This window comes from Melanerpes formicivorus, unplaced genomic scaffold, assembly GCF_026170545.1.
Source record: "Melanerpes formicivorus ecotype bairdi unplaced genomic scaffold, bMelFor1.0.p_v2 SCAF_63, whole genome shotgun sequence".
Classification (NCBI taxonomy): Eukaryota; Metazoa; Chordata; class Aves; order Piciformes; family Picidae; genus Melanerpes; species Melanerpes formicivorus.
Genome location: NW_027142415.1, coordinates 1,852,102 through 1,924,190, shown reverse-complemented (window position 1 = coordinate 1,924,190; position 72,089 = coordinate 1,852,102). Strand labels below are relative to the sequence as shown.

The window sequence follows — 72,089 nt, the reverse complement described above, 5'->3', positions numbered from 1 at the left end:
TACATGTCTTCACCCACAAGTTTAACTAGCAGCCACAGGCACCATAACCCTTAACTGAGTGTTGGTCAGTTATAATCTTTTTAAGGACAATTTGTCCTGAAATCCCACTGTGCCCCAAGACATACAGATAAAGACAAAAAATGTTGCCATAATTACTATATTATTAGTATTACTAGAAAAGTAATAGAATATTTATTGATAACCCCACCTCTTTAATCAAAGATTTAGAAATGATCCTGCAGTCATGGACACTGTCCAATCAAATTGACATTTACACTGAACACTGTCCAATCAACTTGACATTTACACAGAAGTAATAAGATCCAAGGAGCATTTGATTTTTGAAGGAAAAAAATACAACACATGTGTAGTAATTATTTATCTGTGCAAAACAGTACAGACACTTTTTAATATCTGTTAAAAATGCATCAGTAGAATTGCACATTGAAGTGGCACTGGCACAGAGAGATCTTTGGGGAGTTTCAGGGAGAAAAGAAGCTGAAATAATTGTTAACAGGTTATTTTTTTCTTTGCAGTTTGAGTTATCTAGAAAATCTGTCTATGGAACTTCTGAAATATCTGTGAACCATTTCCTTAGTGGAGCACCAGGACTCATTGTAAGAGTAATTGAGGAACCCGTGGTAGCCAATATTAAATCTGCAACCCTTCACAGCAGTGAGTTTAACAGGAGAGTTTTCAATTCAGAACTTATGAGCTCCCCTGAGCATAGCTGTGAAGCATATATTTCTTAAACTACAGCTCTTTGGTCCAAGGAGCTTACAAGCCTAGTTCCTTGCCAAGTCATTCAACCTAAGCCTTGCAGGTCTTAAATACTACATCAGAGACTCCACTCTCTGCTCATAAAATGTGTATTCTCATTTTCAAGGAGAAAACAAACAAACAAAACCCACAACACAAAACAACCAACCCCCCAAAAACTTATAGTTTGATATTGCAGGTTCCAGGAAGGATTTGACTCGTTTGGAAATGTTACTGATCTGTCACATGCATGCAGAACTGTCACCAGACAGGCATTGTCCCTCAAGTAATAAGAGCTCAAACAGTACAATTTTAGGCTAGACAACAAGTTATTCCTAATTTATTTTACATTTAGTGGCAAGAGAGAACAAGAACCTTGATTTGAAGGTATTTTCTACACCTTCATGATGAGCTTAAAAATTCCTCATGCTATCTCGCATTATTCTTGTCAGGGCATATTTAAAGGAGAACTTGAAGCAATACCCACACTCTATCACAGTGTGCCCAAGAAGAATACTTTTCTCTGTCCTCTTTGGATCCTGACGTATTTTACTGAATATTTTGAGTCCAAAAACCACACTGGAAACAGGAATGGTTTGTATAAATAAATAGAAAGAGTCATGAATGTGGGAAAGAACGATAATGACAATTCATCCACTGAAGCCAAGGGGAATCAAGGAGTCCTGAGATTAAGAAAGGAGTTTTTGAGACTATCACAAGGAAAACTCTTCAAGGAGATGAGTATTTATTATTATCATTATCAACATCTCTGTTAGTAAAGATAATAATAGTAATTTAAAGAGTATAGAGAGGCCTCTAGCAATCAGATACTATTGTGTTAGGGCCTGATGAAAACTGGAGTCAATGCTAAGGTCAGACATGAGGATTATGTGCACACTGCTGAACAAAAGGGAAAATGGAACAAGGATGAACACCATACCTTTCATGGTATGTGGATGGATATATTTACTTTGCTTGAAGCACATAAGTTGGAGGCATGCTCCTACAGAATGAGGGAGAGACATTGATATTCAGATACTCTTGTAGTCCTCAAAACTACCTGGCCAAATAACCTAACAGTAGAGGAAGTGATAGAAAGCTGACCTTGTATCAAAGAGAGTTTTAGTGCCATTGAATCCCATTTAGTGACAAGACAAACCAGATGGAGGAAATTTCAAAGTGCACAGCATCTAGAGAGCAAGGGAAGGGCTGGGTGTCTGTGGTGAACTTGATGAAGTTCCTCACTGTACAAAGCAAGATAATTCTGAGAACCACTTTTAAGCTCATAAACATGATGGTGGGACAGGAAGTGGAAACAAGAAAACAAGAGAAAGAAGGCCTTCTTCAAAGGAAGGACAAGGGCACAAGAAACAATACCAGAAGTCAGATTGGACATAGATTTGATGGGGCAGGGTCCAGGTCCAATTACTACACTTTGGACACATGGCAACTCTGCTCTGGAAGCAGTTATCCTTATTCAATGTGGAGATGTGTCACATATGTCACTTACCCCAATGGCCAGAGATCATTCATTCTGTGGCACTCTTATCTTAGCAAGATAGACAGAGAAATGAAGTAAAAAGACAGATGAAAAAAAAGGAATATTAAGAATAAAAATGTATAAATCAAGCAACCTAGGATCCTTTTGCCCAGATGCAAAATACATAGCAAGTTCTTACTTCTCTAAGGGTTCTGATGACTGGTTCAACTGTTCATCATGGTGCTAAATCTCCATATACTTCCCAGTTTTCAGAGGAGCAGGCAGTGATAGAAGATTGATGCTCTGTGCTTTACACATCTGTTAAAAATAGCTTTTTCCAACCTCTGAAACACTAATCATGGCCAATAAAACTGAAAGCTACTAGGTCTCTTTGGGACGGGATCCACACTCTAGGCTGAACTTCCTGCTGTTGCAAGTCAGTTTCAATGACCCAATTTCAAAAGACTAAAAAAATGTAAGAAAAGACAATGGAGAAAAAATGCACAAACAAGGAATTATGTGTAGCTGAAACATGAACAAGCAGCTTGTGCTGAAATGTGAACACAGACATACCTGCTGAATGCTTGCAATACAGACATCCGCTGCGGATGCAGCTCCACCACACAACATTTCTTACTCACCAGGGTGGGCTGTAAACAAACAACAACAATAATAAAATATAGTAATAATAATAATGTATAAATCCTGTCAGTGTGCATGGACAACAAATTCAGTGAATGAGTTGATTTTTTTGACTGAAATACTAGAATATAAGTACAGGTTTAGCAGAAAAGCATCTAAAAGAGGACCACTGATTGCTGCCAAATGGCAACACTCAATGTTTCAAGGTTCATTTTGCATGTAGCTTAATTTTTCATCAATCATCTGATGCACTAGGCAGCCTTTGCATTTAATTTTCTTCCTTTTTTTTTTTTTTTTAAACTTTGTTGCACTTAAATCAGCTCTAATTTGTGCAAACATTCACTTAATACCTACTGTAAAATGTGAAACAAGGAGCGCTTGCAAGGCAGCAGTTCAAGCAGAGCTCCTGCTCTCTTGGGATGCCATTACTTCTGCAAACATGGATTCAGCTTCTCACAGTCTGTGGAAAACATGCCAAAGGAATACAGTTAAATGCTAGATTTACCCTCTGGTGAGTTTCTCCTGCATATTGTAGGAACAGTAGCCGCCCACAGAGGAAAGCAAGAGAGGCGCACAAATATTTAAGTCACTTACAGAGCAGGAATGAAATCTGGCAGCAGTACTGCTGCATTATTCTGTGAAACAAGAGACAACTAGAAGTGTTTCATGTTTTTTTCCACTGGATGCAGAAATTTGGCGGGTAGCAGCTGTGCAATACCACCATTGTCTCATGTTTGTCTGCCTTCCAGTACCACCTTTATTTCCTCAAACTATAACTTCCCTAAACTTCTTGGCATTTGATGTACATTTTTCAGGCCCCTCTTTCTCTGCGTTTAAGAATAGGCAAAGGCAAATCAGTCATTTGGGAAGGAGGAGAGACAACATGCAGTAAATACTGGGAAAATCCATGCAAAACCCCACCAAAACCGAAATGGTTATATAAAAACATCATCACAGGTTTTAAAATACCACTGAAATACTGTAAGTTAGAGCTGCCAGCACACTTGCAAGGCTTCATTGCTTGATTTGTTCCTACATTTCACATCTCCTCACCCCTTTTGTTTAATTGGTGGGCCTGGGGCTGTCTTTTTCTCTATGTGCATTTTCTTCTGTGGCCTAAGGGGATTGAAATTTTTTGTGTTCCTCTAGAACTGAAATAAGCAAACACAAGCATAAATGATTTAACCACATTCAAGCTGGGAAATACCAACAGCCAGAACACAATAAATTACTTCAGCTATGGACATTTGGAGTCTAATTACAGCATGTCTTGTTATGTCTTAAGCCCAGTGCCTCTGCCAGCTGCCACTAAAGCAGCTGAGTAGGTTCAGATGGCTGCAAAAAGGCTGAGTGAAATCACTAAGGAAAGGTTAACAACAGCAAAATCTCACATCTTTGTAACTGAGGATGTGGTTTGCCGTTGCCATCAGTAGTTACACAGCACCAAAGTAATTTCTGTGCCTCAGGCTCGGTGTCACAGACTAAATGTTTGGGGTTTGGATGTTATCGTGGAGAATGCTGGAAAGTGGTAGTTCATCTATTGTGGGGTTCTCATCAAAATTTCACTGTTCAAAGTTCTGTAACTTTGGGTTGTTTGTCTTTTTCATATTTCTATCTATGATCAATGGAGGGAGAAGATTTTTCTTGTGGGAAACCTGAACTAAAGCATGGGTGAAGACGTTCATTTAATCCAAAGGAAATATTTTGTCAGATTGGTTCTTACCAGCTTTACCAAACACTTGTGTAGGCCCAAGCTGAGCTTGGTGTTAGTGCAAAGATGATACTTCAAAGTCTGTGCTCTGTTTTGTGTAAGCCAGATGTATAGATGTTAAACATGCAAACTACATAGCTGGCTGTCCTGTGTTGTGCCAAACGCTGCTGGCCATCACTATCACTTGTGAAATAGCACTGAGGTTAAGCTAGCCAGAGCTGGTATTCACCAACCAGTTAAATCAGTCCCAAGATGGAATTTATCTCCCTGTCCTATGAGGACAGACTGAAGGAGTTGGGGCTGTTCAGTCTGCAGAAGAGAAGGCTCCCAGGTGACCTAATTGTGGCCTTCCAGTATCTGAAGGGGGCCTACAGGAAGGCTGGGGAAGGACTTCTCAGGATCTCAGGGAGTGATAGGACTAGGGGGAATGGAATGAAGCTGGAGGTGGGGAGATTCAGGCTGGATGTGAGGAGGAGGTTCTTCACCATGAGAGTGGTGAGACCCTGGAATGGGTTGTCCAGGGAGGTGTTTGAGGCCCTGTCCCTGGAGGTGTTTAAGCCCAGGCTGGATGAGGCTCTGTCCAGCCTGATCTAGTGTGGGGTGTCCCTGCCCATGGCAGGGGGGGGTTGGAACTAGATGATCCTTGTGGTCCCTTCCAACCCTGACTGATACTATGATACTTGAAGAAAGTTGCTACCAGGGGTTGGAAATGAAAAAGTAAGGTAGCAATAAACACCACAAACCCATTTTACACAGATGAGGCTTCAATAAAAACAAATGCAGTAGGAAATTTGTTCTTCCAAAACTAGTTTAAACAAACTGGTTTCCATAAATGGAAACAAGGTAATTACCTCACATTACACAACAATCCTGAGGACTATCAAAAAAATAAAGAAATGGAAAATGAAGAGTCCTGTGAGAGAGAAGGGGAAAATGGAATCAGAATATCCAAATAGGACAAGAAGCTGAAGGCTCTGAAGGAAGGGAAGATATTGCTCTGACTTAATAGCAAACCAATTCAGGCTATGCTGAACCAAACAAACCAAACAAAACAAGGAATAATTAAAATCAAAGCAAAACCCAACAGACAATCACCCATAAGATTTGATGCAATTTATACAAATAGAAAAATAATAACACTGTAGTTTTTATGAGGGGATAAAACCTCAGGTTCTAATCAGTGTAGGGGAAATTAGCTCTTTACTTCGTATGCTTGCAATATAAACCTCTGATTGTTTTTTAATTAGAAAGTTTACTCAGATAATAAAAATAACCCTACTGGCTTTGCATACAAATGAAGCCTAAAAGAGAAGAGAGATCAATCAAGTTGCTTTTGTTATGAGACAGATATTTAGCCTCGGTTTAACAATTTTTCTATTAGCATTCCTCTCACTAGCAAATATATATTCAAAAGATAGCAGACAAGCTGGAGCTGCTGTATAGTCTTCAGAGCAGGCAGACTGATTTACACCATCTTAGCATCTGGCTTATTGTTTCTATTACCACTTTCCTATTACTTGATTCTACTTCAATTTCCTCCAAAGCCAGAGAGAACGAAGCTGGAATATGCAGTTACTTATACTATTGGTAGGTCATAACATAAAAAAGAAATGGTTCTAATGGCTTGCTTGGCACTTTATAAGTATGCAGCAAAACAGAGACAAGGGTGTTACTCTAATGAGATTGCAATCTATGTTCCATGTAGACTAATGCCACCCCCTGTTTGAATTATTCACTGTCCATACTCTTAGGTCCTTGGTGATTTCTGCAAACTGTTTTGGCCAAAGTGTTAGGAGGGAATGGAGGTCCAGAGCTGAGATGGATCAGGCAAACAGGACTTTGCTGAGCAGGAAAGAAAAAAATGTTAGAAGAGACTGGAACTAGGAGTTAGCAGAAGATACAGAGCCATTACTTGGCTAGCTTGGACAAATGGTTGAAAAACGTGGAGAAGCTTGTTGCTAGAGCCTAATCAATTTGAAACAGATGAATAGGAAATGGAGAAATAACTGTGTGAGACATGCTGGGATGCAAAAGGATGGGAAATGGCCAGAGAGGGAGTCAGACTGCGTAAAGTGCCAAGGAGGGAGGATGAAGGTGGTGTGAAACTGGTGAAAACCTCAGAGAGACATTAGGACTGGAATCCAAGGGAAAGGAGGATGAGCACTGGTTGAGCTGAGCACTGAACGTGGATGGGTCAGTGGAACTGGTGCAATGTATCTGAAAAATTCAGGTTGAGACAATGGAGGGAAAGAAAATGAGAGCAGGATGAAGAACCTAGAGGAGAGAAAACAGTGTGACTGAGCAGGGTGAGGTGACAGAGATTCAAGCTTGGGGAGCCAGGAAGAAGGCTTACTTAAGAAACCCCTGCAGAGCCCCATGGTGAAACCACAGCTCCCAGCTCTGTGTTCTGCTCTGTGATTTATGAACTCACTTCACCCACTGACACAGGAAGCACCAACAAACAAGTATTGCCCCCAAGACTTCCCTCTCAAAAACCAGTCACTCTAGATCCTTCATACATCCAGCAATTTCACCTCTGTGAACACAAAGGAGAATGACATGTTTGTTTGTTTGTTTTTCACTTCTGAACACAATGCTGGGGAAGGGAACATTCCAGACATGTTTCCTTCTTTCTCCTTTCCTCTGAGGCTGATTGTTTCATTATGGTTAGCATGAAATTTGCCACAGCCTAAAACCATATGCTACGTAGCAAAGCAATATGCGAGATAAGAAAGACAATCCTGTTTTAGTGACGAAACTATGCACAGCACATCTGGCCAAACTCTGCTAATGTTGTTTTGAAGAGATGCCGCTGGGAAAGGCAAAAGTAAGACATGAATTATTTTGCAGACTATATTCTTCTTGCTTAGCTACTTGGTTTTGACTCTGTCCTTCCCGCATTTAAAACTCCTGCTCCAGCCACCAAATCAAATCCATGGCACATTCCGCTCTAAATCACAGCATTGAGTGAGTTCTCAGGTTAATTTGAGATTCATGACTTGCCCCTACAGCACACTCTCTCTTTAGAAGCCAAGAAAATGCATTGTGGATCAGAGTTTTCCCCCATGGCCCACCTAGCACCACCACTCTTGCAGCAGGTCTCCATCCCTGCAGGAAGAGCTGGGACCAGGAGGATCCCTGGTGTGCCATGACCCCAAAATTTGATGCTCAAGGGAGCAGGAGCCAAAGCTTACTCTAGGATGGACCAGCTCAGTCCAGATGCAGCCTATGGGAAGCTTTTACCAGTTTCACATCTGTAAATAGTATAGTAACCAGCAGTGTAAATGATGTCACTTTCTCCTTTCTTGATGTTGCCATCGTTGTTACTGCCTGATACAACTAACACTGTTTCTATCTTTTGGCAAAAGAAATTCTTTCATGTAAGTCAGCTCCCGTTTAAACCAGGAACATTTGCAGTTGTGGCCAAAACACCAGATGTGGAAAAGTCCAGAAAATGCACACTGGTTTGCTGCAGCCTTGTAGTTATCAGCGTTTGATGAGCAGTTTGGGAGTTGCTGATCTAGATGAAATGGGGACAGACTTTTAGTATGAAATAAGCAGTGAGCAAGAGAGAGAGGCAGTGAAATCATTGGAAATTCATGGGGGGAAAGTGTCTTGACAGCTTACCAGAAAAATCCATTAGAAAATCCAGTCCTTCAGATCAGTTGCTTATAATTCCCAGGGCTCTTCATCCCACAGAATTATTTGTCTTTAAAAACATTCCAACCATCAGCTGGAACTGATGCTTTTATCCTGTTGCTATGATTTCTTAACTTCTAAGAGAAGGTTACTTTCTAAAGAAGATTCTTCCTCTTGTCACGGTTTTTGGTGCGTCTGCTGGATGATTTTAAAAGAAATCATCAATCTGGAGAAGGCTGTGTTTTGCATACAACAGACCTGAACTTTTCTCCTTCTAAAAATATATTTGATGTGACTGAAATGTGGAAGATTGCTGTTTGCACCGAAGGAGAAACGGAGGCTGGTTTGTTACAGCAGCACTCCAACAGACCGACTTGAAATAGAAGGGCTGGGCTGCTTTTGCAGCACCGCTTCTTGAGTGACAGACAAACATGTCACAACACTTCCACAAAAAGCAGAGACAACTGCACATTCCCAAGTGGGTATTTGCACAGGAATCTTGTGCTGCAGCCCAGTTATACCCTTTCTGAAAGAATTAACCTTGTTGTCCAGATATCACAGTATCACCAAGGTTGGAAGAGACCTCAAAGATCATCGAGTCCAACCTGTCACCACAGACCTCATGACTAGACCATGGCACCAAGTGCCGCATCCAATCCCCTCTTGAACGCCTTCAGGGACCGTGACTCCACCACCTCCCTGGGCAGCACATTCACTAAAACCTCTCTGAATTATTGGTTTATTTTCATCTGAAGTTTAATGGTTTCCTCTTTTTTTTTTTTGCATTTGTCAAATTCCATTACCTTAATGACAAATCACATCTCTTGGAGCCATCTGACATTTGTTTAGTAGATCCATTATTATGTTGTTGTCTTTTTTACTTTGGAGTGATTCATCCTTCAGCACAATGCATTTCTTGTAAATCCCTGTGTAATATTTATAATGCATTATAGATAGTATGGATAGGTTTGTGATGTTTTTTTCCAAATGAGCTTGCCTGGAAAGATTTTATTTGTGAGAAGACTGACTTAAAAGGAGTAGATGATTAGGAGAAGTTATTACTCTCTACAACTACCTGAAGGGAGGTTGTAGACAGGCGGATGATGGTCTCTTCTCCCAGGCAGCCAGCACCAGAACAAGAGGACACAGTCTCAGGCTGCACCAGGGGAGGTTCAGGTTGGATGTTAGGAAGAAGTTCTATACAGAAAGAGTGATTGCCCATTGGAATGTGCTGCCCAGGGAGGTGGTGGAGTCACCATCCCTGGAGGTGTTCAGGAGGAGACTTGATGAGGTGCTTGGTGCCATGGGTTAGTTGTTTGGGTGGGTTGGATTGGTTGATGGGTTGGACGCGATGATCTTGAAGGTCTCTTCCAACCTGGTTTGGTTTATTCTAAAGGTTTATTCTAAAGTTACCATCTCCATAAACTGAAAGTTGGGATTTATGGAAGAGGTATAGCAGACCTTGTTTCCATCTGTATTTAGGCTTGTTCCCTTTTCTCCCCCATTTCAACCAACTGCCATGGCCTCCAAGCCTCCAATTTTTCTGACAACTTACCAAGTGCTCACCAAGAAACTAAGGTGGCTTTAAACTGGTGTCCTCTGGGAATCTGTTAAATGTTTTTGGTCTCTTGACTGCTGTGATGTTGAAAGAAAATTGCTCTTTTAAACAGCTTTTCTTTCATAATTCCAAGGCAGTCGAAACTGAAACAATAAACTAAAAAGGTCTAAGACAAACAACAGATCAGAAAGATCACCCGTATGGGTAAACAGTAGAAGAAAAATGTACTAAAACACTTGTCGTGGGTTTGAGAGGAAGGCTCAGCCTTCTTCCCCCCACAAAGAGAAATAAAAGAAACCACAGCTAGCCAGCCGGAGGAGCAAAGGAATGCTGTATTTACAAGCAGTATTAGGGACTGCAGGGTATATATACACAATTTACAGTATTTACAATATATACACAGAAATACACAGCAAAGTAATACAGGAACAAAATTCCCCTCCCCCTGCTGGAGGAGGGTTCCCCCCCTGTACCCCCTTCTCTCCCCTTTTTCCCCAAAGAGGGTTAGAAAGAGAGGAAAGGAGCAGTTGTTAATTAAAAGCAGTTATAAATTAGAGCAAAATGTTAGTAGGTTTGCAGGCCTCACGCCTGTGTGTATATACAGAGAGAGAGAGAGAGAGAGGTTTCATCCTCTGTGGGTTTGGTTGGGGTTTTTTGCTGTACAATGCAAGTCACACATTTCTGGGCAGACTCTGACCTTTCAACCATAAATGAATCCCTAGAAGTATATTTAAAAAAAAAAGATGAAAAAAAAAGCCCAGAACCAATGGCAGAAGGACCAGAGTTCAAGAAGAACAAAACAATATGTGCTGTGGTACTTCCTTTGACAGAGCACTGGCTTAGGCAACACCTAGAAAATAGGAAACATGGAATAGAATAGAAGGAGCCACGTTACTTCGCAGTTTCTGTGTGCTGCTCACACACAGGCAAGGAATTATGACAACCCTTTTAGTTCTTAAGAGTTTTCACAGAGCTATAGGCCAAGTTTCCACAGAGGTTGAGTTGACAGCCCACATGAAAGCAAGTGGAACAGCGCTTCTCCCAGGCTGGTGTTGGTGGATATGACACTGTGCTGCTACAGGATTTTTAGCAATTCTGAATTTCTAATGCTTTTCTCCTAAACAGCTTCTTCTGAAAGACAGAGGGACTATGCATGGCAAAGATGATTGTCTGTTAGGTGCAGTGACACCAAACATAACTGTAACAATCTACAGATTTAGTGAGCATTCACTTAAACGTTCTAGTGGTGTTTGTCTAGTCATTTCATGGAAAGTAAAATTCCTAGTGTCATTAGCCTCAGAAACCCTGATCTGACTGATTTATAGATTAAAGAGTAAAAGAGGTTACAGGGTAAGACCCCAATCATATATATAATTTTTCATAGTTTCATTCAGGGTTGGAAGGGACCACAAGGATCATCTAGTTCCAACCCCCCTGCCATGGGCAGGGACACCCCACACTAGATCAGGCTGGACAGAGCCTCAGCCAGCCTGGTCTTAAACACCCCCAGGGACAGGGCCTCAACCACCTCCTGGGACAACACATTCCAGGGTTTCACCACTCTCATGGTGAAGAACTTCCTCCTCACATCTAGCCTGAATCTCCCCACCTCCAGCTTCATTCCATTCCCCCTAGTCCTATCACTACCTGAGATCCTGAGAAGTCCTTCCCCAGCCTTCCTGTAGGCCCCTTTCAGATACTGGAAGGCGAGAATTAGGTCACCTCGGAGCCTTCTCTTCTGCAGACTGAACAGCCCCAACTCCTTCAGTCTGTCCTCATAGGAGAGGTGCTCCAGCCCTCTGATCATCCTTGTGGCCCTTCTCTGGACACCTTCCAGCACCTCCACATCCCTCTTGTAATAGGGGCTCCAGAACTGGACACAGTACTCCAGGTGGGGTCTCACCAGGGCTGAGTAGAGGGGGAGGATCACCTCCCTCGACCTGCTAGTCACACTTCTCCTGATGCAGCCCAGGATCTGATTGGCTTTGCGGGCTGCAAGTGCACACTGAGAGCTCATGTTGAGCTTTTTGTCCACCAGCACCCCCAAGTCTCTCTCCTCAGGGCTACTTTCCAGCCAGTCACTGCCCAAGGACAAGTCACTTCAAGGACAAGGTGCATGGTAGGTACAGTGAAATACAAGCTGCCACCTTCTAGCACTCATTTAACAACACAGGGAATAAGGAGGTCATTGACATCAGGAATTCAGGAAAGAACTCAGTGTATGCAGAAATGTAAGAAGTCAAACACAGCAACAAGAGTTGGCATGACATGGAGTGCTGGAAGAAGCAAAGGTTTTGGGTTAACGATGAAACGGGAATTTCTATCAAGTACTGTGGCTGCAGGCAGTAACGGTTGCCCAACAGCTTGCCTGCAGCTTTGTAAGGATCCTGTGTTCCCTGGGCACTTCCTGTGGAGGAAGGGACAGCTACACTTTCATCAGCAAGCAAGGGAAGAAAGAAAAGTCTGCTCAGATTTGTCTACTAGGGTTGCACACAGATAAAAGTGACATCTAGGCAAGCAGGGCCCATGACTTCATAATGTCAGAACAAATGAACTTAGAGCCAGTCTCAAAAGTCCAGTACTGTAATTCCAAGTATTGCAGTGCCTAGGATCTAATTTTATAGCAGGACCTGTGTTTTGAGGAGAAAAAAAACCACCTAAACTATCAAGAATAGCATGAACACAGATATCACAGGACAGCTAAGGATGGGAGAAAAGGAATTAAATCATACAAATGGGAGCTACAAGATCCTCTCTGAAACAAATCACATTACCTTCGTGTGCCTACTTTTACCTCAGGGATGAATGAGGTATAAAACCCTGAGATGGAGTCAGAGGAGAAAAACCTATACTTGATTTTTGCCATCTAATGAAAAAAATCACAACCCACAAAAAGAAAAACCAGGTAAAGACTGATAAATGTTCCTGCTTTGCTGTGTGCCCTTAAGGAAGTATTGCTGTTTGGACACATGTAACACAAAGGTTAACATACAGACGAGCCAAGGGCTCCTTTTAAAGTCCGTTACAATAATTTCCCTACAGTGCAAACAGAAATCTGTGGAAGGATTGCTCTCTTACCTAATTCACAGAGTGTTTAGAGGATTAATTAGTTAATGTTTACACAGTGCTTTGAAGATCAAAAGCGCAGTATAAGCACCAAGTACTATTGTAAGAGGCCACAAGAAGCAGGAAATGAAAAACCTCTGTCTCATTAAAGGAAAGAATTTGGTGCTTGTTATCAAGTGTTCCCCTCTTGTTAAGTCTTTCATTCAGGAAGACCGTATTTATGTTCTGCTTTATGTTCCTAAGGGTTACATTTCAATGGCTGTGAACTAGAGCTAGTAACAATAGCACTTCAGACCGTTAGATAGCTCAGAAGAATATCATAATATTACTGCTACTCATCAGTACCTTTTTCTTTGCAGTGGAGGAAAAAGTGGGAAAGCAGATTGACTAAGAACGCATCTTGGGTGCTATAAACCTACCACTGATGTAACTATCCAAAAGCCTAAAATAGTGGCAAAGAGTAAATACAGTATCACAGTATCATTTAGGTTGGAAAGGACCTCGAGGATCATCGAGTCCAACCTATCAACACAGACCCCATGACTAGACCATGGCACCAAGTGCCACGTCCAGTCTCCTCTTGAACGCCTCCAGGGTCGATGACTCAACCACCTCCCTGGGCAACCCGTTCCAATGACGAATGACTCGCTTGGTGAAGAACTTCCTCCTCACCTCGAGTCTAAACCTCCCCTGGCGCAGCTTGAGACTGTGTCCCCTACCACAGACCTTGAGCCTTTTGTTCTATCTTCTCTTCCCCATTCCACCACAGATGTTTAGGAGTGAGCCAGCAGCTGTGCAGTGCTTTGTTGCCAGCTGGGTGGGCTCAAACCTTTATGTAGAACTAAGGCCGGCCCTCATGGTGCTACACGAGTAGGAACTACTTCACTGGCAATCTCTACTAGCAGAAAGTGAGATCATGGATCAAAAGCTCTTTCAGCTTCCAGGCCTTTTAAAAAACACACCCCCCAGCCCCCAAACAGTTTCAAGCAACGTCCCTACTTTCTAATCTGCTCACAGCAAGGCTTTGCTGACTCAACAAAATATATGCTTTCAAATTTATATGGTAGGGGAAAAAAGGTAAAGCAAACTTCAAAAATCATTAACAGCCACCTATATTTTAGTATTCTGCCTCACACTATGCACATTCCCAGTTGCATTTACTACTGGTGAAATTGCAGTCTAGAGCTCTTACATCTTTTATGCTCAACCATGCAGCAAGCATACACTAAGGAAAAACAAAGCACAGGAGTTTAAAATACCTTCAGGGTAGTGTTCCATGCCTCCACTGAGTATCCCATTGCTCTGCTTGTCTCATCAGAGTGCCTCAAGTTGAAGTGTTTCCTCTATAAGGAACATAAAAATCATCAGCTTTATCTGAGGAAAGCAAAGAGCCCTGGGAAAGAGCAGAGCTTGTGAATTTTAACAACCTTCCAAGGGCCCTGGAATTGGCTGACTTGTGGCCTGCCTTGGACATCCTGTGTATTTGGTTTATGCATAAAGTTCTGACCTCAAAAAAAAAAAAATAATAATTCCTGAGAAGAGAGGTTTCTATTCAGCACAGAATAGAATTCTGTCAGAAACTTGTTATCCTGAAGCTTCATCACAGTCTTTCACTCTGCCATGGAGTCACCCACAAAACAGACAGCAACAGCTACCCAAAATACAGATTTATTATAAACAAAATTACTCAGCAGTCTTTCAAGAGAAAGACTCTGAAGTTCAGATGGCAGTAAAGAATTTACTACTACACAACTAATTCCTAAGCTTTAAAGAGCCTGCTTTCTAGGAAGATGAACCCAGAAGTGCACACACTCACTCCTAAAAGGAAAATTTCCCACACAAAGGCACCCAAAGAAAGATCACTGACCCAAAAAGAGGCAAGGACTCACTCAAGGACACATCCAGAAGCAAAGTGCCCTCACCAAAGAGAATGAGGCTTCAGTAACTCGGTGGAAGTATCCTTAGCCAGCATCCTAGTCTAAGAAGAGGGTTCAGCTACAAGGCCTACTACTCTGACTCAAATGGGCTCTTCAGCTGGGCACCATTTATACCCCAGCTGAGCCTGAGCTGTGTCATTCTCATAAGCTGGGGGAAACTCATGCAAAAGGCAGGCTAAGGGCCTGAGCCTTGAAGCCCCATTTAATGGCTGTGAGGCATTCAGCTGATCTTCATCAGGTCTCTGGCAAGTCCTGGCCTTTGTAAGTATAGTTTGTATGGTATGTAAGTAAGGGTTTACCTGCCATATATTCTTTACTTTCAGTTAGGCTGGATCCCTTGATCATTTTGATGTTAAATGACTGAGCCTTAAATTATCTGTTGGGTTAAGGGAAACCCTAAACTAACTTGACTGTGAGATGCACCATAATTTAGTTCAATTAACATAAGGGCATAGTGGGTTAAAGTGTTTTGCTTCAGACCCTACTGCTTGAGCTCAAGACTCATTGGGGACTGTCAGAAAGACCTGCTCCCATTTAAGCTGGCTTTAAAGAGATATCATCACCAGACAGGAAATTTAAATGCTGTCTTCATTACTCCTTTGAGCACAATTGGAAACAGACACAGATCTACTTAACCCAAATGAATTTGTTAGGATGGCTTGGCCTCAAGTAGTCTGCAGGTACCAATAATCCTGGGGACCAATAAACAGAGGATTTGCTTAGAAGTCTCTAACTGCAGACTACTCAGTAGCTATTTATCTTATGCTAACTGTAAGTTACTGGAAGAGATGGAGTGTTTGCCACACTGCATTTATATGTATTCAAAATTTTGGTGAGTGCAGAGGCACACTCTGGAAGCAAGGAATCTTTTCCAGTGCTAGAGGTAACAAATTTAAGGCCTTCTTTTCCTCTCAATAAAGTTCAGGCTGTTCCACCAGTTCCTAAAAGCCGAATGTTTGCACCGAGCACAAAACAGTATGCTGAAAGGCAGCCCTGTCCATCTCCTTCCACCCTGGGAAGAGAAAGCTCCTAAAAGGATTAACGCTTCCAAATGGCTGTGGGGAAAGCTGTAATCTGCATTTAAATAGAAGAATTCCCAAGTGCCCAGGTATTCATTTTTCTTTTTCTAACAGGAGAGAGAGCATTTTGTATGTGTACCTTTTAATGCTAAAAGGACACTGCGATGAGGGTCTGTGGTTTATCTCACTAGTGCATAGCCAGCTGGGTATAACTTTATCTGCCAGAGTAATGCTGAACATTTGTCCTGAGCAACATCCTAAGAAAAAAGTACAGCCAGAAGGCAGAATGGTATGAGGCTGGTACTGTGATGGTATGAGGCTGGTACTGTGCAGCTAATGTAGAAAACAAACACACATCCCAAGGATCAGGTTCATGAAAGCTCCTGTGCAGGGGCAGCACCAAGCAAAGTATGAACTGGGAATGAAGGTCTGGGCAGAGTCACCTGATTCATAAAATCCTGTCCCTTGCTGTTCATAGTATCATAGTATCAGTCAGGGTTGGAAGGGACCACAAGGATCATCTAGTTCCAAACCCCCTGCCATGGGCAGGGACACCCCACACTAGATCAGGCTGCCCAGAGCCTCAGCCAGCCTGGGCTTAAACACCTCCAGGGACAGTGCCCCAACCACCTCCCTGGACAACCCATTCCAGGGTTTCACCACTCTCATGGGGAAGAACTTCCTCCTCACATCCAGCCTGAATCTCCCCACCTCCAGCTTCATTCCATTCTCCCTAGTCCTATCACTACCTGAGATCCTGAGAAGTCCTTCTCCAGCCTTCCTGTAGCCCCCTTCAGATACTGGAAGGTCACAATTAGGTCACCTGGGAGCCTTCTCTTCTCCAGACTGAACAGCCCCAACTCGTTCACTCCTCATAGGAGAAGTGCTCCAGCCCTCTGATCATCCTCATGGCCCTTCTCTGGACATGCTCCAGACATCCATATCCCTCTTGCAGATAAATCATCCCTCCCTTACGTATGAAACGGCAAGCAATCAAATAAAGAAATAAAGCTAATAACTCGTAAATAAAGAAAATCCACTGAGATCTTGTGCTGATGTACACCTGAATAATGAAGCAGAACAAAGTCTACACAATCCCCACTCACAAGCCTGGAGAGGCCACATTAAACAGATAGGCACAAAACTTCAGGGATTTGAAGGAATCTGAGCAGATTTTCCCGAGTATGTAAAACTCCCTCGCTGCACTACTGATGAGATAATATTCAGATAACTGTCAGGTGAAATTTCTTAATTAGAGTTCCAATTATTTTCCAACCATTCAGAAAATGATTTTTAAAAAAAAAATAAATAATTAAAAAAAGGCATCAAGAAGAATCTCATATTTTAATTAAGAATTCATATTTGATAAGCAGGTGATTCTATCAGTCACTGACAGCTAGACTGAGGATGGCATATTAATGTGTTTATATTTTTGCCTGGCTGTGTACTCACACCCACAATCAGGCTGGATGTGTGACATCTTTACAGCTCAGTTCTGACAGATGCTTACTGGCATGAGTAATCCCACGAGTTTACAGGAGGCAGTGGTGGTGGTGTACAGACTCATTTAGGCTTCATTGCTATTATGTGAATTTTCACTGTGTGATGCCCTCAGATGGCTCAGGCCCCATGTGTTACATGTTTCATGTCTAGGCAAATAATCAGGGCTCTGTATAGAATAGGAGGTGGTAGTTCCTCTCTCTGATGCAATGAATCTAAGGCAGCTCATGGAAAGTAGAATAGAATAGTAAACCAGGTTGGAAGAGACCTTCAAGATCATCGTGTCCAACCCATCAACCAATCCAACCCACCCAGACAACTAAACCATGGCATCAAGCACCCCATCAAATCTCCTCTTGAACACCTCCAGTGATGGTGACACCACCTCCTTGGGCAGCATATTCCTAATGGGCAATCACTCTCTCTGTATAGAACTTCTTCCTAACATCCAACCTGAACCTCCCCTGGTGCAGCCTGAGACTGTGTCCTCTTGCTGCCTGGGAGAAGAGACCAACATCCACCTGTCTACAACTTCCCTTCAGGTAGTTGTAGAAAGCAATAAGGTCACCCCTGAGTCTCCTCCTCTCCAGGCTGAGCAACCCCAGCTCCCTCAGTCTTTCCTCATAGGGCTTGTGTTCCAAACCCCTCACCAACTTTGTTGCCCTTCTCTGGACTCGTTCCAGCAAGTCAACCTCCTTCCTAAACTGAGTGGCCCAGAACTGGATGCAGGACTTGAGGTGTGGCCTAACCAGTGCAGTGTACAGGGGCAGAATGACCTCCCTGCTCCTGCTGGCCACACTGTTCTTGATGCAGGCCAGGATGCCATTGGCCCTCTTGGCTACCTGGGCACACTGCAGGCTCATATTCAGCCTACCATCAACCAGTACCCCCAGGTCCCTCTCTACCTGGCTGCTCTCAGCCACTCTGACCCCAGCCTGTAGCTCTGCATGGGGTTGTTGTGGCAAATGTGCAGAACCCGGCCCTTGGATGTGTAAAACAGCTTTACCAAGTACTCAGTGCAGAATATCTGTAACCCTGCTACCTGCTGCCTGCTCCTGATAGGCCTGAGACGTGGAGAGAAACAGTCCGTCTCTTTTCCTTTTCACCCAACCTCATTTTGGATTGCTTTGGGAGAGAAAGGCAGAAGAATGCTTTGCTTGGTGTCTTCTGAGCAAGAGGAACAACTGTGTAAGAATATAAAAGGTTGATTTAAACAAATATTTTAATCTACATAATGCCAGCAGCCATTTAAACAAACATTAAAACAACAAAAAACCACCCCACCAACCTGAGGTGTCTTCAGTATTTACATATCTCTCAGGTGTATTCACAGTTACTTAAATGGTCCTTCAGTCAAACACACCTATTTTGGATCCAGCTTTGTCCCTTTGTTTCTGCTGGGCAGAAGGCTTTGAGAGAATGCACTGCAACAGTGCTGCAAATTCTGACTGTCCTCTAGAGCCTGCACCCTGTGAGAAGTCAGCTGGTTTGACTTGCTGCAAAAGTATCCACAGAAAATTAGGCCAAAACAGACTGGTAGGAATTGGTCAAAGCTGCTGTATTGTGAAACCACCTCTGCATCTTAATTCACGTGAAAGTCTAGGCTTATATTATGTTCTCCTTTGTTCCTTTAAAGTAATTAATGAAATTATGATTAATGAGTTGTTCCACCCTTTCTCATTGCTGCTTTGAACCTGCTTTTGGTAATAGTTAACATATTTAAAAGCCATTCAAGTAGTTAACTACTTATTAACAAACATCTGTTATTTCTGGGCTTCTAAGAAAAATGGTATGGAATGAGATGACTTTTGGATACATGTTCATACCAAACCCCAGGCCACTACACAGCCCCTTGTGTATGCCATCTTCCTACGATATTGCCAGCTTTTCCCCCTCCCTGTAAAGGTGTCTTTCTTTCACCTGGGCAAAGCAGCTTCATCGACACTGCTGAAGTATCGCCTAATCTCTGGCTTTGTGTCAGCACGCCCTGGGGTCTCTCTTGGCCATGTGAACAAATGAGTTCCAGGAATCACAGTATCACACAGTATCACTTAGGTTGGAAAGGACCTCGAGGATCATCGAGTCCAACCTATCAACACAGACCCCATGACTAGACCATGGCACCAAGTGCCATGTCCAATCTCCCCTTGAACGCCTCCAGGGTCGATGACTCCACCAACTCCCTGGGCAGCCCGTTCCAATGACGAACGACTCACTCAGTGAAGAACTTCCTCCTCACCTCGAGTCTAAACCTCCCCTGGTGCAGCTTGAGACTGTGTCCCCTTGTTCTGGTGCTGGTTGCCTGGGAGAAGAGGCCAACCCCTTCCTGGCTACAACCACCCTTCTGGTAGTTGTAGAGGGCAATGAGGTCACCCCTGAGCCTCCTCTTCTCCAGGCTAAACAATCCCAGCTCCCTCAGCCTCTCCTCATAGGGCTTGTGTTCAAAGCTTCTCCCCAGCCTTGTTGCCCTTCTCTGGACACGTTCAAGTGTCTCAATGTCCTTCCTAAACTGAGGGGCCCAGAACTGGACACAGTAAATCCTCTGACAGAGAATAAGCCTACTGCAACTGTTGTAGTGGAGCACTGATAGGAGTAAAATCCTTCATCAGTCGTAGCACCTAGAACATTAAAAGCTTTATAAATGGCACCCAAAAACGTAGCAAATTCAACGTGCTGAGGGGGGATATTCTCATATTTCATCATGACATACCCATAGCTGATTTTTCCCCCAATGTGGATGACAGCTTGTTCCTTGAGTACTGTTACACACTGAATGGCCTGTGTTGTGCACCCCTGAGTTTAGTAAACCCTAATGAAGTCTAACAGACTGACAGTAGCCCTTTAACATCACAACTCATTCTACGGTTTCTTTAAAGCATTGATTGGTATCAGATTGCTAGTCTCTGAGTGGATATAAGGCACTGCCTTGCATTTTAAACTTAGCTATCTTGACTCAGGATGATCCCTTGGAAAAGGGAGGTTCATGTAAGTTACAAACATATGCATGTTTTATAACTTCTTATGGAGACATCATACATTTTTTGTTCTATAGAGGACACTGCCAGTTCAGGAGGGACACACAATGCTCAGTGAGTCAACTCCTGCTACGCACTCAAAATGTTTTGCAAAGCACTTCGGTGTGTTTGCCTAAGAAGCAGAAATTGCTGTGAAAATGGAAGTTGCAGTAATGGTGTTATTGCAAGGCATCTGTGCCAGCCACAATGAGTGATTTCTGAACGTTACAGTGTGATTAAGCTGTGAGGCACAACAGGTTATATTACAGTGGGAAGCCCTAGGTGTGCTGAAATTACCTTCCAACAGCTCACCTGGGAGTATCTTTGGGAGATTATAACATGACAACTTTACTGGTTTTGTGGGGTTTATTTAAAATGAATAATTGAAATGATAAAAAAGGCATTTTTTTTTCCCCCCAGATAAGTGAAGTGCCTTCCATCACCCAGTGTGCAGTCATTAGGTCTAATGTGCTTCTCTGTAGAAATATTTCAAAGCGATCCGGGCTTCTCTTCCATGCTACCGCGGCAAAGGAAAGATTTGTTACAGGAACCTTGGGTCTCTCTGAACAAAGAGTGCACAATTACCCAGCACCTGCAATTTCCAGATTTGGACAAAACTGCACTACCAGAAGACCTGCTTATGTTTTCCAAAACATATTTTGCTACAGATCTCTTGCTGTTTCAGTTCATATGTTTTTCTTCCCTGTTTCTTTCTTGCAAGAACAAGTAGTACCAAAGATCTCTCCAACTGATTGTTCTATAACAGCTCTGATCCCTCAGGAGTTGTTTTCAGTGGAGATTGTTTTGCAAATCTATTCCATGAGAGCCACCACTGTCTATCACCATTATGTTTTTAATTAAACCATGTGATACACAAACAGAAGGCAAAACCTATATTTTTATGCACTCCTGTGTTGATTTGAATGCAAAGACACCTTACTGCAATGATCCCAGCCCAGCAAACTGCAAGAACTTTGCAGACCATAGGGAACTGCTCAAGGGTACAGCTAGAAAATGTGACTTAAAAGCATGTTATTTCGGTCCATATAGCCCAGCCAGTGAGGCTCTTTACTGATTAAGACACACAGATACAAGCTCAACTCTTCAGCACAGCCAAATTGGTTCAAATCTTAACAATAAACCTCAAGAACAACAGATCTTTGCTGCTCTTCCCTCTGCTTCATCACTGGAGCATTGCTGACCCGAGCTCTTGTGGACTAGTGAGCAGCCCAGGTAGTGGTCAAGCCTCTTGCATCACTTTTGAGTCTCCATGGGGCAATACTTGCCTATCAGCAGCCCTATAAAACCACTACACCGTCTATGGCAGAACATGTGCCCTCTCTTGCTTCTTGTGCCCTGGAGAGCCACCAGGAGATTTGTCTCATGGGAAAAGCTAAACCCAAGCAATTTCAGGTGAAAGGAATGATAGTTTAAGATAAGGGCAAGCTTAGGGGCAGCATGTAAGGAAGGATGTGAAGAGCTAAAACACAGAAGCAGTAGGTTTGGAGTCTGACATTAAGAGTACATCAGACCTATTTAATCTTGCACACATGAGGTAAGCCACAGTTCTGTTATAGTTTCCCCATCATTTCTTTTTGATCATGCCCCACCTTTCCTTATACTTCCACATCACCTCTTAAGTAGGTTAGGAGCTCTTAAAAAACAGATTAGAGGAATGTGTGTCTGTAGTTGTCCTACACCAAGAAGGTCTTTGTGGGCTGCTATCACATACAAAAAATACTCATCACAGAAGCAGGAGTGCAGCACCCCCTGTGGGCTCCAGGAAAAAAGTCCTACCTGTACTCAAAGAATGAGGAGTCTTCATCCTGCGTGCAGGGCTAGAGAGGCTTGAGATTAATCCTCTACACAAGTTACACCTTCCAAATGCAGCTGTACACAGCTAAAGTAGGAAAAATGAAAGAAAGGACAGAATCAGTGCTTGCAAAGGTTCTGTCTTTAAGTGTTTTTGTAAACACTTTTTCATGTGTAAACCTGCACAAAAATATTCATGGTGTATCACAAAATACTACACAGAGACAACAGAGGACAATAAATTACCTGCTTGAAGCCAATGAAGAAACAATCTTACAGGCTTCTCAGTAAAAAGCTTGGCTCAATATACAATGCTTGACACAAAAAAAACCCTGAAGTGGTAGAATGAACACAGAAATGGCTAAAAGACAAGATGAAAATTATAGGGTGCTGTTCAAAACCAGTCATGCCTCCTCATTTAAAATCCAGGTCTAGGTCACAGGATCTTGCTGAAGGAAGCTGAAGAATTAAGGACAGAGGAGAGATTATATGTTCAAGACAGTAAAAGACTGGAAAAAGGCAAATAAGGAAAGAACAATTCTGCAAGAAGATAGATAAAACAAGGCACAGGAAAGGAGTGGAACATGGTGTGTGATAGAAGGGTTTTCATCCAGAGAGTACCAAGGTTAAGAAGGGGATCATAAAGGGTAATCAAATGGTCCACTGCACTCAAAAATACACTACAATTTAAACTGAATGAAAACTGTTTTTCACATTTAGACACAATTCTTGCCCTTCAAGATCAAGATCTCAAAACAAGCACCAAAAGACAAGATACAAGGCTTTGTCATTATCTTGGGGGGGTGTTTTATTCTGTTGGTAAAAACCAATGGATCAAGTGAAAACTAGCCTGACTTCAGGTGTATCAACTCACAAAAGTGGCTTAGGCTCATCTGTCCCTCTTCTTCCATTCCTCCCTACATTTTTGTTTATGTATTTTTTCTTAAAGCCTTTAATAAATGCTAGAAAAGCCAGCTCAAATGGTTGATTCTAATTCACCAGAGGTAAAATGCTTTCACCTGATTCTCCCAGGATAACAAGAGAAAAGATTTGTCCTCCTGCTTTTCCCTAATTAACCAGCAGATCATGCACAGCAGCCAGGACAAGGGTCAGTAGAGTTGCCACCTGCCTGGGCAAAGCTGTCCTAGTGACCTGCCTGATAGCACTTCAGGGCAGAGTGCTGGTGGCTTCTCAAACCCTCTGTAGCTTTTCAACCTCCCGTAAAATTATTAAATATTCAGGGCACTCAAATATTCCACCTCCCTGGCAGTATTCTACCTGCCAGCATGAAGCACCATTCCAGGGACTCTCTGACCTTATTAATATTTGAAATATTTTATTCAGAATCAAATAGCTCCAATAAGTGACATCAAGGAAGGCTTACCCACATGAGCCTGGGAATACATTACTGTGGACACATCCCAGGGGCCTGGGGCTCACAATCAGCCATGAGAAAATCTGAGCTGCTGTCTCTTTCACAGATGTCCTAGCTACCAGTGTATGGAGTCACTGATATTAATTTCAGCCAGTTTTGCATGAGAATGTCAGCACTTGATGCACAGGGAATAAGATCAAGGGGAGACTGAGGGCACTTCAATCAGACCATCCCTCCCCTGAGGTAACAAAAGCAAACTAGAGGACATATAAAGGAGTCTGGGCTGATACAACCAGCAGGACTGAGCTTACTCTCAAGATAAAACAGACACTGGATTTCTCAAACTAACAGATAATTTCTGCCTTAGCTTTCACCTGTACACTCATCTCTAGGAGTAAATGTTCAGGCTCCTACACCAGTTCTTGGTGACACCACTGGTCCCCAAGAGTCCTGCTCTGCTGCATACATTAGCTCCAGTGTCTGCACCTTAATCTGATGGCAACTCAACTGAGACCTAAGCAACATTTAGTGCATCCCCAGCCAGCTGCTATCACCCCAGAGAAAATTGTGTGTGTTGCAAAGCCTACTGAATTCAGTGCAAAGAGAGCTGTCATGTGGATCCAAATAAGAAAATGTCCAGGAAAAATCATGGTTTATGTTCAAGTTTTATGTGCCAAAGCTAAATCATTAAAAATGCAAATTTTAAATATTTCAGGGTGAAAAATACTGGGTTTGACACATGATACTGAACCATCCCAGGCAGAAACCATTTTCAACTGACAAGTTGCTCTTGAAATCTTGTGCTCAGAGTTCTTTGCATATTAAAGGTGCAGAAACAATTCAGTCACTAACGTCCTTACACCAAACCATATATGTGGAGCCTTAAATACTCCTCTAAAATGCCCTCATGTTAGTGGTGCTTGTAGTACAGTTACATTAGAATAAACCTTTATTTAGAATAAACCAAACCAGGTTGGAAGAGGCCTTCAAGATCATCATGTCCAACCCATCAACCAATCCAACCCATCAACCAATCCAACCCACCCAAACAGCTAACCCATGGCGCCAAGCACCCCATCAAGTCTCCTTCTGAACACCTCCAATGATGGTAACTCCACCACCTCCCCGGGCAGCCCATTCCAATGGGCAATCACTCTTTCTGTATAGAACTTCTTCCTAACATCCAACCTGAACCTCCCCTGGTGCAGCCTGAGACTGCGTCCTCTTGTTCTGGTGCTGGCTGCCTGGGAAAAGAGATCATCATCTGCCTGTCTACAACCTCCCTTCAGGTAGTTGTAGAGAGTGATAAGGTCTCCCCTGAGTCTCCTCTTCTCCAGGCTGAGCAATCCCAGCTCCCTCAGTCTCTCCTCATAGGGCTTGTGTTCCAAACCCCTCACCAACTTCCTTTGAATCTAGTGAGAGGAAGCCACAGAGAAGTGGAAATAAAACCCTGTCTATTCCTGCAGTTTTACATCCAGATGAGAACCACTGATATTTTTGTTCTCATGTGCCTAAAGCTCTGGAGGTGTTGTCAGTGCCAAAATGTTGCTTTTTGTCATGATGGATAAACTCCTGCAGCAATGACACTGACAGCTTCCAGCTAAGAAATAGAATATTCTCTTCTCCTACCTTTGCCCGTCCCCACACAACTTTCACCATTAAATTGCCTTCTCTGTAACTCAAAACTCTAGGAGCTTAACATTGTGCTGAAAACCAAACCAATGACTAGTTTATTACCCTATTCTAATTTTCATTATTTTCTGAATTTATGTCAGCCTTAATGATTTCAGTCAGCAGAGCATGATTGAAGTACAGCAGATTTTTTAATCTATGATATACAGCAGACAGAAGGTTAAGATGTATTGTCAACAGCTCCTGCTTAGATTGTACCTTGGCAGAAATTACTGTTCCTATCCACTTTAAACTGTCTAAGGCTCTAAGAAATGGTTGCTGAATTCAGATCAGCCCCAGCCTGGGCTGTGAGGAGGAGAGGATTGGATGCATCCTATTACTCCTTGATGTCTCTGAGCATCATCTGTCTAAATACTTTCTGTTTAATTGGTATAATATTTCAGAGATGTAGAGCCAAAACATGCGTCCTGAGATTGCTGAAGTCATTTCGTAGCACAAAGATAAGCACTGAACAGTGTGAACCATATAGGCCACTGGTTTCTTTTGGCTCACACAGACCGAAGTGCAATGCACTGCGAAAACAAAAGTGTAGCCTGGATAATATTCAACCAAACTGTTGTCTGTCACAGATTCAGGCAAAATATGTTTCAACAAAGAGCACTAATTAACATCTGCTACTCTGGGTTACTTAAACTTTAGTCATCCTGTCTCCTGTGTCACTGACACTAAAATGACTTGCTAATGTCAGTCCTAAAACAGTGATGCTGTATTCAAAACTGCTCTAAGTGAAAAAACCTTCTCCTTCAGTTTCTAGACAAGCTTTGGGCAAGTATGCCTCACAGCAAAATCACTGTCTGGATTTCACTGTCAGAGCTTTTTTTGCTCCCAAACTCATATTTATTAGCCCCCATATAAAAGCATGCATGAAAAGGAGCTGACAGAGCACAGTGAGGCATGAATTTCAAGTATATTCCAGCATCAAAGGTCAGAAGCAAATTTCCCGTTTGAGTAGCAATTACAAATAACCATGAGAGGTAAAACAGGAGTGAAATACTGGGTTATGTTGTGCTTCCTGTTGATTTTGAAAGGTTAACATTTTGAAGGAAAGAATAAAATCCTCTATTCCATCTCAGAATAATTAAATGCTTTCCAAAAAGGGTAGAAATTGGATACAAGAGCACTTTTTTTTTCCCTCCCCCAAGAGAATTATTCACAGACTCAGAGATTAAGGCCAGAAGGACAGACCAAAGACATCTTCCTGTTCTGTTTTCTTCTTCCACATCAGATCTCTCAATACATACTTCACACTTCAAAGTGCTATGCTGTCTAGACTCAGCAGCAGATGGCTGCTGATACGTATCCCGGGGCCATCTACACATCATTGCGTCAAGGCCATGCAAAATTTCTGTGTTCTGAAAGCCTCCTCTCAGAGTAGTCAAAATCAAGGGGTTGTGCAGAAGGACCTTCAGGACCATAGATGTCCAACAATTTCTATTGCTCTTCTAGCACGTGATCTTATGTAATTCCCAAAATTCAACTGGTTAGTCAACTTTTTTTCCCCTCCATCTGTAGCTCCCACTTGATTTGCTGACTCTCATAACTACCTTCACTTGGATACCACTCTTCCCTTTCTGTTCTTCAGTTTCAATAGATCATCCACAATTTCCTCATTGTCACCTCTGACCTTCTGTTCCACGTTCCTCCCTTTGCTCAAAATACACCCAGTTCTCCACTATAACACCTGAACTCAGTAATTATTGCTGGAGGAAGGCTAACAATAAAAAAACTGCTTTCCTATTCCTAGTACATTTTTGGTAGCATTTTACCACCTTTCAGCAAGAATGCTTAGGACTATGTACAGCAGAGAAGGGATAAAAAGAGTCAGCACAAGGGCTCCTATCTACTGTGAAAATCCTTCTGATTGTGAAAAGTTTCATTAAACAGCTGCTGCAACTATTCCATATTTTCACATTTAGGGGAAATAACCCAGAGAGAAGCCTTCTGCTTAAGCTGACTCTGCACAGACCAGCTAGGGAGCACATTATTGTGAATTAAATGACTTGGACAAGCAGAAACCCTCAGAGCTACTTTACCCTGATGCTCTCAGTGAGGCTCTCTGGGTAGGAGGTTTATCTAAGTGACATCATCGAGAAGCCAAAGAAGGAAATTAAACATATCCTAGGTGATTTCCTCTGAGCAGGCTTTATGTGAAAGATGATAAATAGAGCTCTGTGTTTTGAAGAGGAGGTTGCAGCAGGGGCAGCACTGACAGACTCTAGGCTTTGTGCCAAGGCATTTATTTACTTGTTGTGTCATGACAAATATTAAGCCACAATCTGAAGTCTCATCGAGCAACAAACCTCAGAGGGCCTGGCACCCAGGATCCTGCTGTGTCTGTGTGTCCCCTCTCTGTGGGGAATGAGGAGTCCACATGTTTTATCAACGTCCTGACCACTGAGGATGAAAACCATTTCATTTTTGCCAGTGAATAATCCAAGTGCTTTTCCTGAGAATGTCAAACTTGCACAATGCTCCAGATTTCCCAGCAAGTCCAAAACAAGAGACTTCTGATTTAACAACAGGAAAAAATATGTTTTAAATATTGCATGGCTGTGTTTGGGAGGAGTATTGGCTTAGCTCTCGGTGTGCCAGGAAATGGCTTCTATCAGACATTAGCTAAATAGAAAACAAACAAACCCATCACAGACTATTGGTAAAATCACATGAATTACTACTTAATTAAATGGTTATAGGCTGGTGAGTGAAGATATGTCACCTTTCACTGAGAAGAGCTTTGTAATTTACAAGAGCAATAGTAAAGAGTGAGAACTGTGAAATAACTACTTAATGAAACAAATGGTTATAACCATTTAGGGTAATTTACCACTTTGCTTGGTGGAGTCCTGGAAAATGGTTTCACTTGGATGCTGTAAAAGCACACATTGATACGTAGGGGATCAGCCAGTGCAAATAATGCATTGTTCCCCCTGCATTCAGCATTCAGGCAATATTCAGAGCTGCTTTATGAAGACACCAACATCAGGCAAGTGAGATTCTGCACAAAATCACTGCAGAAATGTGCACTGAATGAGGCTGTAAGGTGAAGATGGATATTTAAAGCCACTACCGAAGAAACACAAAAGCAGCGAGATCCACCTCATTTGTGCACATTTTATGTACTCAGAGATTGGGTCATGAAGCAATAATTGAAAACTTAAGCATGGCTTTATTGTCCATATTTGATCAAATTTTCTCTCTTAGTCACTTTGGTAATAACTTGGTCATACACTGTGCTTCCCTCTTTACAAAAGAGGCAGATCACTCTTTTCTCCCCCTAGTTCTTTATTTCTCAGGTCTGGGACAACAGAAAGCACCACGAAAAGTCATTTCCTGAGCCAGATTCACAGTAATACTCTGCACTGCTTTTGCAAAGCAGGAGGGAGGAAGAGTCAAACCTCTTGTCTTCAAAAAAACATTTTTATTCCTAGTCCCTGGGGGAAAGCATGAAAACCATTGTATAGCTTTTGAAGGAACTTCCTCTGTGTTTTAAGGGAACACAAATCATGGAATATAAACTAATGCTTGGAAGAAAGTGAGATCTGGACAACAAAATCTGTTTTGTGATGCATGAGACCGAGGAGGGCTCAGAGGAAGAAATCAAAAAGCAGCACTGCTAAGTCTTCAGAGTCTGTGAAGAGGCTTTGCGCCATGCAATACAACGTGAAAAGGCACCCATTTACATCCATAATTTCATGTGCAGAATAGTATCACATCTGGGAGCTGGCCTGGATGTTAATCTGCAGGAACCATGAGCTCACATCTGGAGTGAGTACAGGAAAGCACCAGGGTGAAGGAGGCTGCCACTTCCAGCAAGAGGCTGTGGGACAGCTGTGCTGCACTCCTCACTAAATTGCTGTCTCTGCCTGGCAATGGTGGAAAGGAAATGAAGGCTACAAAATAGCAGGGAAGTGGGAAAAACAACGAGCTCCCGAGTCCTTGCTGTCAAATGTCGGTTGACATTGTTCACAGGAAATTCACAGGAAAGACAATGGCAGAAGAAACGTTTAGCTTTCCACTGACACCTCCAGCTGCTTTCAGTGTATGCACCACTCTCTTGCTTCCTGAATTGCAGTATACACTGTCCTGCTGGTCTTCTCCAGCCCCCACAGAAACACTTGGTCAGTCAGTGACCTCCAACTGTCTGTGATAAAAATGTGACCTGTGTTTTTGATTGTCTTTCACTTGTCAGATTAAAGCTGAATTCATTAAGTTTTCTCTCTTCATCTGTTTCTTCTCACTTTATGGGAAGAAATCTTTAAAAATAAACTATAATGAAGAACTTGCTGCTAGAGATAGGCCAAGTCTGAAGTACTGAAGCTAGAAAGGTACCTCTGTTAATGGCTGCCAGGAATCAGTTGATGTTGCAGTATTTGTGTTTGCATGTTTCATGGTGATTTTGCTATTGAAACAATTTGTGAGGATTCAGCAGGAAGATTGCCCCAACTGTGTGCAGAGGAAATGTAAAAGTGCAGAAACAGAAAGATGTAATTCAACGAACACAAGGGATGAGTGAAAAGAGATGAGAGAAATTAGACAGCATTACTGTCTGAACACAGAGGGCAAGGCTCTCTGGCATCTATTTTGTGTTTGTGACTTTGCCTTTACATTGCAAAATTGAATTCTTAACCCTTCTGCTCTTTTACCACTTCACTGTAACAACCAAAGTGAGATGGGACTTAGAGGTGACACACAACAAGCCAGTGCAGTTGCAGAGCTGCTCCTGATGTGGCTCTGACTGTCCTGCCAAACTGTGGGCTGCAATTTCTATCTCATACCTCTTCATGTAAAGAGAATAACATGTGCCAGGCACCACAGATGGGTCAACAGCTGGCACACGTGAGTTCTGTGTATCACCAATGGCTGGGAAATACCCAGCCAAGCAGTTAGTTTTGGGAACATTCAGGGAAGGCATTAGAAAGCTGTCCAGTGCCATTGATAGCAATGCTCCACAGAAGACTTGCTGCCAGAGCAAAATGTTGGCACGAAAATCTGCAGCTACATTTTAAAGGCATAGCCTAAAACTGTCACACATGTGATAATCACAGAATGGTAGGGATTGGAAGGGACCTCAAAAGATCATCCAGTCCAACCCCCCAGTCAGAGCAGGCTCACCTATACCAGGTGATCACATAGGAGCACATTCAGGTAGGTTTTGAGTATCTCTGGAGAGGGAGACTCCACAACCCCCTTGGGCAGCATGCCTCAGTGTTCCATCACCTTCAGCCATGCAGAAAAATCTTTCAACTTTTTCACAGCTAGGTCACCAGGCAAATGTCACCCACTTCCAAGAAGTCCTGCAGTCCTTTTGTAAAAATAGAAACAGATGTTCACTGACACAAATAAACTTCCTCTGCAATAGGTTCAGAACTTGAAGCAAAGCCAATTCTAACACTCAGCCCCCAAACCTGACCCCATGTCACTATCAGATTTGACAACATTCTCCAGCTGAAAGCAGGAGAACAAAAAACAAACAACAGTAGTGATGATCTCCATGGTTTTACTGTTTCTCTTGTCACCATGAGAGCTCTTGAATTTTTCTGTCACCAGCCCAGTAGGCAGAGGTAAAGGAAGGGAGCAGTGCACTTCTAGGACTATTCAGTGCTATCAAGAGCTTTTCTTCAGATATGTTAGGCAACATTCAAAAGGAAAAAATATAGATACAAAAAAAACCCCTAACAGTGTCTTCTCCCTTCAGGATATATCTAAGTCCCATGTTGAGTGATTCTGTGGAGGACTACCACCTCCAGGCAAATTATTTCCTTACACTCTATTAGCTGTTGTTAAATATCAGACTGCTTGGAAAGTAAAGGTAGTGAGGGATGCCAATACTTGCACCCAACAAGCATATGCTCAATGTACTTGCTCAGAGTCTGTCTATGCTCCAACAACTTCCAAATCAATCCTGAGAAGCCTCCTCTGACATGGTGCTTCCCAAAACCCAACCACAGTTCAACAGATGAGTCTACTGCAGTCACTTCTTTTCATACTGACCACCACCATCTTGCTTGCTCTTGTACTGCACTTTGCTGCATTGCCCACTAGCTGCTTACATCTTGCATTTATACGTTCCTCAAAGCAAGAGCCAGCCCCTTGTGTATAGATCTACAGCGCCTTGCACAGCAGACATCTGGCCTCTAGGTGCTACCATAATATAAAGAATAAACAAAATCTCTATTTTGAGATATCCAGACATTTACCAAGCACAAAGTAAGGTTTTAGGTTACTAATATTTAATTAATAAGCTTAATTTCTCCTAAGAATATTAAGCATAGGAAAAAGAGTGCATTTTTCCTGTGCCCAAAGCCACTGAATCCAGGTTTCCTTCCTGGAAGTTTCCTTTTATCATAGGTCCTTCTTTTATTCCCCCTCCCCCTTTTCTTTCAGGTGAATAGCATGGCAGTGGAAATTGCCTGAGATATTAACAGAACCCTGATATAATTGACAGGGGCTGAAACAGTGTTCTGCCACAAGGTCCCCAACTCCAGAACTTGCTTTCCCCATCCGTCCACAAAGCTTGAATTAATTGACCTCCAGGTCATGCTACAAAGGACACCTTTTCTACAAGGCCCTTTCTGGGAAAGCAGTATGAGTAGGTTGTGTTGGATCGTGGGCAAGACCTTATTTTCAGTAGTTTCAGAAAGCTTTTATATTTACATTTATAGTATGTTATATTTCCTCTGCTTTCTTGGGCTTTTGGATAACTCTGGTTTTAATGCTGCAGTAGGCTGCTGCTGAAATGGCAACAGTTACTCTTACAAGAGTTCCAGTCATTTCTGAACAGTTTGTTCCCAACAGAAGTAGGGAGGAGGAGGAGGAAAGGACAGTCTGCCACTAACTGCTGTTGTGGAACACAATTTTCCTTTGATTACCTGTCCAGGCTCACACTGCAGCTACCTCTTGTTGTTGTTGTGGATATTGCCCTAGTAGTGCTCTCCAGAGCTGCAGCAGAATTGGCATCCCTTCTTTTAACTCCAGTTCACTTTAAACACCAAGGAAATGCAAGTAGAAAAATCCATGGGAGGTATACTCCAGAACTAGCTTCAAACTCTGCCTTTTTGTTATGGTTCGCTATAAAATGAGGCCCCATTCCAGCAAAGCCATAGCTTGTCCTCTGCTCCTAATTATGAGCAATGACTGTTCAAGTTTCATCTAGGTTCTGAGTCTGGTTGCAGTTTGTTGTACCGGTTTCAGCTGGAATAGAGGCTAATTTTATTCTTAGTAGCTGGTACAGTGCTATGGTTTGGATGTTGTCTGGGAATAATGCTGATAACACACTAATGTTTGACTTGTTGCTAAGTAGCACTTGTCCTAAGTCAAGGATTTTTCAGTTTCCCATGCTCTGCCAGTGAGCAGGTGCACAAAAAGCCAGGAGGGAGCACGGCCAGGACAGCTGACCCAAACTATCTAAAGGAATAATCCATCCCATAGATGCTATGCTCAATAAGTAAACTGGGGGGAGCTGGCTGAGGAGGGTGAATTGTTGCTCAAGAACTGGCTGGACATCAGTTAGCAGATGGTGAGCAACTGCGTTGTGCCTCATTTGTCTTTCTTAAGCTTTATTTCACTCTCCTTTTGCTACATGCCCTTCATCAGAACTATTATTATGCATTATTGTGGTTTATTTTAGTTATTAAACTCTTATCAACTCAGTGTATGTGTTTTACCTTTATTTTCCCCCTTCCATATTCTCCTCCTCATCCCACTGGGACGGAGGAAGATTGAGTGGTGGTGTGGAGCTTAGCTCTCATTAGAGGTTAGACCATGACATCTAAGCTGACTGCAAAACATGCAGCAGTACCAGGTGTGCTGCATTGCATGAAGACAAAGCATTCAGATGTTGGTTCCTTTTCTGAGTAAGAAAACAGTCAATGAAGGTTGGTATTTATTAGACTCCCAGGTGAAGGAAACCAGTAGCATTTTCCCTGCTGGTATTTTATACAAACAAAATCTGCTTATACTTGGTGGAAGACTTTGAAGTTCTCAAAGTGACTAGTCTGGGCACAGCTGGCTCCATTCTGAAGAAACACCTGAAAAACAGGCTCCTTCATGCCATATATCTGACTCCCTGGAATGCTGAACTGTTCTAGCTCTCTAAAGCCTGGACAACATAAGTGAAAGGTGCAGTTCAAAAGGTGCACTTTTAAACCGAATCCTCTGCAAAGAAACCAAACCCCTCCTATCATGCTGAAGTAATAGCACACCTCAGTAGGTTTAAGTTCTGTCATTTGGGGAAACCCCCACTAAAATAACACAATTTCTTCATACAGAATAAGATCTTTCTTATCACAAAGGTCATATAATCACATGAGAGAAGGATGATGACTTTCCCCTTCCCATCTTCGCAGTGTCACCAAAGGGTGGAGAAGCTTCAAGAAGCAAGCTGAAAAACCCTATCCAGAATTTTAAATGCCCAACCAAACACTGCTTTCTCCTGCCAAAAGAGGTTGTCCTTCATGCCACTTCACAGTGAAACTGAACATTTTCTATGACTTGTAAGAAGAAAAGAATTCCCCCCTCCTCCCCACCCAAACCCCCCAAATTTGCTGTGTTTCAGTATAAGTCAAGCCTTAGGGTACGGTGTGAGTTGGTTTTTCAAGAAGACAGGACTCATGAGAAGAGGAAGCAACAGAAAGAAAAAACAAGAGCAGAGCATTCCTGCCATATCATAAAGTACCAGCCTTTGCTTCAAGCAGGGATCAACAAATCACAGCATGAGAGATGAGAAGTACAATAAATTTAGCACAGTGTAATAAAATCGATTGTAATGGTAACTACTCCTACTTCTCAGAAAGTGTTGGGCTGGGTTTTTTTGGTTGTGGATCCAAACAAGACATTAATCTCCAGTGATTTTTACCTACTGAAGGCTGGTAAAACATTATGAATTTATCAGAAATAAAATAAAAATTTAATCCTTTCTTTGACTTATTGAACTCTAACAGTGGAGCACAATCTCTTCCCATTTCTCTCTCTGCCACCTTGTGTCCATTTCCCCTGCATGGTAAAAAGAGTGTTGGGGATTCAGAAGCCAAATGAACCTATTTGCTCTTGGCTTGCAATACTTCCACATGAATATTTCATGAGTATTGCAAAAAAGGCTTTGCTCACTAGTGAAGTCTGAAGGATCTGCTTGTTCAAACACAATCAGTTATTACAAAGAGTCTCATGGGAAAACACAAACGAAATTGCCCCACAGGATCACCTGAGTCAATGCTCTGTCTCTGAATCTTTGTGGAGGATGATGTTCAGAGACTCTTTAATGTGCATCTTTTTTTGTCACAGAATCACCAAGGTTGGAAGAGACCTCAAAGATCATCAAGTCCAACCTGTCACCACAGACTTCATGACTAAACCATGGCACCAAGTGCCACATCCAATCCCCTCTTGAACACCCCCAGGGATGGAGACTCCACTACCTCCCCGGGCAGCACATTCCAATGGTGAACGACTCTCTCAGTGAAGAACTTTCTCCTCACCTCACCTCTTTTATCTTAGCTCTTTTTGTTACACACATTATAAGGCCTGAACCAGGAGCAGGCCTACTTCCATTCATTCAAATTAGTATCAACCACTATTTATTGAATTTATTTGTTATTATTACTGGATTATTATTATTACTTCTGCTTTATTTTATGGAAGCTACATGGTTATGCAACTAGCATGTCATCCATGCTAGAGACTGTTATGTCTCTAGCATGTCATATTCTACTCAACTTTTTAATGTGCATCCAAGAATAGAATAGAATAGAATAAAATAGACCAGACCAGGGTGGAAGAGACCTTCAAGATCATCGTGTCCAACCTATCATCCAACACCACCCAACCAACTAAACCATGCAACCAAGCACCCTATCGAGTCTCCTCCTGAACACCTCCAGTGACAGTGACTGAATGACACATTTAAATAATTCTTTGATATTCTTTGGGGAATTACTGACTTTTAGTTTCCCCAATCTTTCCTCATACTTGCTTTAATAACAGATTTTGTACCTTTTCCATAGTACAGAAGCACAGCTGATTATAATGAGGCTGCAAAGTCTGATGAAAACCTTCCCCATTACAGAGAAGAGCTGATGGATGTAAGACATCAACTCCAGCAAGAGCTCTTTAGTGATCAGAAGGTGGGAAGGAGGGGGGTGAAGATGTACACAATGGAAACAAGGACATATTATGCAAAAAACAAGAAAAAAAGAAGAAGAAAAAACAGCCCTGAGAAGAATAGCACATGATGGAGGGATAGGCAGAGAAGTATACAGTGCTAACTAGTACATGGCTGAAAGAAAACATAAAGGGCAATCAGGAGATGTTCTCAGACGTAATGAGAGGATGGGAGAAAGAAGAACTTGCTATTGACAGGGAGAAGGTGAGCTACTGCAGGTGAAAGGGAAAGCCAAAGTGTTCTTACTTCAGTTTAGTTGCTTTATTCTGTGTAAAGAGAATAACTGAGATGAGCCATTTAACATGGTTAATATTAATAACAAGGGATGAAGGGATGAAGAAAATAGGCCATATTAGAGGGAAAGCTGGCTAAGGATATTAAAATAAATTAGATCTTTTAAGTTATCATTCCCTGATGAGAATCACTTAAGGCAACTAGTTCTGGCAGGGGTTTTGTGGATGACTCATGAGGACTCAGAGGACTGAAGAAAAAGGAAACATCTATTATCCACTGGTGGGGAAGGGAAGGGAAGGGGTAGGGAGGAGAAAGATCAAAGGAGATATAGGACCAACAGAACATGTAACATTGATAACTGGAAAAAAATATTAGGTCCTACATTTGTCAGAACCTCAGGAATATAAAAATAATCAAGTTAATAATGGACAGAGAATATTTGCAGGTCAAAACCAGGTGTTAATCAAAACAATCTTGTTTCCTCTTCAAGACCAGCCCTGCGCAACTCCAGCTCAGCAAAAGAAGTTTTAAGAAACAGAACAGCAGTCCCTAGAGATCTAGTCACTGCATGATTCCTTTGTTTTCTGATGCTCTCTGAAGTAAGAATAACTTGTCAGAGCAGCTACACAAAACAAACCCTGCTGATTAAAGCCATCTGAGATATTTCTGTGCAGATCTCAATTTTTTAAATGAAACCAGAAAGGGCTACAACATCTTTTGGCTCTTCTCTGTCAGCAACAGAGGAAAGGTGCATTTGAAGGGGAAAAAAATAATAAGATTAAGGACATTTCTGCACTGATTGACCAATACACATCTCCCTTGTTCAATATAACCTGTGGATGTGGTCTACCTGGACTTCAGCAAGGCCTTTGGGGTCGGCATCTGGGTCGAGGCAATCCCAGGCACAAATACAGGCTGGGCAGTGACTGGCTGGAAAGCAGCCCTGAGGAGAGAGACTTGGGGGTGCTGGTGGACAAAAAGCTCAACATGAGCTCTCAATGTGCACTTGCAGCCCACAAAGCCAATCAGATCCTGGGCTGCATCAGAAGTGTGGCAAGCAGGTCGAGGGAGGTGATCCTCCCCCTCTATTCAGCTCTGGTGAGACCCCACCTGGAGTACTGTGTCCAGTTCTGGAGCCCCTATTACAAGAGGGATGTGGAGGTGCTGGAACGTGTCCAGAGAAGGGCCATGAAGATGATCAGAGGGCTGGAGCACCTCTCCTATGAGGACAGACTGAAGGAGTTGGGGCTGTTCAGTCTGGAGAAGAGAAGGCTCTGAGGTGACCTCATTGTGGCCTTCCAGTATCTGAAGGGGGCTACAGGAAGGCTGGGGAAGGACTTCTCAGGATCTCAGGTAGTGATAGGACTAGGGGGAATGGAATGAAGCTGGAGGTGGGGAGATTCAGGCTAGATGTGAGGAGGAGGTTCTTCCCCATGAGAGTGGTGAAACCCTGGAATGGGTTGTGCAGGGAGGTGGTCGAGGCCCCATCCCTGGAGATGTTTAAGCCCAGGCTGGCTGAGGCTGTGGCCAGGCTGATCTAGTGTGGGGTGTCCCTGCCCATGGCAGGGGGGTTGGAACTGGATGATCCTTGTGGTCCCTTCCAACCCTGAATGATTCTATGATACTATGAGAGCAACCAAACAGAGAGGGACCTGGGGGTACTGATCGACAGCCACCTGAATATGAGCCAGCAGTGTGCCCAGGTGGCCAAGAAGGCCAATGGCATCCTGGCCTGCATCAGGAATAGTGTGGGCAGCAGGAGCAGGGAAGTCATTGTGCCCCTGTACTCTGCATTGGTTAGGCCACACCTTGAGTACTGTGTCCAGTTCTGGGCCCCTCAGTTTAAGAAGGACATCGAAATACTTGAACGTGTCCAGAGAAGGACAACAAGGCCTTGAGCACAGCCCTGTGAGGAGAGGCTGAGGGAGCTGGGATTGTTTAGCCTGGAGAAGAGGAGGCTCAGGGGTGACCTCATTGCCCTCTACAACTACCTGAAAGGTGGTTGTAGCTAGGAAGGGGTTGGTCTCTTCTCCCAGGCAACCAGCACCAGAACAAGAGGACACAGTCTCAAGCTGTGCCAGGGGAGGTTTAGACTCGAGGTGAGGAGAAAGTTCTTCACTGAGTGAGTCATTCGTCATTGGAATGTGCTGCCCAGGGAGGTGGTGGAGTCACTGTCCGTGAAGGTGTTCAAAAGGAGAGTGGATGTGGCACTTGGTGCCATGGTCTAGGCATGGGGTCTGTGTTGATAGGTTGGACTCGATGATCCTCGAGGTCTCTTCCAACCTTAGTTATACTGTGATACTGTAACAGGCAGTACACCTCTGTGCCACGGGGCCTCCATTTTTGGGGGAAGACAATTGTGGCACTAAACTGAAAGAATGTATTGGGAAGGCAGATAAGATCATTCCATTAATTCATCCACAGGCTTCACACAGTCACTTTAGAAAAGTCTCTCGCCAAAAGTCAGAACTGGTTCTTTTTTTTTTCAATCTGTAATTAATCTCAAGTAAGCCAATGTTTTAGAGAAAGAGGACCCAAAGTGCCAATCAGACAATTATTTCCTTCATGTTTGAGAGGCTGGGCAAAAAAAAAACAACCCAGCCTTTTTTTTTGCCAAGCAGAATGCAGTATTATTTTTTTCTATGGTGTCATTTCACATCATTAATGAATATTTTTCTCTAAAACAACAACTAGGCAGAGAATAGGCACTAAATTGTCCAAAATAAAGTGGGGGGGAAAAAAAAATCTGGCTAAATAACTGCATGTACAATGAATTGACAGCTCCACAGGAAATTAGGATTGCTTCTATTTCCCTCACCTCCCCCCACTCCAACAAATGCCTCGATGCTCCAGTGTTATGTATGAGTTGTTTATTCATATTTACCTCATATTATTTTTTTTAAGCTGTGTTTTATAATCCCTCCCTTTGTGATTTGACAAAGGGCTATCAGCATAATAGTGTTTGGAACTGAGCGGATGCCAGGGAGCAGATGCTTGAAATGAAGTTTAGGCAACAAGAAACAGGGAACAGTATGTTGGCCACAGTATTTGCTATTAGAGCCATGATTTCATTTTCTTTTCTTATACAGAACTGTTAGCTATAGAGACTGGTCCCATGAGGTGGAATGCTGCCACCTTAATACTGGGAGATTAGGATACAACTCGAGCTGTAAACCAGTGGGCTGAATCACACGAAGCTATGGTAAGTGCTGCAAGAGCTTTTTGTTACCTGCTCACCTCAGCTGATTTGGATTCCCATGCTGAATGCCCTTGCCCCAGTGATTCTGCATCAAAGTTTTTCACTGGACACTCCACAAGAATGAGCTTAAAACCATTGTATTTTACTTTAGTCTTCCACTGTCCCTCATTTACTTTCCCACACAGAGGAATCGACCACACTCCCTTGTCTTCCCTCCTTTTCACTTCTTAATAAAATAGATAAAGGAATAACAGTGTCTGCTTGCTATAAAATACATCTGCAGCTGGAAATGTTCCTCCTTTAATCTGTCAGCTCTTTTAGGAAGAAAAGAAAGATTTTCTTCACACAGATACTATGAAGGCAACTCATCCCACTGGGGATCTTGTTATATATCTCCTCTTTTCCTGTGAGTTTTCATGGAGAGGGCACAGAGGAAAGAAAAACAGCATGGCATAGTCCATTAAGGGCAGACCATCAATGGAAACAAGTCATTATTTACAATTTCCAGGAGAACATCAACAAATTTGAGCCACTTCAACATTTTGGGGCCTATCTAACACTGCAAAGGGCTGATATAATTATTTCTAGTCTGGGAGTAGGTTTCTGTCACTTCTTTTTTCCCCATCTCGCCTTGACAGCAGCTCCACAGCAGCCCAGTCAAGCCTTTTGTGTGTCACTGGTTTTGTAGTCTTAGGGAGATAATAATGATTGCAAAATAAGCAGATCAGTAATGATAGAAGGCTGTGGAAATCCAGGACAGACATTAAAAGAAAGACATAAATTGAAGCTACAGCCTACATCCCACACCTAAAGAGAATTTCCTCAAGCCAAGGCTGAGTTAACTGGACCATGAGACCTTTTTGAGTAACAGTTGTTCATGTCATTACTGCAAAGTAAAGAGAAAGGAAGAAAAGAGGGGGTAAAAGAAGGGCAAGAAAATAAGGGTAATAACAGTTGTGGGTTTGTGGGGATTTTGTTGTTTGTTTTGGTTGGTTGGGTGGGTTTTTTTTGAGCACTAAGAAGAATTGCAATATTAGCTCATCACTTTGGGATACTTTTGAATGACCAAAAAAAAAAGTGCCATACCTTTAAAAGAAAAATCAAGTGGTTTTTATTACCTGACTGAAGGTACTGGAAGATAGAATTATTCACCTCCTTTGCTAATTTTTCACTACATAAGGAACAGTTTGGCAGTTTCTACTTAAGCTCTCCCTTCTTTTAGTATAAATTCTTCCCTCCTGTTTGATGTCTCCCCCATATTGCTCTGCAGTAATATTTGTCCCTCTCTAAGGTTTTGGAAAGTAATAGATTTTGATACAATGATTCTTTTCCTTTCCTCTTTGTATTTTTTTTTCCTGTCTTATTTTCCCTAACCCTCTCCCTTCTCCAGTCGTCTATTTTTCTCCCTTCACTCTCCATCCTTTTTTTTTTTCCTCTTCTTCCTAGAACTGAATTTCTGGTCATTTTTTTCTGCATATTTGCTCACTTCATAGTATCATAGTATCAGTCAGGGTTGGAAGGGACCACAAGGATCATCTAGTTCCAACCCCCCTGCCATGGGCAGGGACACCCCACACTAGAGCAGGCTGGCCAGAGCCTCAGCCAGCCTGGGCTTAAACACCCCCAGGGACGGGGCCTCGACCACCTCCCTGGACAACACATTCCAGGGTTTCACCACTCTCATGGGGAAGAACTTCCTCCTCACATCTAGCCTGAATCTCCTCCTCACATCTAGCCTGAATCTCCCCACCTCCAGCTTCATTCCATTCCCCCTAGTCCTGTCACTACCTGTGATCCTGAGAAGTCCTTCCCCAGCCTTCCTGTAGGCCCCCTTCAGATCCTGGAAGGCCACAATTAGGTCACCTCAGAGCCTTCTCTTCTGCAGACTTCCTTTTCATGGCCTTCATCTTCCCTATCCATACAATCATTAAGCAACATGAAGATGAAGAGACAAAAATCCTACCCTGTACAAGAATCAGGCTGCTTCTCCTTTCCTCTGGCACCAGATAGCAATAGTAATCAAGAGAGTGCTTTATTCAAAGAGGAGGAGTCTTCATCATCATTATCCTACCTGTGGGGAAAAGAGAAGGAAACTACTGCTACCATCCCTTCATTTTCTTGGAGAGACAAATCTGCTTTTGTTCTCCCAAGAGGCAAGGCAAAAAATAAAACAGATCTCACCATCTCAAATGTTCTTGAAGTTCCTTCTACTTGTAATCATGTCAGAAGTCCCAGAAATTTCTTCAGGAGTAGGAGTGGCATCTTTGAACTGTAATGCTGCAGAATCCTTCTTTCTGCTGCTGCTGAAAAAAGGTGAAGTGTTCTATGTATGAACAAGATACTTTTTAGCTGAGTGAAATTGACTAATTCCTCCAGGGAAGAGGAGGGGAGGGAGAAAGAAAACAAAAGGAGAGGGCCAAACCCTCAAGCCCTTGGGAAACACTTTTATTTGGGGGCTTAACTGCAGAATAAAAGATAAAGATTTCATGGTGGTGCAATTCTACTGTTTAATATCAGTAACTGATGACTCACTAAACTACTGCATGGGCATTCTTCCCCAGCAAAGGTTAATCCAAATCCATTTCCCCATGGAGTGCCTAATCTCAGCACAGCAGGTCATCCCAAACTGCACAGCACTGATCAGCTTCACCTTTATGAACTTCCTAAATGCCCATTGAGCCAGAGAAACACTTTTCTTTAGAGCATGGGAGGGCAGATGTGTGTTTTAATTGCTCTTCTGACCTGGTGGATTAATTGAAACCATCCTTCCTCCTGAGAGCACCACACCACCAGAATACAGAAATATTCACATTTGCTTCCCACTTCATCACTGAAGTCAGTGCCAGAATTTCCACCAACTTGGGGCTTGAATAAGTTGCTATGCAAGGATATTATTGTACCTTATGCTGTTATACTTTTATATTCTTCCCTGTAATTATACAGCACAGAATTAATTAGATACAAACGTGTTAGCACATCATTAATAAGATTTATCAAGCATTCTTCCAAATAAATTACAAGAAGTGATGATAATGTGGTAAGGATGCAGCATGACATTGATTTTGGAGAGCCTGAATGGGAGTGCCAGAGCTTTTGGACTGGTGCAATCATCTTCATGCTATCTAAAGCACTACCCTAAGAGTCCATTCAGCAGAGCATATGTACAACCATTATTGCTTAACCAAGAGCCACAGACATGGCTGAGACAAGTGCTGCCTTAAAGCAGAATTTTCTCTGCACCAGACCTTAAGCTCGCTCTCTCTGTGCTTGTCTGTCTACAAGCCAACACAATATGTTGTACACCCTAGGCTTAATCTTAAGCATGCTGTAGGCTTAGAAATACGGGGGGGGGGGGGAGGGGAGAGAGGGGAACAAAACCAACCAAAAGCACCTCACACTGGTCTCTACTATTAAGAAAATAAATGTAAAGTATTTCATCTTCCTATAATGCTTTAATTTGCACCTCACTCTTTCTACTGTGCCCCACTGTTCTTAATCTAATTCCTGCTATCAGACACCAAGTTTTTCCAGGTAGAGATTCATCTTCCATATGCATTCTGTAAAACATCAGGCATGACTTAATATAGAGTATCAAGAAGGAAAAAAAGCCCTGTAAACAAAACAGGCATCATGCCAGAATGGGATGCCTGACACATTGCTGTATGGGAGTCTTCTGCACATTCCAGCCAACACATTTTTCACCTTACAAGTCCAGTGAATCATTCAGAGTGTAAAGGGGAAATAGTGTTCTGGTCTAATAATTTAATTTAGCAAACACCAGCAGAAAGCAATAGTTCTCAAGAAAATGTGAGTTCAGAGGAGCTAAACACTTGTGATAATTCATCAGAAATAGTAGCTACAAAATCTATGCCAGTAAAACCCAATAATAAGTGAATTAAGAAAAGGACAGAACACCCAGGTTCAACCCCACAGACTCATGTGCTTAAATGGATTCCACTTACAGTTAAATTCCACACTGTTCCTGAGAGGAAGCTAAAGAGAAAGGAGGCTGTACTGCTGTTAATACATTTGTCACACAGTTTTGGCAGCTTTCATCAGCTTTGTCATTGCAGGCATCCAGTATTTTTCACATTGATTCAGGCATTAATCAGAACATATTTGTTATTTCAGGATTAGCATACCAAAACTGTTTTGTGAGTTAGCATGCTAATATGTTCTATCAAAGACTAAATTAACATCTTACCGCTGTTAACCAGGGGCAATGCTTCATGTGCAATTCAGATGATGTTGACAAACTTCTCGTATTACCAGCTGCTTAAATGTGAGGGTGCTTAATATCTGTGGACCTAAAGAAATACCTTTTGAAAATAACCAGACAACAAAGCCCCTCACTGTCCAGTACCAACATCCCCACAGCTAATGAAGCCCCAGACTCTTCCTGAGCCCTATTGTACTTCCAGTAATGAGGTAGAGCACAAAGTACCAAACAGCACTAAGGAGCATTCCTTTCCATCTTCACCCTCCTTTCATTTTGTTCAAGCATATTTTAGTCTCAAAGATATTTTGAAAGAGGACAAGAGAGCAGAAGGGAAGATGGAACCTGTAACCTGCTATGCCCGAAATGCTTTCCTTTCCTAGGAGTGAAAGAGAATCACAAAGTAGTGGGAATGTATTTTGCTGTTTTCCACTCTCTTCACATGCAAACTGCTGCCGTTCGTCTAAAGCCACAGCTCAATGCCGACAGTTAAGACTACGCATTAGTGTTTTGCTGGCAGAATTCCTGGCTCTCAGCCCAGAGGTTTCCTATGGCAACCATCCCAGTTTCATCCCACCTGTAAATGCCCAGATCATGCATGCAGCTATTACCTGCCAGGGAGCACTCACCAATCACCATCCAGGTAACCTTTGCTGACTTCTGTGAGACCTGCCCAACAACATTCAGCAGGGTATCCCAGAAACTGCAGCAGCAGAACATTTTATCTTCTGCATATATGTGGTATCTTTTCCCAGGAATTTGATAGCAGCTGTTGAGTGAAGATGGCAATTTTCACTTTTGATGAGAATGGCTTCTATCCACAATGAAGAACACAGCTGAAGTACTTCATTTCAGCTCAGAATAACCATTAGCTAGGCTTAAATTCAGATTAAAAGTTGAATTTAAAATACAATTCACTTGTACTTAGAACAGATACAGTCTGCACATGAGTGTTTCATCCTAACATAAGAAATAATGAATTAAACCCAATTAAATCTAGACAGTGCCCAACTCAATTAGCCATAAGGCTGACTAGCCTTAGCACTTTTAGCATATTGGAGAGCGCCTAAATCCCTTTCTGTCAAGGTGAAGCTTATCCCCAAATTTTGGCAAGGTCAGACCAGAGGCACCATATTCCTGAGCCCTATTACTGTGTCAGTCAATGATCCAAAGAAATACCATCTATAGCAATAATGGCAATGAGCAAGAGCTGGGCTGTTCCTCAGCTATTACTTGCATTCACTCTGAGATCTGCAGAAAGCCTGTGCAGACCTGAGTGGAACCATGTTCCCACCAAGCTGCTTTGCCTGTAAGCAGACTGCCAGAATCCCTGTTAGCCTCTCTTTCAAAATGTCAAATATTTAGCAGTAACTTAATGTTTAAGGGAATATCTACAAAGATGGTCACAGCTCCTCAGTTGTACACCAGTAAGTCAAGGCTGTCTGGGTTTCTGCTGTGACAATTGTCAAATAGCAGCTGGGAGTTCATAACCACATCTTGGCTGTGGGTATTGTTAAGTAATGGCAGATATATTTCTTCCAACAGCAGAGCTAAGATTACTTCCTCTGTCTGCTCTGGCTACTTTCCCAACCTGTCATCACGATCTCAGTTAATCAGAGTTGAGCCTCAGCCAACTAATTCATATCTCTTTTGTGCTCTTCTTTGCAAACCAAGGTGCTGTGTCATCCATTGTGGGTGGAAGATATAGATTCATATGTGTGCCCTTTATCAGTAGGCTAAAATTAACCAGGCCTCATCTTTCCTAAGGGATGGTTTCATTCATTTGAGCTTCTAACCACTTGAAGTTCAATCTGGTGTCCCATACCTTCACATAAAGTCAGAAAAGAGTAATAAGCAGATACAGAAGGCAAGTTGTTTGACCTGGTTTAAACTTACTCTGCTTTCAATGCTGCCTTCTCTCTCTTGATCATGAGGAGAGTCAGTGTCTAGCTCAGACTTGCCCAAGTTTTTTTGACCCCAGAGTTAGATCTAACTAAGTCCCAGGTGGCCCCTTTTGCTGACTGAAGTGAAAATCAAACCAGAGTGCAGCACTAGCCCCACTAAAAAGAAGCTCAGGGCAGGGAAAAAGAAGGAAAGAAAAGTAAATAAATTCCCCACCCTTATCTGCTGAAATCTGTCCAAGAGGAGTAAAGAAGGCTCTGAAAGAAAGTTTCATCTTACTCTGATGAGCAATACCACTAAATCACTTGAAGTCCTTCTCAAGCAACAGTCTTCAAAGCAGATGTAAAGTTTAAAGCAACTGAAAAAACATTCACTCTGAGTCATCATCTACTCCTTAAACAAATATTACCAACCACCTCAATCTTTCTGGCACAGGCATCCCTATTTCTTATATCCCAGTGCTCTGACCCTTCAGTTTTAGAAGCTACATTACAACTCACATCATACTGAGGCAGGTTGTAATCCCCCAAAGATGATACAGAGTTCTTACTCAGCTCCCAGTTAGACTTTTTCCAAACACCTTCTTAAATCATGACTTACAGGGGAAAAAAATAAAAGCCCAAATATTTGCTTAAAGAACTACAAATGCAGGAACACAGAGAGTAAATGATATACTTGAAAAATAAAGTGTTTACTTACAAATATTTGATATCCAGAGTTTGCTACTGTTAATAAGCATTCTCATTTGGAACACAGACAGCATTTAAGCTTCAATAAATGCTGAATTCCTCATCTGTGTTGGTTTGACAGTTCAAGGGGAAACCTTGTTATTTAAAAATATATATTTAGCTTTCAGGAATCCAAGTTCTGCAATGAAGAGTTTGGAGATTCACACAGTTTGCTCATGCAGAAAAGTTCTTCCCTTTCGAGCTTTCAGATGCCTGGGTTAAATAAATGTGCTTCCCTTCCCTGCCAAAATTCCCCCCACTCCCAAGAGCATGCAGTCTTCTGTAGACAGCACCAAAACCCAAAACAAAACACAAACCAAACCAACCAACCGAAAAAACCCACCCCAAACCTGAAAGGAAACTTTATCCTTACTATTTTCATTGTGACACTACTTTTGAGCATTGCAATGAGAGTTCCTGAAAAGCTGGTGCCTAGCAGTGCAAAAAGGATCCATAAAAACCCCCCACTGTTCCCTAACATACCTGGCTGTTTCTCTTGCACTTTGAAGGGATACAGCTAACTGCAGAGGGAATTTTGAAGATCTTCCTGCCCTCTCTCTGCACCTTTGGGAGTCTAACTACTATTGAATCTCTGCATTTACATGTTTTCAAACACAGATAGCAGCATCACTATTGATCCAGCAGCTGCAGGTGCCACTCAGTCATGAAAAAAGGCACAAAACACTGCTGCATCCCTTCAGGTGTAAGATGTAATGCAGTGATCCGACTTATTGTGAAGGAGCTTGTGGATTTTAAGTCAACTTTGCTCAAGCTCCCTGCAAACTTGATCTTTTCTAGGTTTCATTGCCTTTGTACTAATGTTCCCAAACAGGGGAAAAGCTATTATGTTTGATTGATGGAAGGAAATCCTCTCCTGAAAAGTGAGGAAGAGAGAAGCAGTTGTAATTATTAGGAAAAACATAGTTCATTTTTTCTCCATCACACAGGAATTAAGCCAGTGCCTGCACTTGGAAGATGTTAGATGTTCTCAGTTCAATCACAGAAATGTCCAGGCTGGAAAAGACTCTCAGGATCACCAAGTCCAACCAATAAACCTACTGTACAAGGTTCACCCCTAAATCATATCCCCAAGCACCACATCCAAACGAACTTTAAACGGGATTGGCAACTCCACCACCTCCCTGGGCAGCCCATTCCGATGCCTGACCACTCTTGCCATGAAAAATTTTTCCTTAATGTCCAGTCTAAACCTACCCAGTCATAGCTTGAGGCCATTCCCTCACTAATTTCTTGTGAGAAGAGGCCAGCACCAGCCTCTAGCCTTTAGGCTCGAGATGAGGAGAAAGTTCTTCCCAGAGAGAGTCATTCGTCATTGGAATGTGCTGCCCAGGGAGGTGGTGGAGTCACCATCCCTGGAGATGTTCAAGAGGGGATTGGATGTGGCACTTAGTGCCATGGTCTAGTCATGAGGTCTGTGGAGACAGGTTGGACTCAATCTTTGAGGTCTCTTCCAATCTTAGTGATACTGTGATACTCTCCACAACATCCTTTGAGGTAGCTGTAGACAGCAATGAGGTCTCCCCTCAGCCTCCTCTTTTTCAAACAAAAATAGCCCAAATAATACTTCTAGAGGAACTCTTCCCTTAACCAAAAAGCAAAGAAGAAAGAACCACTAAAATACTGCAGTAATCAGCAGATGCAACTGCTTAGTACTCCATGACACAGGAGAAATTGAGCTGCTGCTAGTAATAAATCAGCAGAATTCAGTTTGGATTTAACATTTATTCTCTTTTCTTTAACAGCTGGTGCTATTTTGATCCCTTTCAAACACTCCTGGGCTTCTTGTTTGTCTGGGTTTTGTTTGGTTGGGGGTTTTTTTGCCTTTTTTGGATGTGTTTTTGTTTGGTTGGTTGGGTTTTTTTGTTTCTGCAATACTCACTCTGTTAAACTGCTGCAGACACACTAAAACTTATTTTTGGAAACACTCTTCCACAAACCTTCTGTCTGTAGAGCTTGACTGTATCTCGCAGCTAATATTTAGGTGACATTCCTTTTCAGTCACCAGTATGTTGCTCACAGCTTTTGCTTTGTTTGTCTTTCCTTGGCAGCTCACCTTGATGGAGTGGGGAGGTGGTGGGATGTGTTTACAGCAGGAACAAGTTGCAATTACCAGTTGCAGATACAAACATGCACCTCCAAGCTCTGGAAGAAGGTGAGCTGCTTTGTCCATTGACATTATCTAGCAGTGTAAACATTTGGAGGCTGCAATGACAGCTTGTTTTCACTTCCCTCCTTGCAGAAACTGAATGGCTTCTGGCTGCTATCAATTAGCATGTCCCAACACCATGCAGGAATGTGGCTGCCAGTGACCCCACGTCTATTTATCAAGACAGAAGCCATGTGAATCTGAGTATCTGTCCTGGGCTCTCCTAAGCATGATGATACCTTGGGGTGCTAAATCCCTCGGTCTGGCACTTCGCTAGGCAACAGCTTGTAATACGAGTAATAATCATGACAACAACACATTTTTGTAATATGGTAATATGTTACTAACTAAAATCTGGCTCCAGCTGAGAGTATAAGGCTAGAGTGGAACAAGTCACTTTTCAGCTTGATCTCTTTATCTGCTACCCAACATCAAAACTAAGGAGTCAAAACTAAGATAAGAGCTGAGACTTCATTTACAAAAAGCACAACTTCCCCCCCCCCCTTGTAATGATTTTTGAAGATGGAACGGGAGAGACATCATTGAATTGTTTAGCAACCTATAAAACTGCAGGATAAGTGATGAAATGGGGGATGAAGAGGTTTCTGACTCAAAGTGACCACTTAGATGCGGGAGAACCTCAAAATGAGCACTCAGATTTTGCATCTTTCATGTAAGGTATTTTTTCACGTTTGTCTTTACTCTGAATGTTTTCAGTAATCAAGTTTTCCTTTTCCATCCTACTGTTTCCTTCAAAAATTCAACTGAAGTGCTTTGGTGGAGGTAGGCTGCCTTCTCCAAACATTTCTGTCACCCCTCATATTTTGGATATGATAACCAGACCTGGGAAAGTTATAGTTAGCCAAAGCAACTGCCACTACAGATGGCCTTGCTCAATAGCTCAGATAATCCAGTGCTTTGCTCTGTGTCATGAGATGTGGCACTGCACTAAATGCTGAAAATTTGCAAAGAACTATCACAAAACAACCAACTGAATTCTGCCTTTTTAGGGATTACCCTCAGCTGCTCTAGCTCATCCCCATTTCAACTCACACATTAATTTAGCCATAAAACAGACATGAGAAGTAGGAAAATCACTTCCACAGTACTCAACTCCCACATTAGGACCTTGGTATTCACTTCCCAGAGCCTCCAGTCAAACAAAATGTGACTTTTGTCTTATACAAAGGCATTTGAGAATGCATCAAGCTATTTAAATCCAGAAAAATCAGTTGCACTTATATAAGCTGTTGATGAATTGCAATTGAACTTACTCTTTCCCATAAGTTTTATAGAAGCCTTTGGTTTCTAATTTAGGGACAAGTAGCAACCTATATATGATCAATTTAGGTCTTCCCTCCTGCTCCCTCATTCAAAAGAAGCAAGAATAAGTCCTTTGAGCATGCTAAAGCACTTCAGTCTGATGGCAGGATCAAACCACCAGAAAGAAATGAACCCTAGATTTCTAGCTGTAGGAGCTAACATGGTAAGTGCAGTACTCCATCAGTTCTGTGAGCCTAATCCTTCCTCCAAAACCTATGATGTGACCTGAATTTTCATATAACCTGAAAATGATTGAAGTTGTCTTCTTGATGAGCTCAACATCTATGGACAAGAATTAATAAAACCAAAATAAGTAACATGCTACATCTCAAACCATTCTAGAGAACAAGTGGCTTAATGTTTGTCTCTTGTAAGTAACTACTTCAGCAAAGTGCAGTTTCTTTTATTTTGGTTTTATTAATTCTTGAGCTCATTGAGAAGACAACTTCAATCATTTTCAGGTTATATGAAAATTCAGATCACATCTGAAGTTTTGGAGGAAGGATTAGGCTCACAGAACTGATGGAGTACTCTACTTATGTTAGCTCCTACATCTAGAAATGCAGGTTAATTTCTTTCTGGTGGTTTGAGTCCAAATCTCATCATCAACTATTTTACACAGAAAATTTTATTTAAGTCCATGGTATAAAGTGGGCAATGAGTGAGTCTCAGCATCCAACTGTTAGTTTGCTTCATGGTCACACAGGATAGCTTGGAGGAGGTGACTCTCAAAGCTCCTTATAGGTGCTATTGAAGAAATGAATCATTAGCCCTAAAGAGTATGCTCCAGGACAGTAGGAAGTACACATAGGATCCACCACTGTATTGGGTTAGACTGAGATGGAGTTAATTCTTCTCATAGCATCTTTCTAGTGCTGTGTTTTTGCGGCAGTAGTTGATAACACAGCAGTGTTTTGGCTACGGTTGAGTAAGTATCCAGGTTGTGTCCTTTCAACGTTTCCCTGCTCCAGGAGTACATTGAGGGGTGGGCAAGATCTTGGGAGGGGACATGGCTGAGCCAGCTGACTCAGACTGGCCAAGGAGGTATTCCATACCACATGAGGTCAGCTCAGGTATAAGAATGAAGTGAAAGAAGGGAGTGGGGGGATTTGCCCATGGCATCTGTCCTCCCAAGTAACCACCAAGCTTAGAGAGCCCTGCTTCCCGAGACCGACCATCATCCTGCTGATGGGAAGTAACATCTCTCTCTCTGCTTCCACATGGTCTATTGCTGTTTGCTTATTACTGTTATTAAAATTGCTCCTATCCTATTCCTGGCTTCTGTTATTTTTGCCCCCCTTCTCCCCCTGTTCACTTAAGAGGGGGAGTGATAGAGTAGCTTTGGTGGGCATCTGGCCTCCAGGCCAGGGCCAAACCACCACAACCACCCATAGAATCTGCTTGGTGGTCCTGCAGATTTTGAAACTGTTTGGGAAGAACCATGACCCTATCTGTTCCCTTTGCATCTTAGGAAAAAAATAGACACAGTAACCAATTTACCTGTAGCATATAAGAAGACTGAGCCTCCACATCCCATATTCTAATTCCCAATAACTCCAAGGATTTTGTAAAAATTAAAGCAAGCTTAAATCAGAGGCATATTAAAAATTGTGTGTCACTAAATCAAGAAGTGGGCAGAGAACACTTGCCAGTGATAGCCAATAGTGTGCCAACAAGAATAAAAGGGAATTAAATTTTCTTTGCTTTAGACCTGTAATAAACTTTCAGTGCTTCCCAGCGTCTCTGGTAGCTCTTCATAGCCCCCCTAAGGAGCTGTGACTCATCAGCTGAAGAATGCTAGTCTGGATTAATGGCACTCATCCAGAGCCAACTTATTTCTAAGTTGTTTTTTTTTTGTTGTGAATAAGTGTATCTGAGGCCATACCACCTAATTTTAATGCTTACATCCATAACAGATGTGAAAATGCTACGATTCTGCACTCCTTGGCGTTATTCCACACCTCTAGGAGTAAAATGACTTCGCTGGAAAGCAGAGCAGATGTGATTATGAAACAGATTCTTACTTTCACAACCAGCCATTGCTTTGTACTACACAAATTACTCATGGTTAAAATTTCATGTTAACAATACAGGGCAGTAGCAGGGGACAAAGACAACACAATAAAAGAAACTAATAAAGCAAGGCATTTCTGGGCCTTCTGGCTCCCTGTGTTATCAGTACTTCAGTCAGCTGCACAGCCTACATTTTATTGTAATGTAAACTTGAAAACTCTAGCTGAGAACACTGGCTAAGCTACAGATGAATCAAGAAAACCTGTGATAAAACTGAAGCAAGAGAAAGCCCCATCAGACATGAGCTCTCCAGAGCATTTTTATATGGGTTAATAAGTTGCATTCTGCTAGATTTTCATGCTCAAAACCCCTCTAATGTGGAACAACACATGAGGAAGGAAAAACTCTGAAAAGTTTTAAATTGCTTTGAAGGAAAAAACATGACTCAGAAAGTGTTTGAAAAGTCTGACAGATAGTATTGTGATGCAGAATGGTGACGTTTGTACTGCTGGTGATGTCAATCAGTATCAGAGTGACACGATGTCAGTACAAGTTAGCCTGCTCTGAAAACAAACACATCAGGACATTTAAGACCCAGTTATGCTATCTGCAGAAAGGGAAGCCTGCATGGAGAGAGCCAAAGAAACAGTGAGCTGATACTCTGTTATTAATGCTGAGGCCTAACTCAAGTAGGCAAAGAAAAATAATATATAAGAAGACATTTTTTAGGGTCTCTCTTTCCTCCAAGTAGCATCCATAGCAATGAATAGCATCAATACCCAAAGCACCAATGCTCATTTTCTATGGTTTAAGGCATTAGTGTAACACTAGCTTTCATGGAATGCATCAGGTTGGAAGGGACACTCAGTGGTCATCTTGTTCAAACCCCCTGCTGCGATCAGGGACAGCTACATCATGATGCTCAGGATCCCATCTCTGGGCAACATGTTTCAGTATTTCACCACTCACTGTAAAGAACTTCTTCCTTATGTCTAACCTAAATCTGCCCTGCTCTAATTTAAAACCATTGCTTCTCATCCTTCTCAAGCCCTTCAGATATTGAAATAAGGTCTCTCTGGACCCTTCTCTTCTCTAGGCTGCAGAGCACCAACTCACTCAGCAGCCTGTGCTCCAGGCCCCTGATGATATTTGCTACTTTTGCTACAGATGCTACTTTGGTCAAAGTTCTCAAGAGCCAGTCAGGACCAGTGTTTCCCCATCTACAATGTTTCTGTTTAGGAAGAGACTGGATAGGGCACTTTGTGCCATGGTGTAGTTGATCCGATGGTGTTGGGTGATAGGTTGGACTTGGTGATCTCAAAGGTCTTTTCCAACCTGGTCAATTCTATTCTACTCTACTCTATTCTACCCTGTTCAGAGAGAATAAAAAGAAGGTGAGTCTATAACCTGACAAAGGTCAGTCCAAATTTGGAGACTTCCAGAGTCTCTCTGACCCAGACAGAAATCAGAGCTTCATGACATGAGTACTTTCAACTGGAGATAACTGCTGACTTAGTAGAATATTTATATGGCTAAAAAAGGATGCAGAATAATGAAGAATAAGGCCTGAAGTGTGTAAATAATGTAGGATGAGGTGAGAGTTAAGGTCTGCACACATAATAAAGCTTTCATGCAATAGGTAGCTCATTCTACTGAAGACTGAAGTTTCAGACAGAAAGAGACAACGAATCACAGAAACACAGAATGTTAGGGGTTGGAAGGGACCTCTAGAGATCATTTAGTCCAACCCCCCTGCCAAAGCAGGCCACAGACAAGCACACCCACATGGGTTTTGAAGGTTTCCAGAGTAGACTCCACAGCCTATCTGGGAAGCCTGCACAAGTAAAAAGAGATCTATACAATTCTTTTACTACCTATGCAATCTTAATTAATTTTGTACTAACATAAACAGTTCAGGCTTTGGGCTCAGCCAAATTCTTACTCCAGATTCTATCTCCAGAGTGCTCTTTTTACTTTCCTTTTCCTTCTCTCTGCCACTATACATCCTCAGCAACTTTTAGCTTGATTTTTTTCACTTGAAAACTTAAATTTGGGAATTTCACAAATGAGAAATCAAATCCATGCAATAATTCTACAAGAACATCCCTTGAAGCAGCAGCTTCCCCTGATTTTCTCTTATTGCCCTTCAGGGCTTCTGTTTAGTAAAGTCCCCCATTCAGGTAGGCATTTTCATAGAGGTGTCATACATAAGGAAATAAAGAGAGATCAGTTAGGAAGCTGTAGGGCAGCTTCACCATATGGCATGCCCAAAGGAGACACTAGCAACAAGATAAACTGCATCTCATTGTGTCATACTGCTGCAGTATGCATACCTCACTGCCTCCACTTGTAGCTGAGGTCTGGATCAGAAGACATAATTGCTGCGTGGCAGATGTCATTCTCCAAATAATTCATAGCAAAATTTATTTCTAAGGCATAAAATGAGGTAAATAAAAACTTTCTTGAGCAGACAAAGTATTGACATTCTCTCATCCTGAATGGTTTCCAAGTTCAGGAGCATGCAGGCCTGCCATTGCAAAAAGGTAAGGGTGAATTTCTGCCTCTCTGGTTCAAGAGACGATGGACTATTGCCCCACAATGTAAACAAAGTACAGTCTGGTTGCTTGTGACCTCTTTGCACTGCTGTACATGTACACAGATGGTACAAAGTACCTGAGAGTCTGACCTAGAAGTCCATCAACTCCAAGACCTCTTTAAATCCTTTATATAGCTTTGGTTCTTTTTAAAAAAGTCCCCACTACCAAGCAGTGTCAAAGTTTCATGCAGTGCATTACCTGAAAAACCTTTGCTGAGACTGTGATTAGGAGAGCAGCAAAAGAGAAAGGAACAAGGGAAGAAAGAAGACAGCTCACTTCCACTGTCTTCCAAAAAGAGGAGCGAGGTGGGATTAAAAGCCCCAGATGAGACAGTTCAGACAGAAAGCACAAGGGACAGAACAGGTTCATCATGCATTACAGCGTTGGTGTCTGCTGGCTGATTTTTGCCAGCTGCCTGTGCAAGAGGAATCGCTTGCTGCAGCTTTACCAGCCAACGGCTGAGAGCAAAACCACAGCATCTGTCACTCACATGAAAAGCACTCTGTCATTCATCAGCAGGACTCTTCATGCTACCGCTCTGCAGGGTGCAGGGTAAGTGCTCCAGCCTGTTTATCCTTAGCTGAATTGCACCGTTTTAAGGCATCATTCTCAAGGTAGCTGACAGAAAAAACACTACAAAGGCTTTGGTTGAGCAGTAATGAGGCCTGCAGGTAAGCATTTACCGTAAAGATGCCTTTTGTTTGCTTGTGATTATGGTGTGCTGCTTCTATTGTTGTTGTTTTCTTTGCTTTTTAACACCTGAATTGCCATAATTCAATTTACAAATGATCAAATCCCCATTCTAACTCAAAGGATACACCACAAGTTAAAAAGGGATGTGATTACAAACCCTCAGGATCATTACAAGACAAATATGGTAAGAGTATTTTATGAAAACGCAACTAAACACACGACAAAACTGGTAAAATGACACTTTACAGCTACGTGGGGTGGGAAGCTGGACAGCTACAAATGCAAAATTGATCACTAATTGGCAAAAACTTCACAGACAATCAACCTAATAACAGCTAATCAAACAAGAGTCACAAGTTAAACAAATCCTTCCCTCCTAGTCCTCCCTTTTGGGACTCTGCTAGCTCTGAAGTGTGAATCCATCCACTGGTCATTTAACAGAACATCTGTTTTTAGAGTCCATTCTTGCTCACACAGTAGACAGACATGAAACTGATTTCATAAAATAAAGCTGTGAGCACCAGTGCCTCCTGTCACAGCACATTACCTCCTCGGCTGTACTGGCACAGCTATCTGAGAAGTTTTGTTGTGAATGAGACCAAGGAACTGATCCAGCTAGAAGTAATCCCATGGAGTTTTAGGTTTTTTATCTTCTCTTCAAGCCAGATCACTTTCCCTGTCGATCTCTCAGCAGAAGTGGGAATGCTCTGGGAGATGGCAGTCATCCCTGACCAGGCTCACCGCTGGCTGCTTAAAAATGCCAGGCCACAGACTAGGAACTTATTTGCTGATTCTTGTTCCTTTAATTGTTGCAGATCCTTGATCCTTACATTCTTGTTCCTTACATTCTTGTTCCTTAAATTGCTGCAGACTGTACACACAAAAGCAGTCACAGATACTCAAGGTTTAAAACACGTCCCAGAATCTCCAAAGTTTGGAATGAACTGCACAGTGTAGTCTCAAACCTGAGCACAGCTGCACCCCTATTATATAATATTGATAATGTTGTGATTTCAATTTTTCCTCCCCCAGTTACCTATTCCATCTTCCACTTGTCTTTCTATAGCACCAAGCTTACAGCAGTTAGGCTCAGACTGCTGGACACCCTGGGCTCTATGGAAAACAACTTGGTTATATTCAGTCCACTCTGCTGGCTGAAGCCTTGAACTAAAGCATCCATGCTCAACTTGGCAAAGCTGAGCTGTAACAGATTGTCCCACCTCAATCTATCCAGGTCATTTCAGAGGAAGCTTACACCTGTAATTAGGGGGCAATCCTGTCTGGGGTCCCAGTGTGCAGCAAACTACAAGCTTGGGCTGGGATGAGTAATATCTGGAAGCTTGTGGATTTATAACATGCAGTTGTGAAGAAATCTGTCTTGAGAACATGTACTTAACTGATGCTATAGATATGCTGAGTGTTATTCTGCTGAGAGCAGTTTGTTACTGCAACATTCAGTTATTGCTTCAGGGGACTTTAAATATCATTACTTGTGGCTCAGATGATCACAGGTATTCAGGCTCACACAAAAAATGTAAGCTCTTTGTGGTGCTGTTTCACTGAGACACAGATGGAGCTGTATGATTTATCTGAAGTCACCCAGGGATACAACAGCAATCAACCTCAGCAGGCCTATTCCCCAATGCACAGCCAGCCTTCATAATAGATGCTGACTAAGTACTCAGTTGGCATGAGGAAAGGAAATGGATTCCTCTGCTGAATTCTATACGTTGCTATAAACAATTTACATAGATAGCAGATTGTTGTGGGGTTGGTGATTCATTGAGATGCCTTTCTAGATCATTCTTGCAGTGAAAGCAGGAAATCAAGAGTCTAACTTGGAGTGCAGGTGTTACTAGTGCCTGTGAAGCTGAGGAGGTGACTATATTTTGACTAACTTGCCAGCAACCCAAACCCAGGAGTTCTAAACCATTGCATCAGACAGTGGCAGGTGCAGAAAGCCCCACAAAGAGAGGAGGGGGTTGTGGAAAGAGGCATAACATTACCAGCTTCAGTTATGCTCTCAGTCTAAAGACATTGCCACCTCACTGAAGCCCTGTACACAGTGCTCAGGGCATCTCTGCTGTCAGGCGGCATCTGCACTTTGAAGTCTCAGTGATCGTGATCTCAGCCCAAGTTCTCATTTATCCAAAGATCTTTTATACAGCTTGACCATTACAAAGGTCTTGCACCTCTCATTAGCCTCTGCCATTTCATTGGCAACGCAGTCTGGAAAGAAGTCGACACAAATGGGATTCAGGTTGCCTCTCTGCCCTGTGTGCTGTGCTCCCAAACACGTGTTGTGGAGTCTATAATGGTTTGCTGTAACAAGCAATTCACTGTGTAACAGGTGATGAATCAGTTATAATATTTTACTGCTCTAGGCTGAGTACATGAAGTGGCATGAGCAGTGAGCATATTTCAGGTTTATTCAAGTACGATCATTGAAACACTCGTGTTCTTTTCTGGAGGTTAGAGGAAATAAAGATTTCAATGCTTCTTAATAAAATTGGAGCATTCTTTGAAAGGATTTGCTCTGGGTTTGCCACTTGCAATATTAACTACAAAGTAGTCTGGCAGAGTTATGCTTAAATGGTGTTCTAACATTTGCCACTACGTATCAAAGAGAGGAAAAGGGCTGCTTGTGAGATTCTACTTACAGATACAGCTCTGTTGGATGCTGCAGGGAGGTTGCTCAAGTCAGGGAGGCACAAGGAGACAATGACCAGGGACAGTATTTTCCACAAATTGCACAACTCTGCAAGCTCCTGGTGTGGAGTTTTTCAGTACACATTTGATTTAGATCTGTGGTGTATCAGTGAGATACCATTGCTGACACTAAAACCTGCTTACATTGTCACCCCTGCTCACTCTCTGATTGTTTAGTTTCCTTTCTGTTATAGAGAGCTCCTCTGAATAAAGGAACTGCACTCTACTTGCCCTACAGTAATAAAGTTAGAGGGCTGTTGTTATAATATTATGGTATTGATAACTGCAAAACCAAGATGTGGGCTGATGCAGTTACCATGATTTGTCCTCATATCTATTTTGGGAGAGAGGTTCTTCCTAAATTTCAACACCTTCATTCCCAAGACCCAACTGCATTAAGAATTAGATGCTCTCTCACCTCCCTTTTGGGGTAACATCATTAGCTTTCCATTAAAAGCTATCAATTGTCTGGTTTGTACTCACAGTAGGAAGCTGTCATCAGGTCTTATCACTCCTTCCTTCTTTCCAATCCTAATGTCCGCTTTCCCCTGTTTGAGTCAACATCTGGATGTTGACACTGCAGGTCTTCTATTTGAATGTCATGCCAGGCTGCTGTGTGGTGGTTATCTGATTGGTCCCTGACATCAGCAAACCCCAACCTATATGAAAATCAGACAATAGAGAAATTCAATCTGTGGGAGGGAGCAAAACTAAAAACCTCATTACAGCAGCAACCACCAAACAAACAAAAAACCCAAGCAAACCAACCCACCCTCCACCCCCTCCCCCAAAATAATCCAGCCTTTTTAGTGTGCGCTATAATAACTCAAATCCTCACTGATGGGAGGTGGATGCTTCCCCTGACATCAGACACACATTTGTTTTGTTTTGTTTTATCCTGAGAGAATACTCATCCTCGTCTAAATGTGTTGACTAAGCTTTACAGGGGCTAGCTGGTCATCATTTCCTTCCATAATCAGAGTGCAATGACTCAGGTTTCATGCTTGAGAAGTCAGAGTGAAGAGCTAAAGAGCAAAAGTGATTGAGGCAAAGCTGCACTCTTAGCAACAATTGCTTCTTGATTCTGATTCTGCATATAACCACATAACTTTACATAGTTCACATATTTTCATGGAAGAGGATTATGCACATTTTCTTACATTACAGTAAATTAGAGAACCCTGGCCAGTACATTCCTTTTCTGTCAGTTTCTCTCTCTGGCATAATTTAAAGAAGTTTTCTCCTTCCCGCCTCCAACCATTCACAAGGTGGTCATAGCATCATAGAATCAATAAGGTTGGAAAAGACCTCAAAGATCATCAAGTCCAACCTGTCACCCAACACCTCATGACTACTAAACCATGGCACCAAGTCCCATTTCCAATGCCCTCTTGAACACCTCCAGGGATGGAGACTCCACCACCTCCCTGGGCAGCACATTCCAATGGCTAACAACTCTCTCAGTGAAGAACTTTCTCCTCACCTCCAACCTAAACTTCCCTGGCACAGCTTGAGACTGTGTTCTCTTGTTCTGGTGCTCGTTGTCTGGGAGAAGAGACCAACCCCCTCCTGCTTACAATCTCCCTTCAGGTAGTTGTAGGCAGCAATGAGGTCTGCCCTAAGCCTCCTCTTCTCCAGGCTAAACAATCCCAGCTCCCTCAGCCTCTCCTCACAGGGCTGTTCTCAAGGCCTCTCCTCAGCCTCGTTGCCCTTCTCTGGACACATTCAAGTGTCTCAATGCCCTTCTTAAATCAAGGGCCACAGAACTGGACACAGTACTCAAGGTGTGGCCTAATCAGTGCAGAGTACAGGGCACAATGACCTCCCTGCTCCTGCTGGCCACACTATTCCTGATGCAGGCCAGGATGCCATTGGCCTTCTTGGGCACCTGGGTACACTGCTGGCTCATGTTCAGCCAGCTGTCAATCAGTACCCCAAGGCCTCAAAAAGGCCTAGGCCTGGAAACCTAGCTGAGTGCTTTGCTATTGATTTAATTTGTCCTATTAAAAGTTGTTGGTTTTTTCCATAAATACAAAGTAGGGAAAAAACCCCCACAACCCAACACTTAAAGTCTGGATAACAAAGATCTGAAGTTACAACAAGCTTTTCAAAAAATGGTAGCTCCACAGAGTACTTCACACTAACTTCAGCTCTGTGAAAATAAGCTGGGTTTCATAAAGATGTTAAACAACACAAAACCATTAGCCCAGAAGTATGAAGATTCCAAAATAACCCAGGCAAGATGTTTATCTCCTCTTAACCTGCATCGATTTCTTGTGTTTACAGGCAATGTTGGAGGATCTCCTGGACAAAACATTGGATTAAAATCCATAGCATTAGACATTAAATTTCAAATAATGGAGGTTTAAAGATGTATGGTGTTTGGAGCACAGAGCAAGAGCAAAGAACATGCTGCAGGCCTGATGTTCCTAAAGCCAGGGAACCATCACAAGAAACCAGGAGATACTGCACGAGATTTCTTGGTGAACAGGAGATCTCCCAGAGAATCCCTGTCTCTCTCTCTGAGTCTGGCATCAGAGGGCTCTGCAGCCTCTTCTGTGTTGCCTCCATCAGGCCTTTGGCTGCTTGGTTCCAAGCTCAGTTCTTACATGGCTCAGATCAGACTGCTGCGTAGACATGCAAGCTGTGAGCAGCCTCATCTGGAGCCCCTGCTTCCTGAACTTAGAAAGGGCCATCCCTTAGATGGGGACAGAATGTTCAGCAGGGCCTGTTGCAACAGGACAAGGAGTGATGGTTTTGAAATAAAAGGTAGAACCAGACTGGATATAAGGAAGACTTTTGCACAATGAGGGTAGTGAAACATCAGAACAGGCTGCCCAGAGAGGTGGTAGATGCCCCCTACCTGGAAACACTCAGGTTTGGGTTGGGTGGGGCTCTAAGCAACCTTATCTAGTTGAAGTTGTCTGAGCTCATTGCAGGGGGTGGTTGAACTAGATGACCTTTAAAGATCCTTTCCAACCTAAACTACTCTGTGACAATTCTATGGTCTGGATATCATATTAAAATAACCCCTATATTAGGAAATTTTGTTGTTGTTGTTGAGGCTTTTCTCTATGCTATATTGCTAGATGCCCTGTGTCTGTTCAGAACAAAGCAAAGATCCTTAAGTCTGTGAAAACTTTAGGTAAGCTTCAAGACCATTGAGGCAGCAGAGAGAAAATAGCTCAAAACATATTAAAGACATTTTCTTCAGCCTTAAAATATGCAATAATTTAATTAAGAATAAGAAAGCTAAATTTCATCTACCAGCCCACTCACCAGCCCACACATTCAAAATATATTACAGCAAGAACTCAGGCTGTTATTTTTTTCCCCCAGCCATAATAGAGTATTTGGTGCCTGCTCTTCTGTCTACTCCACATCTTTACAGAGAAATTCAATCTCTGCTGAAATTAAATCCCTTCTGAAATAAGAGGAAATTTCATTCACATGTTCAGTACAACTAGACTTGCAGAATCCTAAAAGCAGTGGTTTTATTCAGGAAAGAAGCAGTGACAGAACAGAATAGAACTAGAGAGCGATCTCACTCACCTGTGGGACTCTCAAAATGGCAGTCACCACCCTGTCTTCCTTGAAGCACAGGGGAAAACAGTACCCTTCCAATGGAAAAACTGCACACCACTAAATGCCATTCCCAGTCAGGCATTTCTATTTCATTTCCCTTCCACAATTTAGGAGTTTTTTTTCCCCCCTTTCATTTCATGATGGATGATTTTAAACTCTGTGAGAGTTTACACTACAATGTTGTGGCCAGCTCTGTGCATCAGAAGAGGTGATTGGCATGTGCTCATCCTCGTTCACACCTCTAGATTCACTATCTGCCACATGGCACTGGGAGAGAGTCATTGAAACATTTGTGCTGTTCAAACATCGAACAACGACCTTGATTAGTGAAAGGAACCTTGTATTAACCCCAAAGCTACTGTTCTCCCTTTCCCATTTCACTGCAGAGTTTTTGCATAAAATGCCTCTGTGCCTGGCTTCTCTCTGCAAGCCAAGATAAACAGTTTACAACATCATCAGAGCACCAACTGCACAGTTATATTTACATTGCCTTGAGGCTGATAAGAAGTGTGATCATTCTTTTTTTATTAATCACATTGCCTTCTCACTCGGCACTTGAAAGTTGTTTCTTCTGAGTAATAGTTAATCAGTCAAAAGGTCCTTTCATTAATTCACTTAATACTTCCTCCTAGCATGTTCTTAATAGTTCTCTCCTTTGAATATTACTTCATTTGTTATTTTATATCCAGCCCCTCTTATCCAAATACAAAGCCCTAGGAGGCTTTACTATTATCGCTGTGTTTTTCTCTGTATTATTCTCTGTGTTTTTCCCTCTCTCCAGTACTGTTTCTGAATCTGGTAATTTGATCTAGCAAATCAAATCTAGGTTGTAAAAGATGTAGAAATCAGGCTACTGGATTCTGCAATACCAAGTTTCAGAATAACACCTTTTTTTGTTGCCCTTTTAAATTTCTTTGAGGCACATTTGACTATCCTATTAAGAGAGATTAAGAGAGAGGCTTAGCTGCAGCCGTGTTGTTCTTTCAGTGTTGACTTCATCTGGAGTGGGATGAAGTCTTTAAATCAGAATTTATTCTGCAAAATCAAAGACTAAAAATCAAGGTTTATAATCTGAGACAATATCCTCAGATAACTTCACACAGCGCTCCAATACTTGAATTACAGAAGCATTTCTCAGGGACTGTTCCTGGCCATTGGAAATGATTAACATTATTACCCCTCCATTTTACTTGCTGAACCATTGCCTCAGAAACATTACATTGTCTTTGCCACAATTTACTGACCTGTTTTAAAATCAAGGTCCAAAACCTACTTCCTTTAGTCACCCATAAGAAACCTATCCAATACTTTTATACCATCAGACACACACACACAATTAAACTTCAGTGCTTTTGGGAATATCATTGTAATGTCAGAGTGAATGCAATTGTACTTTATTATCATGCACAATTCCAAACATTGTTCAGAATAATAGAGGCATTGCCTTTCAGAGCATGCCAGGCTGACAAAATATCTTGCTTTACTTGGGGCATTTCCACACAGAAAATCGTTGATGTACTGGAATTGTCCTTGTCTCCAACACACAGAAAATCCTAATTATTCTGGAAGATGAACAGCTCACAAGTTTTACTCTGAAGAGCAAGGGCTATTATTCTGTTTAAGCTTTAGTTTATTTGGTCTAATGATACCTAGAAGATGTCCACAGGCATCCAAAGGTATTTAAAAATGTGAGGGTTGCAAAATCAAGTTTTGATAACTTACAAAATTCTAGGCTTGCTCTTACAGTGCCATGGCTGATGCACACACATGTGGTAGCTCTAGTGCTCCTCAGCTGTTCAGAATCTTCACAGTGCTTCTTTCTGCTTCATCCCAGGGAAAAAAAAAATAATTAAAAATAATAAAATCAAAGGATTCAGTTAAAGAATTAAGTCATACCATCCACCTTGTGAGTGAAATCCCACAACACACAAGGTGTTGAGAGCCTCTAAGCCTGCCTTAGAGGTGGTTATTCATGCTCAGCCTGTACTGCTGCATTCACCTCTCTGCAGTTTTCAGGGTATCCAAGAAAACCCCTAGAGAGGGTTCTTACCCAGGGGCAATGTAACCTGCTGTGCTGAGCTGGCTGCCAGCAGAAGCTGTGAATCCACATATGTAGAATAAATTTTTTTTTAGAATAAACCAAACCAGGTTGGAAGAGACCTTAGAGAACATCGCGTCCAACCCATCAACCAATCCAACCCACCCAAACAGCTAACCCATGGCACCAAGCACCCCATCAAGTCTCCTCCTGAACACCTCCAATGGCGGCGACTCCACCACCTCCCTGGGCAGCCCATTCCAATGGGCAATCACTCTCTCTGTATAGAACTTCTTCCTAATATCCAACCTGAACCTCCCCTGGCGCAGCCTGAGACTGTGTCCTCTTGTTCTGGTACTGTGTGCCTGGGAGAAGAGACCATCATCTGCCTGTCTACAACCTCACGGGAGGAAAAAGATTCAGAAAGACCTTACTAAAAATCTTGACTGTTCTGGTAGGAATGGATCTCTTTATCCTCAAGGGAAGAGCCACCCATCTGCATTTTAACTATATGATCCTACAAAGCTTTTCCTAATAGCCAGTGACTCATTCAACTGACTATTGAGCACAATTCCCTGAACTAATCTTTCTTGAGATGCATGGAGACTGAAATGGCTTCTCAAGTGCATCTGCATCAGGTACACAATTTCTGCAAATCAATTACAATCTGGGGATAATATTTTTTGCTTCTAAAAATCCTCAGGACTCTTCTTCTAACATGTTATGGTCTATAGCACCATAGCTATTTACTAATTGCACACATAAAAAGCAAAAGTGGTGCTATCATTGTGGGGGGAGAAAGGGGAGAAGGCACACAATTGCAGGTGCCATACTTTTATTTGCTTTTAACTTGCCTGAACCTTGAAATTCTAAAAGAAATTCAACACTGTGTGGAAGATGAAATGATCTTCAGGGGAATTTTACTGAACACCACATTATGTATAAAAAACCTTACCCAGAATAATTGCATGCAGCTATTACATATTTACTCTGCCTTCACTAAAGTATTTCAGGGTGATCACTTCAAATAATTTGGAACAGAAGGCTGGAATTCAACATCTCCATTAATAAATCAGACACATAAAAAAACCTGCCTGATGGAACAGTGTAATTATTGTCAAAGTGAAACCTTTTCAGATGCTGTTTCTTGCCCAAGTTTTCTATCAAATTAAAAATGGTAAGAGATGGGTGATACATGGGAGAACAATGCGTGATACAAAACAGTGCAGTGCAGAAAAGCAGTGGTGATATGCAGGCTTACAAGAAAAAGGAGGAGGGGGGGATAATAATGGTTAGTCAAAAAGATGGCAAATTCCACACTTACATGGAACATAATGAGCCTCCAAAAAGCAATTTATTACAACCCAAAAAAGTCTTAGAAATAGTCAGATTGAATTGTTTGTGGGTTGGTTTGGTTTTTTTTGGTTGCTTGCTTGCCTGGGGATTTTTAATAATTCTATTACTTTTCATTCACTATGGAGGGAATGAGGTTTATCAGTTTAGACACCTAAACTCCAGGTAGCTGTAATAGGTGGGATGAATGTCACCTCCAATTTCTAAGTCCTAAAGTCCCCCTCAGGCAGGGGGGTTGGACTGGATGATCTTACACAGTCCCTTCCAGCCCCTAACATTCTGTGATTCTGTGATCATTAGCCATTTTAAAACTCCCATGAAACTATCCCACGTGCATCCCTGGCACAGGTACTTACATTTATAGGTGACTCAGGAGAAAGAAACCTGAAGTGCTGATGTAGGTCTTAAAAATTCTCTGCATTCCTGAAAAAACACATTGCTATAAATTGCACAGTACAAAGAGCTGAGATAACACTCTTCAGCTGGCTGGATGTGCAGATCAGTGTCTACTCAGCTCAGCATTCCAAAAATATCAGAGCAATTAAATTAGCCCTGAGGAAAGACTAAATTAGAATTAAACTATCTGTGAAGGAAACAAAACAAAAAACCCAACCCAAAGCCAACAACCATAAGCACCCAGCCAACAAAACCCCCAACAGAACCCCCCAAAAAAAACTAACAAACAGCAGTCAAACAAAAAACCCCAAACCAAAGAGAAAATAGAATATCTGATGTATAAGGACAGAGAAATCTGAATAAATACCTGCAGAACTTCAAGAACTTGATCCCTCTTTGCCCAAATGCAACATATTTCCCTTTTGCTGCCAGACAATCTAACATGTCCAGAGAAGGGCAACGAGGCTGGGGAGAGGCCTCGAGCATAAGCCCTACGAAGAGAGGCTGAGGAAGCTGGGGCCTGGAGAAGAGAAGCCTCAGGGGAGACCTTATTGCTGTTTATGTAGTTGTAGTAGTTGTAGTCAGGAGGGGGTTGGTCTCTTCTCCCAGGCAACCATCACCAGAACAAGAGGACACAGCCTCAAGCTGCACCAGGGGAAGCTTACACTGGAGGTAAGGAGAAAGTTCTTCACAGGGAGAATTGTTAGCCTTTGGAATGTGCTGCCCAGGGAGGTGGTGGAGTCACCACCCCTGGAGATGTTCAAGTGGGGATTGGACGTGGCACTTGGTGCCATGGTTTAGTCATGAGGTCTGTGGTGACAGGTTGGACTTGATGAACTTTGAGGTCTCTTCCAACCTTATTGAGTCTATGATTCTGTGATCTAACAGAGTGGCATTTAAAAGTAATTTTTTTTAGTGTTCTTGGAGAAGAGAAGATTTTCTGAGTTGCATTAATGACAAATAAGTGAACTATAGGGAATGAAAATCAAGTAGCAATCAGAGAAAAGTGGGGGGAAAAAAAAAAATCTAAGAATAGGACTTAAAAACTAAATTTCAAACCTCTGATATAGCTTAAGGTCATCCCAGTAATGAATGGCGTAAGTAATGAATACCATTTATGTAATGAGAGATGCTGTCACATGGAAACCAGATAAACACAAGGAGCTTTTCCATACCCATTATCCAGCACACATAAATAAAAGATGGAAATAATAGTCATTTTTATTTTAATGTGTAAAATTCAACCAATTGGCACCAAAATTCTAAGAAACAGCTGCTTTCCAGCCTCCCCTACATTATGTGAAAAAAAAATGAAACAGAATAGTGTAGAATCAGCCTAAGCTGAAAAACCTCTTATTTTCTACTCTGGAGTTTAAAATCAACAGATTTCAATTCTGAGAACCATCCATTCATAGTATCATTCAGGGTTGGAAGGGACCACAAGGATCATCTAGTTCCAACCCCCCTGCCATGGGCAGGGACACCCCACACTAGATCAGGCTGGACAGAGCCTCATCCAGCCTGGGATTAAACACCTCCAGGGACAGGGCCTCAAACACCTCCCTGGACAACCCATTCCAGGGTTTCACCACTCTCATGGGGAAGAACCTCCTCCTCACATCTAGCCTGGATCTCCCCACCTCCAACTTCATTCCATTCCCCCTAGTCCTATCACTACCTGAGATCCTGAGAGGTCCTTCCCCAGCCTTCCTGTAGGCCCCCTTCAGATACTGGAAGGCCACAATTAGGTCACCTGGGAGCCTTCTCTTCTCCACACTGAACAGCCCCAACTCCTTCAGTCTGTCCTCATAGGAGAGGTGCTTCAGCCCTCTGATCATCCTTGTGGCCCTTCTCTGGGCACGTTCCAGCACCTCCACATCCCTCTTGTAATAGAGGCTCCAGAACTGGACACAGTACTCCAGGTGGGGTCTCACCAGGGCTGAATAGAGGGGGAGGATCACCTCCCTCGACCTGCTGGCCACACTTCTCCTGATGCAGCCCAGGATCTGATTGGCTTTGCGGGCTGCAAGTGCACACTGAGAGCTCCTGTTGAGCTTTTTGTCCCCCAGCACCCCCAAGTCTCTCTCCTCAGGGCTGCTTTCCAGCCAGTCCCTGCCCAGCCTGTATTTGTGCCTGGGATTGCCTTGACCCAGATGCAGGACCCTGCACTTGCTCTTGCATTCTCAGATAAAGTTTCACCAGGCAGTAATGCAACTTCAGAGATATCTCCTCCTTGACAGCTTAGTTATGGTTCATATTGGCTTCATTTAATTACACGAGCATTCAATGGAAGATTGAATTAACACCTTTCCTCCTCTAAAGAATGACTCGGTTCAGATCACCTAGATTGTGTTCCACTAGATAAGCAGACACTTGCAAAAGCTGAAGATTAAATAATTAGTCAGTTAATGAGTTGAGAACGTGAAATCCTAATGAGTTAGGGCTTGTGTAAGAATCACAACTCCTGTATGATGGAATACAGGTGTGGCACCAATTTATGTTTATTTAGACTTCACCTTTACAAGTACTCAAAATGAATGTCTGTAACCATTTTAAAGGTCACCAGGATTGAGTACACTGATGTTTTTATATACCAGCCTGAATTACTTTTAAGGCTGCACCTGGTACGAATGACTTTTGAATCATTCCTTGATCTTTACTGAAATAGATCAGTTAGCAAGAGAAATTGCATTTCTCAGAAAGTCCTATCTAATGTATGGAGATTTCCATCTCTCTGTGAAAGGTTACAAGACCCAGGATCATGTTAATCCTTCTGCACAATAACTTCAGTTTTTTAAATTCAGAGCAAAACAGGCAAGATTTCCCTGTGAAATTTAAGTCTCCAGGGGCTGGTGGTACTCACATGTTTGGGCATTTAAGCAGCTTCTATTGCAAAGGCAGATGTGACAGGTGTATCCAGTCCAAAAGTACTGCCAGGAGAAGGTGGTGAAAAGGACCATACATCTAGCAGAAAAGGAGCAAAAGGAAAACATGACATTGGAAGCTGAAAATGACACTGAGGCAAGGCCAATGCATACCTTGCACATGAACTGCTGTGCAAGAGGGTGTTGTAATGCAGAAATGTGCTATGGAGAGTTTGACTTTCCCACTTTGCTCTCAACCATGGTTTTGTCTATTCTGACTGCTCAAAGCAGATTTCTCTTTGCCATGGTTTTGTCTACTCTGACTGCTCAAAGCAGACTTACTCTCAGCTAGAGAGAGCCTACTCCTGCACTAACAGTCCCAGGCTGACCTGCAAAGGCTTCTAGTATATCTCCCCTTTAACACTCTATAACCAAAGGCTGCCCAAGGCCAAAAATATATGGACAACTGGAGAACTGATAGGCACAAGCACTCTGTAGATCACCTTTCTTTCTGGTGTGGTGCAGGATTTTCTTCTTCAAGAACCTTGAGAAGTTCTCCCCCACTGCTCTTTCCATGTTGCTGAACTGCCTTGTCCACACAGCCAGAACTGCATAAATAAAAGCCAAAAGAGAAGAGGAGCTTGTTTAGGTTTTTTTAATTAATAGGGTCACACATTAGCTACCTCTGTAGCAGCACAACAACCACATGCAGGCAGGTTGTCATGCTACCAAGTAAACTGTTAGAAGCCTTGCAAATGAAGCCTGGGTGTGCTTCAAGGTTTTGGACATGTCAGGAATCATTTCCAATGGCCTATCTGAATAAGGTCATCCTCTTCAGGTGGTTAAGAAAGTTAATGGTACAGACACAGTTTATACTATGCCAGCTGGCCACAAAGAGCTGTGCTGGCCTGTTTTTAAACATGATAAATGTAGCCATTGGATTCAGGCAGTCCAACAGTTTGCCTGGCAATGACAAACAGAAAATGTTTAGGAGAAGCATTTAAAAGGCGGGAAAGGCACAGAGTGATATTTCCCTTGGTGTATCCTGCTGGCTTCCAAAAATCCTACAGATTTCATGAATCACAGACTGCATCCAGATGTGTTGATCATAAGAGTGCAATGTTCTTACTTCCAGCTGTTTTCAGTGCTGCATTTTTCAGTTTTCTTTAGGCTTATTTTTAGAGTTAGCTGTTGGACCAAGAGGGGAGAACAACCTGCCTCTCTTCCAGTTTCTGAGACCAGCTGTGCACAAGCTGCATTGGATTGCAGCAGTTCTGGGAGGTGCAATGGGCTGGATCCAGAAAATTAAGAATTCAGTTCTGGAAAGATCCAAATATCTGCCTGATTTATTAGCTTTCTCTTTTAGGAAGGCAGTGGCCTACTTCAGGCTCCCATGCTGGAGAGAAAAGGTCTCTCTCAATGACAAAGTGGCAGAAGTTCTGTCATGCAGTGAAGTATTTTGGGTACCTGAAGTTCAGAGGACCAGTGTTTGGTTTTCTTTCATAATGTGATGTTTTCTTTCAAATGATAATGTTTTCTTTCAAATGATTATGTTTTCTTTCAAAATTTAGATGACCAATGTTTGATTTTCTTTCAAAGTGTGCTATTTTCTCTCAAAACATAATGTTTTCTTTCAACATTTAATCACCACCATTCCTTCCTATGTTTTCTGGTTGTGCGGATTCTTCATGAGCTCTTTCCAAAGCTTCATCTGCTGATAAATTTCTGTGGATAATTCAAGGCTTTCAAACAGATAATTTACTTTTAAGCTACTTGTTCTACAGTTTAATTAGCATCTCATTATGGAGTTGAAAATATGACATCTGCCTGTACCAAAAAAACTATTTCTTTCTAAGTTCAGGAGCCGGTGCCATTGCAGAGAGAAAGGGCAGGAACCTTTCCAAATGCACAGAGGTTACAAGAGGAAAGCAGACAAGAGATCTTTTGAATTTCTGAGGGGAGAAAGGAGTTTAGGAGAGGAGCAGATGCTGACAGTCTGAAAGAAGTAAGGTCACACTCTGTTCCATCAATTGCTCCTCGGAAAAGATAATGCCCATATGAAAAAATATATTTGACTAGAGTTCAACTACACTTTACATTAAGGCAGTTTCTCACACTCTTTAAAGCCAGAATTGAACTCTTATCATCTGACACAAGAATCCATGACAAAAAAGGATCTAACAAAAATAAACCCCTAGAGGTCCTGAACACAAGCAGTGGCAGCAGCAGGTAACACTGTCGGCAGAGGCAGCTCCCAGCTGTGCTTCTGATCATTTGGAGGGGGCTTACAAGCCTCCTGTGGCAAGGATGCTACTGTGCAGAAATCTGTGGTCCTGGCTAAAACAGATGATTGAAAACAAAAAGGTAAAAAATATATGCCTGAGCAGAATCTTAGGCTTTGCATCGTGGCCCCTTTGCTTGTATGAACCCCCAGCTTTGTTCCTAACAGTGCTTAAATGGTTTTCTAAACACAGTGTTCCTGCTCATCTAGATGCAGGGCTTCATTTCCTAGGACAAAACAAATCAAATTATAAGTAAATCACTTAGAGCAATTATATTACTTGCAGACTCCATGACAGATAAGAAACAGACCTGTTACCAGCCATATTCTAATTATAGTCTTAGAAGGATTTAGTAATATGGTCTAAGATGAATATTAAATTACCTTGGCCTTGCCTTATGCTACCTGTGTCAGGAAGGTTGATTTGACTTATGGCCTACATTGCAAAACTTTTATTTTGCTGGCCATGTCATTACATATTTTTTTTTCTTTTTACCCTTTTTAGATATATAGAGAAAAAAAAACCCACCCACATCTATATTTTTATTTGATTTTGTTTATAAATTAATTTTCCATCTCATCTGCTAAGGAAATGAGATGTGAAAACAGTTCCACACTGTGTGAGCACATTAGTTGAGGAACATACTTTCAGACTTACTCTAGCTAACGCTGGAGCAAGGCCACATTTGTCTGGTTTTCCTATCAGATAACTGTGCAAAACAAGAGTAATTTCCCCCCTCTAAATAAAAAAAAAGCTTTAAATACATTATAAAAGGTAAATCTCAGCATGGTGTGTCAGCCATGAGTGGCCAGGAAGGCTTAAACTGTCAGTGACCCAGAAGGCTAAGCAGTATATCACTGAGATGTCTTTCAGAACTTGCAGACCCCTCTGTCTCATTCCAAATGCCTGCCCTCTGCACAGTTCAGAGGCCTGGTTCCCTGAACCATGCATCACACACAAAACAATGGGATTCTAATTCTGACCTCACATCAATTTCATTTGACTGTAGTTGCAAAGACTCCAGCAGAATTATTTCAGAAATACATATTGGCAGCTGAAACTGACAGAGAGCCACAGTTCTCTAGTCACTACACAAGCTCATCTTCATCACCTCTCTCATGTCTTCCCTATTCTCTCATCACACTCAACAGTGGCCTGTGTTTCCTTTTGTATTGCAATCTCTCTGGCCACAGTACTTATTTCTGGCTTTCCAGTCAGGGTTTCTGGACATTTCTGTAAAGCTAATCTGAAGCAAAAATAGCATTCAGAGCATGTCTAGACAACGTACAGGCAAATGCTGAGCCAGGACCCCTCCATGATCATGCATTGCCCACAAATTTAATAACAATCTCACTTCCCACTGGAATCTATTCTAGATGGTTTTCAGTCATGAGAGTGCTTGTTGCCAGTCAAAAACTGACAGCAATCTAATCTGTAGGACCATTTTGCAATTTCTTCTTGTGCCCACAGAGTATCCAGGTGTATCCATACGTGCCCATCTTAATCACAATCAGAGCACAAGTTGCAGTACCTCTTCAGTACCCTCAAATTTTAGTCAGCTTGCTTTGGCTCAGCATCAGTCCCTGCATACTGCTTTCTACACCTCCAACTGCGTACTGGCTTAGAGAAGGAAGCACTGCAAAGCCTGGCATCTCATCCAGGCTGATGGATGCTCACTTTCTGTACTGCAGTTTCAGTGCTTTCACTTTCCAGGATTTGTTCCAGAGAAGTTGATCATCTTTCAGAGATCTCTGCACAGGTGAAAGAAGAAAATCAGAATTCCATTTTACAGTGGGATTCAAAGTTTTATGCATTTGTCCTTGTTTTGTATTCAACAAGCCTGAGATACTGAATGATGTTTCCAGCTTTGCCATTATTCATGCAAAAACTAGAGATTAGAGGTCCCACCAAGTACAAGGAGTAGCCATGCTCAAGGTGTTTTAAGGAAGAACTAGAAAATGAGCTTTCCAAATATGTAATTGTAGGTGGAAAAACAGCTTGAAATTGAAATGCTAGCAGGCAGCAGCTTCTCTGGAGTATGCTTGCCAGGGTGAGGGTCTGAAATGGAATTTTGGAGTTTTTCAGCTCTCAAGCAGAAAGCTGCTGCTTGGTAGCTGCAGCTGGTGTAAGATGGCTGTAAATTTTGGTGATACTGAGTCTCCACAAAGTGACACATAATGAATCCTCCAGCTAATAAGAAAACATGAGGCAGAACTACCAATTAAAAAGTTAATCACACACTGTGCTTCTGCACATAAGCTGTGTAAACTGGGAAAATAGGAAGCTTGGGGGCCAAGAAAGAAGAGGTGGTGCTAAAAGTCATCTCAGAAAACAAAACAGGGAGCCTGGAAAGCCAAAGGTGAAAATTGTGTCTGCAGGACAGATCATGGAAGCAGGGGAAGACCCTAGAGATGAGAGAGTTGTGCAGAG

General features: G+C 42.3%; 1 long non-coding RNA gene across 1 annotated transcript; it reads left to right on the top strand.

Moving 5' to 3' along the window:
• The first annotated feature begins 38,705 nt into the window (after window positions 1-38,705).
• On the top strand, window positions 38,706-50,424 carry LOC137453228 (uncharacterized). Its single transcript, XR_010990295.1, has 3 exons — window positions 38,706-38,796; window positions 47,709-47,812; window positions 47,900-50,424. It is a non-coding gene; the product is annotated as an uncharacterized lncRNA (long non-coding RNA).
• Window positions 50,425-72,089: the final 21,665 nt, after the last annotated feature.